Source organism: Cetorhinus maximus, chromosome 8 (assembly GCF_964194155.1).
Source record: "Cetorhinus maximus chromosome 8, sCetMax3.hap1.1, whole genome shotgun sequence".
NCBI classification, from domain to species: Eukaryota; Metazoa; Chordata; class Chondrichthyes; order Lamniformes; family Cetorhinidae; genus Cetorhinus; species Cetorhinus maximus.
In genome coordinates, this window is record NC_135886.1 from 109116655 (window position 1) to 109188743 (window position 72089).

Consider the following 72089-nt stretch of genomic DNA (forward strand, 5'->3'; position numbering starts at 1 on the left):
GGGAAAATGACGCGGGATGACGTCGGGAGGAATCCCTGACATCATCCCGGTCCATTTAAACTTTTAGGAAGGCGGGCGGACAGCGAAATCAGCTGTCCGCCCGCCGACCTGTCAATGGCCAATTGAGGCCATTGACAGACTAATTGAGATAATTAAATACCTACCCGTCCAAGCTTAAGGCTGGCGGGCAGGCCAGGAGCCCCAGCGGGCTCCAGATTATTCATGAAACTTCATCCACTGGCGGGATGAAGTTTCATTTTTTAAAAAAAATTAATAAATTTTATGTGTTTATTATTAACATGTCCCATTTCGTGTGACATTGTCACATGAGGGGGACATATTAATAATTTTAATATTTATCTATTTTTAGACTTTACTTACCTCTCACGAATCTCCCTGAGACAGGACTTTGCCTCAGGGAGCAGTGTGCTCTTTCGCGCACATGGGCGAAAGAGCACACTTTGACAGATGGGGATTCCCTCCCCCACCTTGCACAGGAAGCGCATAGCACTTCCTGTTGGGCAGGCCGCTGGGTGAGCCCCGTTTCGGTGGTGGGGGTCAGCTGTCCGCCCGCTGCCGAACCTGTGATGTGCACGCCATCCAAGGGCAAAATTCTGCCCATAGATATTTAGGAAGGGAATTCCAGAGCATAGGGGCCAATATGTCCAGGGACATGGCACCAAAGGGAGCGGGTGAAGCACAAGAGACCAAAGTTGTAAGATTGAATAATTATTGAAAGATGTACGAAATAATTAAGGTAGGGAGGGTGAGGCCATGAAGGGATTTAAATACAACTGTGACAATTTCAAATGAGACATTAGGGACAGGGGGGTGGGGGCAAGGGCTGGAAAATATAGAGGCATTGGTAGACAGAACCAGGTACAGAATAGGATAAGAGCAGCAAGAGTTTTAGATGTAATTTATGGACGGTGGAGGATGGGACTAGTCAGAGAAGCTTGTTCAAAACAAGTATTGATTCATCGTCATTACTTTGTTGCCCACAAATGTTAAATATAACAAATGCAGCTAATAAACAGTAGGGCTGCATAGATAGCTGCAGTATTGAAATTAAAGTTAATTAAATATTTTGCATATTATATGCCCTTCTCTGCTTAAGATCCCTTTAAATAGAATGATCTTGGTCTGACAAAGCAACGGTGCTCGCCACTGATCTCGAAACAAGCTACCGACAAAGATCTAGTGCTCTCTGTGCTGTGGTTTTTCTCTTTCTGGATGAGATGTTAAACTGAGGCCCTGCCTGCCCCCTCAGGTAGACGTAAATGATTCTATGATACTGATTCGAAGATGAGCAGGATGCAGAGACAAACCAAAATACTGGAAGACTGAGAATAATTGAACAAAGCATTCTGACCTGAAAGAAGCTCATACAGAAACAGAGGCAAAGGGGAAAAATCATTAGAAAAAGCTCCAGGGAAAGGCTTGGAAGCTGAAGGCAGAGATTTAAAATTCCTTACTGCAACAGAAGACCCTGTGGAATCTCCTTCAGAAATCCAGTTTCAGAGTGCAGAGTCAACAGAACCTGGAATGGTAAGCTAATTTAAAAAATTCCAGGCTGCATCAAGTCCTGATAACTTCTTAAAGTAATTCACTGTCAGAAGTGCCATTTGAAAGAAACCCATTGTTAATTAGTTAGATTCCCGAGTTGGAGCCTGAACACAAGACACCCGAGATCATTTGAAACAAACAAATAATTAATTAAATATGTCATGAAGGTCGCGACTGTACAGCTCAGTAAAAAAAAAAACAAGCAGAGGCTCCAATTCAACTGACTTGACAGTTTATCGCTGAACGAAAGGAGTCTGCTGGCAGCTGTTGTTTAAATTTCTTTTGAAGAAGAGCGTGATTGCCATCGTGTTGAGCCCGCCAAAACTGGCAACTGCGAGAAACCCCTTTGTCTCTGAGTGAATGGCGAGACCATCTTGAAATTCAGAAAGCCCTTAAAGCTGAACATACTGTTACAGACAGGAGGAGGGTTAATTTCTCATTTCTTCTCTCACTATAAACAAAGGTATTTTGATTTTTTTCCCCCTCTTTATAAGTGGTGGTGTATTTCCCAATCCCTTGGTTTTAGTGCGATCCAATTTCTATTAATAACCCCACAGCAAACTCGAGATGTGATGAACTCAAAGGGTTAATTTATTTGTACACACTCAAAGTGTAAAATAGGGCTTGCAACGTCCCGCTCATATTCAGCTAGTAAAGAGAGGGATGGAGAAAAGAAAGATTTACAGTACAGAGACCATAGAGAAAAGAAATATTGTTTCACATAGGCTTCAGAGTCCAGAATCAAAGTCCAATGAGATGTTCTTTCACGGAGGTTGGTGGGCTGAAAACCAGTGTAGTAGAATTCACTTTACTGCTGGTGTGGACTTCTCAAGATGAAACGGGCTTGCAGAGATGAATCAGTCTTGTAGGCAGTGGTATAGAACTTCCAGCAGAAGTAGGGCAGATGGGGCCAGGTGTCCAACCTGGGCCAGAGCTCCTTTGGTGTGGCCTGTTTGTCAGATGTTAAACAGTTGACTGCATATTTCAGTTCAGCAAGACAATTACTTGTTCCACAAGCCAGCGGCCAATGTCACAACCTCATCTCTCTACAATGGCCTCAACAAAGGATGTTTATCCAGTCTCTGGAAATGGGCTTTGTGTTCCAGGCTAATAATGCCTCAGCCATTAGGGGTTAAAAGGAATGGTTGAGAGGCCATTGTTTTAGTAGACGTTCCATCTCCACTGGCCAACCTGGGTTATCAAATACAAATTGCCTTCATGTAGCTCCCTTTGAAGTTTGGCTGTGAAATCCACAGGTGGCCATTAGTAGCTCCACAGAGATGAAAAGGTGTAAGTTTCCCTGAAACTGCAACGTAGCTTCTTTTGTTTAGGGGTCACAGACAGACACAGTTTCAGCCATTTTAAAGATCTTTGTTCAGTTTTTAAAATTTTAGAAATAGTGATGAGCATATCTATATATGTTTTATAAAAATATACCGTGTGAGGTCTTAGTCACTCACAATACGCTTCTAAAATTTTTAACATGGATCACAATTCCACATTTCCAAGTCAATTCAGACCAATCCAAGGCCCAGACCAATCACAAAATTTGTGACTTTGGAGGAAAAGATTCTTGAGAAACAGCATCGCTTCAGGTTTAAATAAAAAGTCAGAAGAAGAGCAGGTGAACACACTGTTTTTCTCATTAGGCCTGATTGCGGACAACATCATTGTAAGACAGGGAATTAATGCTTCAACTGCAAAGTTCGAAGAGGTGCTAAAATCATTCCACATTTATTTCAATTTAAGAAGCAATTAAATACTTGAAAGAGCTAAATTCAATAAGAGAGTCCAACTGCCAGGGGAACCAGTTGATTCATTCATCAATGATCTGTACAGGATGGCAGAAGGTTGTAAATATGGAGATTTTAAAGTCTGAACTCTTCAGAGACAGGATCATAGTAGGAGTAACAGATGATGTGCTCTCTGACCTCCTGCAAGCAAAGGGAGATCTAATCCCGGAAAGGACAATCCAGAAAGTCAGACAGTCAGAATTCTGTAAGCAGCTTGGGGCAATCTTAAGAGGAGAATATAAAACATGGTGCAAAGGCCAACCCTCAGTCCAGCTTGTCAGGACACAAAGACGCAGGGACACTCCAAGTCAGGGAAAACAATTCCCGAACCGACCAGAAGAGCGACGATGCCAGCACTGTGGAACGGGCGAGATCAATATCCTGCAAGTGCAGCCCAATGTTTCCAATGCAACTGGGTTGGACACTTTGGCAAGCTGTGCAAGGCAAACCCTCTGAAACACGCAGAAGGCCTAAAGATGATCCACGAGGTCAAGACTGCAAACCCTGAAGACACACAGCCATCCTTCTTGGGTGAGGTTAAAGGTTTTGGTTTCTCATTTTGGCATGAGGACATTTCTGTCAATGGTCATTTAACAAATTTTAAATTAGATACAGGAGCCAACATAACAGTCCTGTTGGACAAAGAACCGTGGCTGAAAGACCCCTGGCTTCGAACAACTGACACACCACTTTATGGGCTCAGAGAAATCCGACTTCCAGTCATTGGTATGATCCTGGAACCACTGAGGTATGGCGGCAAACAAATCCTCAAGTTAATGTAGGTTATCTGTAACCAGCCTTTCTCTCTCCTCAGCAGGGATGCTGCATGGCTTTGGATCTCCTCAAGACAGCAGATGCTGTCACCACAACCACTGTCGTTATCCAAACAGAACTGCACATTCCCGAACAAAAAATAGTATCCTGTGGAGCAGCTTTGTCCTTTCTTGATGGTCAGAGCAGCCAACCGCCCCGGAGATAAACGATGCCTCCAGTGGAAGAGGTGAAAGACAGTGATCAGTAGTCCAAGAAGCCTCTACCTCCAGCTCCAATGACAGTACAGCAGGCCAACACTGCAACCACTGTGCATACACTGCAACTCCCAGCCAGCATGCCAAAGCCACAAGAGATGCTGGAACCTGGTAGCAGCCGCCCATGGCTGACAATGGAAAGCAGAGGTAGCGTATCACTAAACTTTACTCTTGTCACAGGAACGGTCTTCCCCAGCCACAGAGGACATCAAGACGACCACATGACAACAGAAAAAGTGAAAGAAGTGACAAGGAAATGAAAAAAGTGTTCACCCACCCCACAAGAAATGATTTTAGAGTAGCAGCAACCAGTGATCAACACAACAGCCAAACTGACCAAGTGTGGCTCAACATGAAAGAATGGAAGAAAAGAATGAAAGCATACCCAGATGGCAGCTCAACCTCCAAAGCAACAGGAAGACCCAACAATGACAGAGCCTACCGCTCCCCTGGCGGAACTGCAAGCGAAATATGGAAGGGTTATAAGGCCCCCAGAGCACCTGAACCTTTAAATTCAAGGACTGGAAAGGGGGTGATGGAATAGTGCTAATGTAGTAATAGTGATAATAGAACAACAATGTAAATGTATGGGACTGATAACAATGTAAGATATGAAGTAAACTAGTATAATTCCGTTGTAAGACATGAAGTAAACTAATATAACTCCAAATACAAAATGGGATTAGAATAGATAGGTGTATAATGGCTGGCACGGACACGATGGGCCGAAGGACCTGTTTCTGAGCTGTGTAACTATGACTCTATGACTATGACATTGGATAAAGACTTGGGGGAGGTATAGTATAAGGGTCTGGCACATACAGGGCTAATGTGGGACTGAGTACAGTACCGCCCACACAGTGAAGTAAGAAGGCACATGACCCAGACCCAGGGGTCAGTGTTGAGCAGAGACGTGTTTAAACTTAAGCATGGAGACAGCCTCACCTTGTCGCCTTTACTGTACATGTGTAAATAGTTCTAGCAGTTAATAAAGACTTAGTTAACCTATAGAAGATGACAGAGACTATTTTAAGACATACCAATCTGTAGCCAACACTCCACCACACTCATGGCTGCTGTGTTTCCTACATTACAACACTGACTACACTTCAAAAGTGCTTAATTGCTGTATAGTGCTTTGAGACGACCAGTCATTAAAGGCACTATGTAAAGGCAAGTCTGTCTTCTTTCCTACTGCCAGTTTAAATCTGGTGTTAAGTCAAGGTGATCTCTTGGGCATTCAACAAGCAGATAAGCTGACAATCGCATTGAAGCATTCACATGCAGCAAACCAGGAAGTTAAAAGCTATTATCATTCTTCACTTTAATTTTTCAGATACTAAAATAAATGATTATGATTCAACTAAGGTAGAAGTTAAAGTAAAGGCAATTTTTAAAAATTATTTAAAAAAAATATTAAATTGTTTTATTATGGAGAACTTTGACATTCCATGATATAAATTTAGCTATTAAGGGCCATGATGGCGTTTAGCAGTGATTATGAAGTTAGTGTGCCATTACAAATAAAGTTACACCTCATTTGACAGGGCAAAACTTTTTCTAGGGCTCTTACGGCAAGGTGAACAACATAAGAATGGAAGTTATCATCAATTCACAAGACTTTCCTATTTATTGCAATCTAGGAGTGCCTTAACAGTGAACCCTCCGGAGAAGCATAGATTCACTGACAGCAACTTCTGGATTTTCAAGTTGTTCTGCACATGTGCGGACTCCAAAAGTTGCTGTCAGGTTTAGTGGTGTAATGATGGTGAGCATTGACAATCTTGTCGTAATTACCACTGCAAAATCCAGGCCATTACATTTGGAGGAATGGAATTGTATTGGTGTGATGATGCTATTATTTTCAATTTTTTCCTTTTCTGAAGATGTTGGCTCTGGCTGAGTGTAGATCTGTAGGCATTGGCAACTCTCCACATGTGCAATGATCATTCTTTTTGTGTGAGCTTGAACACTGAGTGTTAACAGACTGTTCAAATTTGGACAATGCATCACAACTGCTCCTGTCTTCACCCAATATCTCCATTTTGTACCAGCCTATCAATTATCCTGCCCATAGAGCAGGTGAGATTATAGCCCAAAGTATTTGTATTCTTGATGAAGGCAGATTGGTGTTATGGGCTCTGTCATGAAGGACTTTGAGGATAGCCTGGAGCTGTCATTCTTTCCAATACTGATTCTTCATGAGGTGTTTTATTGTCTGATATATGTCACAAATGCGAGGCTTTATAAGATGATTTATGTTTTGGACTGTCTATTTTATTCAAGGTAAAATGGAGGAATGAAGAGGGTCATGTGATCTGCTTTGAATTCTGCCCGGCAGCAGGCCTGGATGGTTTGTTTACCGGGGGACTGGGGCCCAGGTTGAGACTTAAGAGAGTAAGGCGTTAAATGCTCACACCTGAAAACAAACACAGATGCAACTGAGCTATCAGATGTCCAGTCTCTGAGTTTTTGGACAGAAAGAGAAAGAGACAAATATCTGTCTGCCGCTGATGTGGTCAATAGGTGGAGAAGGCTGTGAGTCCTTGGCAAGCTACCAGACAGAATGTGGGAGGGAGGATAGTCTCTGGTCAAAGAGACACATGCCGTGACAAGTTAAGATTTGACCTGGCGAACCCGGAAGGGGGACTCGCCACTTTGTTGTTCGTAGTCAGTTTGGAAATTCTCAAAGGGAAGCGCCTTTGAAAGGTCACTTAACGTTATGATTTGGCAGAGTGGGGAGATGTGAACAGATGGGAGCTGGGAACAGATGGGAGCCGGGAGTGGCTGTGTGCTGTTTCTTATAAAGCTAATCTTATGGGGAGCATGTTGTAATGTATGTGTATGCAGCGTGATGTTAGCAGTCACACTAAAGCACTTTAGAGTGCTCCCTAATAAGTAATGTTTAGTCAATGTTGTTTTTATTTGTTACAGTCAATGTGCGGACTGCAAACTAATGAGCATTTTAGTGCACTGCAGAACAGTTGGATGACGGGCAAGTTGTAAAATCTCCTGGCTAACTGGCCATGGAGGAGTCACTGGTGGAGGCGCTCACAGCCCCTTGCAATGTCATCATCCTGGTTTGAACCGGTCTCCCCCATGGTTCAAGCTAACAGTGCAGCCTTGCAGCGCAGGTTAGGAGAATGCCTGTGCCTGAGCTGAGAGCATAGCATGCAGTCCAATGTGCAAAGCTGCTGCCAATTTGTTGGGTGGAATGGGGCGGAGGAAGGTGGGGTTTTGGGCAGCCATGCAGTGCACTAATCTCTGGCCATCCAAGTGGTGGCCAGCACTCTCTGGCATGCGTTCAGGAACCTTCAGACTTAACAAACAGAGCTACTTAGTACACATGTGCTAACACATGTGTGTGTCTCTCTCTCACCCTGCCGGAGGAGTACATCAGGATAGAACCTGGTGAACTAGCTGTATGTCTTGTGGCATACAGACAGCAAAGACAACGGAGAAGAGAGCGACTGAGGCATCTGTCTGCACGTAGGGAGGAGCAGCATCCTTTGGAAGAAGGTGTGGCTGGGGTTCCTGCACACGCCGCCGAAGAGCCACAGCGAGCCATTGCTAGTTGGCGCCTAGCTAGACCCAGGGCCTATAGACGCCGCCTTTCATTCCTGCAGTTGCCAAGTAACAGTGTCGCTGAAGATTGTGCATGTTTAGGGAAATGGTCGGTCACAACTGCCAACTGCTGCAGGATTTGATGCCACCAGGACATGGAGGGCACCCACAGCCAGTGGCCGTGAAAGTGACTGCGGTGCTCAATTTCCATGCCAGTGGCTCCTTTCAGGGCTCTACAGGTGACCTCTGTGGGATATCACAAGCTTCCACCTACAAATGCATCCATGAGGTCATGGATGCCATTTTTGCGAGGGCACACAACTTTGTGCATTTCGCTTGGGACCAGGAGAGCCAGGATGCAAGAGCGATTGGATTTGTCCAGATCTCAGGTTTCCCACAGGTGCAGGGTGCCATCGACTGCACTCACGTGGGGTTCAGATCTCTGTCACAACATGCGGTCCACTATGTCAACCGCAAGGGCTTCCATTTGCTGAATGTGCAGCTGGTATGCAACCACCACAAACGTATCCTGCAGGTCTGCACACAGTTTCAGGGAGTGTGCATGACTCCTAAATTATTAGTCAGTCACAGATCCCTGACATCTTCCAGGGTCCAGAGGAGTGGCAGGGATGGCACCTCTACCCGCAGAGGCTGTGGCTGATGACACCCGTGCGGCAGCCTCAGACTGCAGCAGAGCGAAGGTATAATGAGGCTCATGCTGCAACTTGCGACTGGGTGGAGCAAACCATTGAGATGCTGAAAATGAGGTTCTGGTGTCCAGACCGGTCTGGTGGACCCTGCAATTTAGTCCACAAAGGGTGTCACGCTTCATTGTCGCCTGTTGCGCCCTATACGACCTGGTGCTTCAACAGAGAGAGGAGCTGGCTGAGGAGGAGATAGAGGAGCTGAAGGTCTTCTCTGATGAGGAGGATGCTGACGGGGATGTAGGTGAGGAGGTCCTCGGAGGTGATGATGAGGGGGATGAGGCCCTTGCACTGGCTAGGCGGGGCAGGTGCACTCAGGAGGCCCTCATAGCTGCTAGACTTGTGGAGGGTGTTGACGGCATGCAGTGAGGACACTCCATAGATCTTCAAGTAGCCCCTGAGAACGTCTGACTCTTGCCTGGCCAAGGGCAGCTCGCTTGCGTTCTGTGATCAGGATCATATCATGGAGATGCAGCCATGAAACTTTAAAAGCATCTGATCCTTTGTCTGCCTTCAGCACCTGAGCCCTTCAGGAGCATCGTGTCACTGGTCACAGATGCTGAAGAGATGGCGGCCAGCCCCACTTTAAAGTTGCTTAGAGAACACAAAAAGAATGTTGGTACACTGTAACGCCTGCCCATGACATCCTGGCAGCAATGACAAGCACGGTCGAGGTGCAGGCATCAGTAATGTTTCCAGGGAGTGTGAGGCTGGACCATCACTTTGGTCTGAAGGCTGCACAAAGCACAGAGAAGAGGCCCTGGAGTGAGACACCTGCCTTTATCTTGCACAGAAAGGTTTCACACCTGAGTGACACGAAGACTGCTTATCAGAACCAGGAGCCATAGGCAGGGAGACATTGTTGAGAGTTTATTTAAAATCATGAACATTATGTACAAGTGATTAACACCTGTGACCAGGCTGTGTAACTACATCGTCTTAACCTTGCTAACCCTGCCGCTATGTCTTGCTCCCTGGACATCCACAGCGGAGGTGGAGGCAGCCTGCTGACTGCTACGACCTGCCTGTAATGACCTTGGTGGGCGTCCTCTGGAGGGCCCGGGCCTACTTTTGGGCTTCTGCTGTGTGGCAGTGGCACCTTTCTTGGCCTTTGGAGCAGGAGCTGCTTCACACGAAGAGGGGATTTGGATGGGCCACACACTCCCAGAGTACCCTGCATGGATGGCCCCGGGGGGGTACACCTGCTTATCCTCCCTATAGGTGCCCAAGGGCCCCTGGCTGCCTCCTTGAGCAGAAGGGGAAGCTGGAGTGAGATCAGGCTACCCCACACTCTTCTAGCATACACACTGTTGGAGGCCAACTCTGACATCAGCGATGGAGTTAAGCCTGCGCCGCAGTGCAGGAGCATGTCCTGGACCAAGGTCACCATGGCAGCTACCATCCTACCAGTGTTGACCTCGATGCGTTGCAATGCCGGCGCCATCACCTCAGCCTGAAAGCAGACGGACTCCTCCATTGTGCCTTGCAATCTGAGGAGTGCAGTGGACATCCATCCCTGGTGTTCCCTAGCTTTCCTTGGCAGCTCCAGCAACTGTGACATGACAGAGTCCAGAGGCTCGTCATCTGACCCAGACTCAGCAAATTTTTGGCCTCCAGCAGTCCTCCGAATGCTGGACACCTGGAAAGTCCCTGCCTCTGCCTGCTGTGGATCAGAAAGTGCGATGTGCTCACCAGATTGTGATCCCAAGGCTACTCTAAAGCTGGGTCCCACTGAGGTGTGTGTCTCTGCGCTGGTGGAGAGTGTGGGTGAGCGATGTGATGGGACTTCAAGGAGGGTGCCTTCAGATTCCTTTTCAGAGGTTTCTTCAGGGCTTGATTGGAAGCTCAAGGTCATGAATTCCATTGGCTGTTTGGCAGATGTAGCTGTGAAAGCAAGGAGAGATAATTAGGGCATGGCAGTCAACTGTGAAACAGGACACATCACTCACAGCATGGTTGTCTGATAGATGTTACACTGCTGGATCCTCACTTGGTAGAGCACCGCCGACCTCACTGTCAGCGCAGGAGCAGTCCAGGTAGTCGCCGGCCAGCTGGATGGCTCTGTTTTCAAAGTCCGTGAGGACCTTGATTTCAGGCATTCCTCCACTGGTCTGTGGCTCCCTCATGTTGTGTGCCAGCTTGTCCTGAATGAATAGAGATGGAGAGAGCGTAAGCAGGACACCAGTCAGGTGAAATGATAAGTATGTCTGGCGTGTGTGGGTGGTGAGTTGGTTCATACGTCCAAAAGGCACTCAACGGACGTATCATTGAACCTGGGGGCTGCAGTCTTTTTGCCTTTCAGGTCCATGTCTTTTTTGAAGCATTCGTGAGCTGGAAGCACTGAGAGATGTGTGCGCAGCTGGACTTTAAATATGGGGCCCAGCGTGATGAAGCAGGGAGGTGATGTCGTGGAGAATGAATGAGGGCCCACTCACCATGGAAATGTGTTTCCCAGGAATGCATAATTATTGCGTGAAAAGCCGCCATTGCGGCCGGTGGGTAAAACATCGCTCTACTTGCCCACTACCACAATTAATGCAAATTTGGGACAATTCTGCCCATACATCCATTTAAGGGTCAGATAGATAAATAGATGGACGGGTGTTGGGGGGGGGGGGGGGGGGGGCGGGGGGGGGGGGGGGTGGGGGAAGGTATAAAAGGATATGCTGATAGGGTTACATAAAGTAGGTGCGAGGATACTTGTGTGCAGCATAAATGATGGCTTGGCCAGTTGGGCTGAATTGTCTCTATCTGTGCTGTAAATTCTTTGTACAGCTTCTTTCTGCAATAACAGTAAGTATAGAATGCTCAATGCTCTGGATGCTACCACAAGATTGCGGGGGTTCACATTTTGTTGACTTAGCACAGCCACAACATCCTCTAACACCGCTTTGCCGTTTGTGTCTTCCCATCCCAGTGACTTCCTCCACTGGCTTTGCTCACAATGTTAGTTTCTGCCATTTTTAAAATTCTTTCATGAGATATGGGCATCAATCAAGGCAAGGCCAGCATTTGTTGTCCACCCCCAATTGCCCTTGAACTGAGTGGCTTGCTAGGCCATTTCAAAGAGCAATTAAGAGTCAACCACATTCATGTAGGTCAGACCCAGTAAGGATGGCAGATTTCCTCCCCTAAAGGGGCATTATTGAATCAGATGGGTTTTTACAATAATCGACAGTTTCATGGTTACTGAGGCTACATTTCAATTCCAGACTTAATTAATTGAATTTAAATTCCACCAGCTGCATGGTGGGATTTGAACTAGTGTACCCAGAGCATTAGCCTGAGTCTCTGGATTACTAGTCCAGTGACATGATCACTATGCCACCATGTCTCCCAGTATATGTGCGCTATACCACAGAATCACGGAATTATTACAGTACAGAGTTAGGCCCATTGTGTCTACGCCAACTCTCCGAATGAACATTGCAACTTGTGCCATTCCCCTTCCTTATCCCTGCACATACTTCCTTTTCAGATAATAATCCAATTCCCTCTTGAATTCTCAGTTGAACTTGCCTCCACCAGACTCTCAGACAGGGTATTCCAGATCTTAACTACTCACTGTGTGAAAAAGTTTCTCCTCATGTCTCCATTGCTTCTTTTGACAATTACCTTAAATCTGCACACCCTCCAGTCTTTGATCCTCCCATCAATGGGAACAGTTTCTTCCTATCTACTCTGTCCAGACCCCTCATGATTTTGAATATCTCTATCAAATCCCCTCTCAACCTGTTGTAATATGCCTTTAAGGGGTAGCAGCGTGCCATCACTAGAAGTGAAGTATGTCATGTGATCCATTCTCAGTTTCACTCTGGCCTGTGAGCGCAAACAGCATACATAGCACTGCTGCTGATGTTCTTCAAGCTTTCTATCCATTTATATGTTCTTATGTGCCTAGTCTAAATAAATGAACCCACAATGTGTTTACACAATCCCTTATGATTGATTTATATCATTATAAAAACACGACACCCGTCCTTTTTTTCTCATTCATTCATAGGATGTGGGATTCACTAGCTAGGCCAGCATTTATTGCCCATCCCTAATTGTCCTTGAGAAGATGGTGGTGTGCTGCCTCCTTGAACCATCAATGGGAACAGTTTCTCCCTACTCTGTCCAGAACCCTCATGATTTTGCATACCTCTATCAAATCTCCTCTCAACGTTCTCTTCTTCAAGAAAAACAGTCCTAACTTCTGCCATCTATCTATGTAACTGAAGTTCCTCATCCCTGGAATCATTCTGAATCATTTATGCATTCTCTATAATGCCTTCACATCTTGGCTAAAATGTGGTGCCCAGAACAAGACTCCAGTTGAGGCCAAATCCATGCTTTATACAAGTTTAAAATAACCTCTTTGCTCTTGTATTCTATGCCCCTGTTAATAAAGGCTAGGATACTGTACGCCTTCTGCTCTCTCATCCTGTCCTGCCAACTTCAATGACTTTTGTACATATGCACTCAGGTCCCTCTGTTCCTGGACCCTTTTTAGAATATTGTACATTTTATTTTATATTGTCTCCCCATGTTCTTCCCACCAAAATGAATCACCACACGCTTCTCTGCATTGATTTCATCTGCCACTTGTCCACCAATTCCACTAACTTGTCTATGTGCTCTTGAAGTTCTACACTAGCCTCCTCAGAGTGCACAATGCTTCCAAGTTTCGTATCTTCTGCAAATTTTGAAATAGTGCCTTTTACTCCAAGGTCTAGGTCATTAGTATACATCAGAAAGAGCAAGGCTTCCAGCACCAACCTCTGGGAAATTCCACTACCAACCTTCCTCCAGTCCGAAAAACATCCATTAACCACTACTCTCTGTTTCCTGCCACTCAGTCAGTTTAGTATCCATGTTGCTAATAAAGCTTTTATGGTAACTTTGTTTGCAAAACTCTTGATCGTTTCCCTGATACCTTTGGACTTCTTCCTCACTGCTGCCTTACCTTGCAGACCTGAAAGACTCCATTCACTCACTAGGTAAGTGTGATCCAGGCCCCTTGTCTGTCTGTTTTGACAGGAGGATATCTTTCAGCTCCAAAGAGGGCAACAACCTTTCCTTTATAAACTCCAAAAATCTTGCTGCTAAATACGTGGCCATGGCCGGAATTTTTGGGTTGGCGAGTGGGGGCGGGGCCCCACTCACTGATGCGTAAAATGACGCGCGGTGACGTCGGGCATGCGTCCCGACTTTACCGCGTGTCATTCAGATCTTGAGCTCAGTGGGCGCGCACTGGGGGCGGCTGCGCGCCCGCCGAACTGTCAAAGGCCTGTTAAGGCCATTTAAACCACCAATTAAGCTAATTAACCGAGCTGCCCGTCCAACCTTAAGGTTGGCGGGCAGGCGAAGAGCCCAGGCGGCATTCGCATTTATCATGAAACCTCATCCACGGGTGGGATGAGGTTTCATGAAGGTTTTTAAAGTTTAATACAAATTTTTAATAAAATTCATTGACATGTCCCAGCTCATGTGACGCTGTCACATGAAGGGACATGTCTTTAAAAATTACTCTTTCTCTTTAATAAAATTTTCAAATATCAAACTAATCTCCCTGAGGCAGCCCTGTGCATCAGGGAGATTTCTGCGCTCCTTCGCACACATGCACGAAAGAGCGCAGGCCCTGACTCAGCCTACTCTCCCCCCCACCCCCGCACAGGAAGCGCTCAGCGCTTCAGGTGTGTGTCATGCTGGGCGGGCCAATTAAGGCCCGCCCACATAAAATTGCGGCGCCCTGCCAATCGCGGGCAGTGATCGGCTACGCACCTGCCCGCTCCCGCTTCGGCCCAACCCCCTTCTCCCCCGGATGGGGAGAAAATTTTCCCCCATATTTTTCAAATCAAACAATGTTTTTCAAGCCAAAAGTCTTTAAAGACAAGAAATAGCCTTGTGCTGAATTCCTTATTTCCCCAGTCAATTGTGTTACTGGTTATGCATTTGCTTTTGTGTACACTAAAATTAGGAGCTGGCCTTATATAATCTCAAGCTAGCTCTCTCCAGTACAAGCAAAAAGGCAAATCGGCTGCACTGCCAATAAGCTTGACGTCAATGTTGCATTAATCACAAAACCAGGACAGTGGGCGGAATCATCCCAGATTTGAACTAAGAGCAGTAGTGGGTGGGTAAAATGTTGTTTTACCCGCCAGCCATGATGGCAGCTTTTCACGCCATATCATCCCCAACCCGCCACATTATTTATGCATTCTCAGGAAACATGCCATTTCTATGGCGGGAGGGCTCTCATTCACCTGCCCTCCATCACCTCCTTGCTTCATCATGCCGGGCACCATATTTAAAGTCCAGCAGTGTGCACATCTCAGTGCTTGCAGCCAACGACTGCTGCAGGGAAGATGTCCAGGAAAGGCAAAAAGACTGCAGCTCCCAGGTTTAGCGACACGTCACTGGAATGACTTTTGGATGCCGTGGAGGCCCGTCGGGATGTCCTCTACCCTGGCTATGGCCACAGGATGGGCAGAGATGTGACCAACCAGGCTTGGAGGTGGTGGCAGTGGTGGTCAGTGCCAAAGCCCTTCGAGACAGGACACCCACCTAGTGCTGCGAGAGGATGAATGATCTCCTCCGTTTTGCCAGGATAATTCACTGTTCTCATCACTCACACACGCAAACCCATCACACATCCACAGGGATCTCACTCACTGCCAGTTCAAGGGACATCACCATTCACTCTCTCACGCTATCCGTCATTGTCCTCATCCCGTCCATGGGACCACTCACCAAACTTATCATCTGGCCTGGCAGGCATCCTGCTTACACTTTCTCCATATCTATTCATGCAGGACAAGCTGACACACACCAACAGGGAGACGTCGCAAACTGGTGGAGGAATGCCTGAAACCAAGGTCCTCTTGGACTTTGAAAACAGAGCCATCCAGCTGGCCAGCAACGATCTGGACTGGTCCTGTGCTGATGGTGAGGTCTACCAAGTGAGGGTCCAGCAGTGCAACATCCATCAGACAATCATGTCATGAGTGATGTGTCCTGTTTCACAGGCCACTGCCATGCATTAATTATCTCCCCTTGCTTCCACAGGCACATCTGGGAAACATCTGTCAGAGTCGATGACCTAAGGCCTCCAATCAAGCTCTGAAGAAACCTCTGAAGAGGAATCTGGAGGCACCCTCCCTGAAGTCTTGTCACAGTGCTCACCCACACCCCCCATCAGCGCAGAGAGACACCTCGGTGGGACCTAGCCTTAGAATAGCCCTGGGATCACAATCTGGTGAGCACATCGCACTGTCTGAACAACTGCAGGTGGCAGCAGGGCGACCCCAGGTGTCCTGCACTGAGAGGATTGCTGGAGGCCAGAAATTTGCTTACTCCAAATCAGATGACGAGCCTCTGGACTCGGTCATGTCACAGTTGCCTGGAGCTGCAAAGGCAAGCTAGGGAACATCAGGAAGGGATGTTTGCTGCACTTTTCAGATTGCAAGGCACAATGGAGGAGTCCGTCCACCTTCACTTTGAGGTGATAGCGCCGCCATGTCAATGCACCGAGGTCAACATGGCAGCTGCCATGGAGACCTTGGTCCAGAATGCTGCTCAAACACTGCTGCGTGGGCTGAACTCCATCGCTGATGCCAGAGTTGACCTCCAACAGTGTGTATGCAAGAGGAGAGCGGGACAGCTCGATCTCACTCCAGCTACCCCTTCTCCTCAAGGAGGCAGCCAGGGGCCCTTGGGCACCAATAGGGTGGTGCACATCCGGGACCATCTATCCACGTTACTCCATGAGTGTTCAGCCCATCTGAATCCCCTCTTCCTGTGACCTCAGCAGCTCCAGCTCCAAAGGCCAAGGAGGGTGTCACTGCCACACAGCAGGATTCCCAAAAGCAGACTGGCGCCCTCCAGGTCTCAGCCCCCCAGAAGACGCCTGCCAAGGTCATCACAGGCAGGGCGTAGCAGTCAGCAGGCTGCCTCCACCTTCATTGTGGATGTCCGGGGAGCACCAAGACGTAGTGGTAGGGTTAGGAAAGCTAAGGAGAATTAGTTACACAACCTGGGCACGGGTGTTAATCACTTGTACATTCTGTTCACCATTGTCAATAAACTCCTAAGAAGTTTCCCTGCCTATGGCTCCTTGTTCTGTTGAGCAGTGTTCGTGTCACTTAGACGTGAAACCTTTCTGCACAAGATAAAGGCAGGTGTCTTACACCAGGGCCTCTTCCCTGTGCTTTGTGCAGCCTTCAGGCCAAAGTGATGGTCCCGCCTCACACTCCCTGGAAACATTACTGATGCCTGCACCTCGATGGTGCTTGTCATTGCTGCCAGAATGTCGTGAGCAGGCATCACAGAGTTCCGCCATTCTCTCTGTGTGTTCTCAGCACCTTTATGGAGGGGCTGGCCCCCATCTCTTCAGCACCTGTGACCTGTGACACTGTGGTCCTGAAGGGGTCAGGTGTTGAAGGCGGACAAAGGATCAGATGCTTTTAAAGTTTCATGGCTGCGTCTCTATGATATGACCCTGAACACAGAGCGCAAGTGAGCTGCCCTCGGCCAGACAGGAGCCAGGCATTCTCAGAGGCTATGTGAAGATCTATGGAGTGTCCTCACTGTATGTCGTTATCATCCTCCACAAATCTAGCAGCTATGAAGGCCCCCCCCACGAGTGCGCCTGCCTCGTTTGGCCAGTGTGAGGGCCTCATCCCCCTCATCATCAACTTCGAGGGCCTCCTCACCGTCATCCCTGTTGGCACCCTCCTCATCAGAGGAGACCTCCAGCTCCTCCATCTCCTCCTCAGCCAGCTCCTCTCCGGGCAGCATCAGGTCATAAAGGGCGCAGCAGGTAACGACAATGCATCATACCCTCTGCGGACTGTATTACAGGGCTCCACCAGACCGGTCCAGGCACCAGAACCTCATTTTCAGCATCCCGATGGTCGGCTCCACTAAGCTGCGAGCTGCAGCATAAGCTTCATTATAGCGTCACTCTGCTGCAGTATGAGGCCGCCGCATGGGTGCAGAGGAATGGTCATTTTATAGAAGGTGCCCCTAATGCGTGGCTGCTTCCCTCGCCCACCCTATCCCCCCAACCCCGACTGTTTGTGCGCTATATTCAACTGCAAGGCAGTGCTTGACCCCCCAGCCCCACAAGTCACCTCAACAGCACGACAGATCTTGCCCTCCCCCACAAGTTACCCTTTTCCGCAAGTCAGCCCTTGCCCCTCCACCTAATGTGCCTCGAGCTTGAAGCCGACACCAGCGATCGCTGCACATCATTGCTGTGCACTCACCTCCTAGTTCCCCTCAAAGTGCAGGTCTTTTATATGCTGTCATGAAACTTGGCATGCTTTCCCGCTGACGTTGGTAGACAATCCAGCCGGGACGGGTATGATTCCAGCGGGCTGGCCTAATAATGATGTGCGGATGTATTACAATGAGGTTCCCAACGTCTGATGATGGGAAATGCGGCCCACTGTTGGCGGGCTGAGTGGACGATCGCAAATTGGTTTCATGCCATTGTGAAACTGATTGTGCCATATTGTCCGCTCATGCCACCAAACACACCTGTTGCTGGCAGGCACAGAATATCCCAGCCAGTGTAATTGAAGTGAATTTGAAAGTTCTTTAGAGAGGATTGAAAATATTATTAAAAGAACTCCAGGTTTCTCCACTTTGTAAATGCTATTGTATTTAATACAAAGTGGTGAGAAGGGAGGAGAAGACTAATTTTCTACATTACCCAACTTTCCAACATGCATTCTAAATATAGCTGTCAGTATCAACAGTCCATCACACATCCCTTTTTGCTGAAACCTTGTTCTGCTCAAAGAGGAAGTCACAAATAACACTGCTATGGACAGATAGCAGAAACTAGCTATTATGACATGGCCTACCTCTGATAGAGAGAAAGCTTGTTCATTATTATGATCACATACCATAGTTGGTTATGCAATAACAATTATTTTTGACTTAATTTGTCAAGCTAAACATATAATGATTCTGCTTTAACATTTAGTATTAAATTTATTTATGGCAAAATTTAAAACAAAGTGGAAATGCAGCTTTGTCCAGATGGAAATTTACTGAAACTGATTAAATGTCATTTTCACAGGAAAGGGAAAATGTTGGGGTTCAAATATGTATATAACACTTTACTAATCGAACAGTTCTAGTAACCTAACAGGTTCTTGCTTAATAATCAGGTTTTAAAGTGTATTTTCTAGTACTATTATTGACATTCAAGGAGAAGAATTGAGCAGGGTCCCATTCAGTTTGAAAAAGGCAAGAAAGAAATAACTTGCATTCATATAGAGCCTTTTACAGGACACCCAGAAACACTTTTTACAGTCAATTAAGTATTTTTGAAGTCAATTCACTTTTCTACGTGTGATAAATGTGGCAGTCACTTTATGCATAGCAAGATCCCACCAACAGCAATTTAAATAAATGACCGAATCAAGTTTTACGTGTTGCTGGAGGAATAAACATTGGTCAGGACAATTCCCCTGCTCTTCTTTGAATAATGCTGTGTGATCTTTTGCATCCACCTGAGAGAACCTACAAGGCCTCAGTTTAATGTTTGAATGGTGAAAATTTGTAACTGGATGATTTTATTTATGGTCCCATTTCTACACAAAATAAGAGCTCATGGTGTAGGAGGTAACATATCAGCATGGATAGAGAATTGGTTAGCTAACAGGAAACAAAGAGTAGGCATAAATGTGTCATTTTCTGTTGGGCAAGATGTGATGAGTGGTGCTGGGGCCTCAACTAGTTACAACTTATATCAAATACTTGGATGAAGGGACCCAATGTATTCTTGCTAAATTTGCTGATAACACAAAGATAGGTAGGAAAGTAAGTTGTGAAGAAGACATAAGGGAATTGCAAAGGGATATAGGTAGGTTAAGTGAGTGGGCAGACATATGGCAGATGGAGTATAATGTGGGCAAATGTGAACACTTTAGTAGTAAGAACAGAAAAATAGCATATTAGGTAAATGGAGAGAGATTGCAGAACTCTGAGGTACAGAGGGATCTGGGTGTCCTGGTAAATGAATCACAAAAAGCAAAAAGTTGGTATGCAGGTACAGCAAAAGATTAGGAAGGCAAATGGAATGTTGTCATTTATTGCAATGGGAATAGAATTTAAAGTAGAAAAGTAGGGATGTTTTGCTACAGTTGTGCAGGGCATTAGTAAGACCACATCTAGAGTATGATGTACAGTTTTGGTCTCCTAATGTAGGAAAGGACATAATTGCATTAGATGCATTTGGAGAAGGTTCATTCGACTGATTCTTGGGATGAGGGGGTTATCTTATGAAGAAAGGTTAGACAGGCTGGGTCGGTATCCATTTGAATTTAGAAGAATGAGAGGTAATCTTATTGAGACAAAAAAGATCCTGAGCGGACTAGACAGAGTGGATGCTAAAAGAATATTTCCCCTTATGGGAGAGACCAGAATGAGGGGACACAGTTTAAAAATAAGGAGCTACTCATTTAAGATGGAGATGAGGAGAAATTTTTTCTTTCAGAGGGTCATGAGTCTGTGGAATTCTCTTATCCAAAGACCAATGGAGGCAGGGGCATTGAATATGTTTAAGGCAGAGGTAGATAGATTCTTGACTACCAAAAGAGTCAAAGGGTACTGTGTATTGGCAGAAAAGTGGTGTTGAGGCCACAGTCAGATCAACTATGATCTTATTGAATGGCGGAGCAGGTCAAGGGGCCAAAAGATCTATTCCTGCTCCTAATTCCTATGTTCATATATATCTTCATATGCATGTAAGAATGGGAAACCTTTTCAATTCATCCAGCCTACTCCTTCCACAGTCCATGAAAGATTATCAGAATCAAGGCCCCACCCCCTCCCCACCCAAGATTTTTTCACTGTCTTGCTAATTCTCATGTAAGTCAAACAGATTTATTAATATTTCTATAATCCTCCATGCCCTTTCTTAATGGTTAGTGACCCAGTTCCTTAGCTTCATGTAACTTGTATGCTGAAAAATATGATTTCAATTTTTGTAGAAGAAAAGTGATGTGGAAGCTTGTGGTGAAGTAAGTTAGATGGTGGTGGTGGTATTATTGACATATATTCTTCCTGTGATTTTCATATGGAAGCCTGAGATGTTAAAATTAAATATTTCCATCAGTATGATTCAATATGGGAATAGTCAGAGATAAAAAGAGAAAACTAGATGCAAGAAATATACAGCTACTTTGTCAACATCTGAAAGAAGAAGGATAATGTTTGAGAAATGCAGAAGGAAAAGTGTGGTTGGAAGCCCTCCCCTGAATTCCTTAAATTGACACGCAGATTTGTTCCTTCTATCCCCTAGCAAGGACCTCAGCTACGTGCTCTTTGAGTGCCCTTCCCTACTTAAATGACTGCACAACAGTTAGACTTGGGAAAGTGTGCCTTCCTGCTACAATACTGCTGATTCACAGTTAAACTGATACTAGACAGTGACAGTTAGAACACTGACTTTAGAAAGAACATGCCATTCAATGGAGGAGGAGAGGCCCTAGTTTTGGCCACCTCACCTGCTCTTATGTCTTTCTAATGCCAGCAAGTCTTTTGAAGGTTAATTTAGAGCTATTAAAATGCATGTTTTGGAGGCCATTAAAGGGCTTCTGCTCCTTTTGCACTAGCTAAGTTCCTTTAAGGTGCTGCAGTGAGTGACACCCATTGCAGACTACAGGATTCTCGTTTCTTATAGTGAAAGGTTCCTAGTTCAAGGATACTTCTGTTGCTTTACACATTTAAAGAGCTGTAGTTTGTACCTTGGTTCTTTTTAATATTCATTCTCGTGATGTGGATGTCAAGCCAAGTGTTTATTGCTCATCCCCATTGCCCAAGGTATAACGGAGTAGCTTGCTAGGATATTTCAGAGGGCAGTTAAGAGGCAACCATTTTGGTTTCTGACTGGAGTCACATATAGACCAGACTGGGTAAGAATGATAGGTTTCCTCCTCTAAGGGAAATTAGTAAATCAACTGAGTGTGTAAAACAATCCAATAGCATCATGGTCACTTTTACTGAAACTAGCTGTTTTATTTCCAGATTTAAAAAGAAACTGAATTCAAATTCTCATAGCTGGATTTGAACTGAGACATTGATCTGAATAATTTAGTCTAAGCTCAGGTTTACCAGTCCAGCAGCATAACCACAACACTTGATGAAAGATCATGACTTGAAACGATAACTCTGTTTCTCTCTCCACATATTCTGCTAGGCCTGATAAGCATTTCAAGCATTTTCTGTTTTTATTCCAGATTTCCAGAATCCTCAGCTTTTGGACTATCATTCCCACTTCAAGGTAATAGAATTTTATTATGTTTACATATTAATTATGGGATCATTTCCACTCAGTTAATGTATCTATATAGATACTTAATACTTAAAGTGAAATATCTTTTAGTGCAGCAGCTTCATAAATTTCCCAGCATATTGAACAATTTCCAGCATCAACAAAAAATGCAAAAGTGGTTTTGTATAACATTTAGGAAATGGGTGTAAAATCCTGGTGCTGTAAATGTTTCTCAATTTCCAGTGGCAATGTGCTGTTGGAAATGTTGAGCAGTATGGCCTGAGGTTATGGCTTGTGTGTAATGATTACAGAAACCCACAGCTTCTCCTTTTGCTTACATAATTGCAACAGCTTGCCTACACCCTTCCAGTTTTTATGCTTTAAGTTTAAGTGCTCAGTTGTTTAAGTACAATGGACATTGCAAGTGTCGACTTTCAAAAGAACGCTACTTAATTTAGAGTTAGAAGGTTACATTAACTTACGAAATACTCAATGCATTTTTTCCCTTTTTATTTCAATTTTCTTCCATTCTCTTCTCAATGTATTGACAGGGGCTCAGTGCCGTGGGCACCTGCGGACCTTCATAGCTGAATCTAGGCTATGTGTAAGCAATCTATTAATGGTGGATAGAATCATACGTTGTTCCTCTGGTTTTAGAAGTATGTACTTTCCAGCAAGGGGTAGCAGTCAGGAGTTCTGTCTGAGTTTCCCCCCTCCCTGGGCCCCAGGACACTGAGATTGTTCATAATGCTTCAACAGTTGCTCTGACTGGGACCAGCTATTCCAGCAAAGACCTGAATTAAATCTGTATCTCTAGCCTTCCTGATTGAGTGTTGTGCCTTTAACTATCAAGCCACTGGGGAACTTGGTTGGCCATCAGAAAACTTCCCCTCGAATATTAATGGCAGAGAGCAATTGTTTTTCCAGCAACACATGTTGCTAATTTCATATAGCAGTCTCTTCATTCCATAATCTGTTATTCTGTTATTCCATAATCTTGGAATCAAGCATGTTAATTATGGTTTCCTCAACACAGAAACCTTATAAAAACCCTAGGTATTTTCGTAATTTCAAATAATTTCAGAAATATATGCATTCATTGTAAAACTTAAAATGGAATTGCATTTCCTAAAATACTGTATAAACTACAACTAAAACTACCTACTCATCAAATATAACAGTGTGGACTGCACTTTTCAGATGTGTCGTTTGTGCAGAAATATCTTTCAACTTTGTGGTCAAGTTAACTGAGTCACTTTACTTTGTAAAGCTGATTGTGTTTATCTTTGCAGTTTTTTTTAACCCAGTACAATGAACAGAGGTGTTGAATCATTAACATAATTCTGTTAACATAGCAGGTTTTAGTCAGCTTACAGTTTTTTCACTTTTGGCTCATCATGTTGATTCTGTATCACTTTATACAATGCAGGCTTTTCAATCTTTAGAAATGCAATGTGTTTATTTTTTTTAACATATATTTCTGCTTTTTATATATTAGCATCTTATGAATTTGCTAATTTACAAACTGTGACAACTGTAGGAAGACTTTGATATTTGAGATGAACAAATAAACTGTAAAGTTGAATATCTGAAGCAAAAACAGAAACCCTGCATCAGAACTCATTTTAGAACTGACAAACGGGTTTCTATCTGAAGTGATAACCTGTCTTTTCTCTTTTCAGAAGTTTATGGAACAGCTAAATATTTGAGATTTTTTTATTTATACTCCAAGACTTTCCCTAAGAAATCATAACTTCTCTTTAAGGATAATCTTAAAATTATAAACTTAAAAGCGTGGAATGTCTCGGGTGTCAATCATAAATATTTTCAATTTTATTTACTGAACTAAGATTACCTGTTCATCAGTTATAAACAATTTAATCTTTATTGCAAATGGGATTGGAATACAAGAATAAAGATGTTTTTGCTACAATTGTACAGGGCTTTGATGAGACCATGCCTGGAGTACTGTGCACAGTTTTGGTCTTCATATTTAAAAAAGCATATACTTGCATTGGAGGTGGAACAGCGAATGTTCACTAACTCGATCCCTGGGATGAGGGGGTTGACCTATGATGAGAGGCTGAGTAAATTGGGCCAATATTCTCTGGAGTTTAGAAGAATGAGGTGATCTCATTGAAACATACAAGATTCTGAAGGGATTTGACACTGAGAGGTTGTTTCCCCTGGCTGGCGAATCTAGAATACAAGGGCATGGTCTCAGAATAAGGGATCAATCATTTAGGACTGAAATGAGGAGAAATTTCTTCACGCAGAGGGTTGTGAATCTTTGGAATTCTCTACCCCTGAGGGTTGTGGATGCTCCATCATTGAATATATTTAAGGTTGAGATAGACAAACTTTTGGCATCTTAGGGAATGAAGTGACATGGGAGTAGGTAGGAAAGTGGAGTTAAGGCCAATGATCAGTCATGATCGGAGCAGACTTGATGGACTGTATGGTCTACTCCTGCTTCTATTTGTTATGTTCTTTTTTCTTATTCTCTCATGGGATGTGGGCATCGCTAGCTAGGCCAGCATTTGTTGTCCATCCATTCTTATGTAGCCTACGGACTATATGTGTCACACACTGATGAAATATGAAGTCTTTTTCCCTTAATGCTCCCACCCTGTCTTGAAGATGCTGAGGAAAGGCAGTTAGATACCTTCTGATACTGCACCCAAGTGATCATACTTCATGTATGAGCCTAAGAAGGTTGATTTACCCAAATGGCATTGCAACTGAGCCCAATCCTTTACCCACTTGACATCCAGTCATATGTTTTTCTTTCTGGCAATGCTCACAAGGCAGTGAACATGAGTGAAAACCCAAGTTGAATTTTTCCCTCCCTAACCCAAAGGCAGAAGCCCCAGTTATAGGTGCATAAATTGTGTACCAAATTAGATCAGTTAGCTAAGCAAAGGTGCACTCAAACCTGAGTCCTTTTGTTCCGTGTGGCTTAGTGCTAAGCTGGATTGTGTTTATAACTGCTAGTCAATGAGGAACTAACTCACTGGTTCCTATTCTACATGTGGTATCAGCCTTAAGTCAGTGCCTCTAAGTCTGAATGTTGTGGTCTCAGTCCAAAGATTTGAGCACACAATCTAGTCTGGCACTTCTGTGAAGTACTGAGGGAGTGCTGCACTGTCGGAGGTTCTGCCTTTCAGATGGGACACTACACTAAGGCTCTGACTGCCTTCTCAGCTGGCTGTAAAAGATCCCATTTAAAGAAGAACTATTTGAAGTACTATTTGAAGAAGAACAGCAGGGTTCTCCTGGTATCCTGGTTAATATTTATCTCTCAACCACCATCATGAAAAGCACTAAAATTATTATCTGGCCATTTAACTCATTGCTGTTCAAGGGAAATTCCATGTGGAAATTGATTTTGCATTTCCCTACGTTACAATGGTAGGGAAAAGTAATTTGCTTCAGTACCATGGGCTAGAGAGGGGAAAAATCAAGGGTCCTACTTCTAGATTGCTATTCAATGAGCACTGTTAGATAGTGCATGTCTATCTAACTTCATCTGTTGATGTCTATCTGATCATGATCAGATGAAGATCAGATTGGATGCAACTGAAATGTCTATTGTAGTCAGAATACAGGTTGACACTTACACATGAAAAGTGGCTGTTGGATGAAAGACCAAATGGCTGGCAGTCTCCACTGAACCACGCAGCAGCAAAAATCAGTAGCTTCAAGCAGAGAGAGTTTTCTTTAAAATGATCCAGATCCTTCATTATAGGCTTATTAACATAACCATTAAAACTAGAATGCAAAGCATTATGAGCACTTGCTATTAAATTCAAGGTAGTGTAGTGGAGGCAAAATCTTGGAATCATTTAAGAGGCAGTGGGTTACTTAAGATGAGTTCACCTCTACTATTTTGTCAACTTCCTTATTTTCCGGTGGACTCAGTGTTAATAGGCAACAGAAATTTTAGATGATATAGACCTTTGTTGAGCATTCCTTTCCAAAGAGAAAAGCCAAGGCCTGCCAGGTCCATTTATGTCAACCAATGGCAAGGCATGATCTCATGGCTCAGAATGTGCCTCCTGGAAAGGCTGTATGGTGGGAGTGGTCTTATGTTGGTGATAAATGGAAACAGTGAAAGGGTGAGAACTGAACTGGTGTGTGCTAAAGACTCTGTTCATGCAGGCAAACAAATGCTGGATAGGTGCCTAAAATATATATTTTTATTTATTCCTCATTTTAGCAGCCTTAATTTGGTTAAAGATGTCATGAATATTATCTCTTGATATCATACATGTTGCCCTTTGATTTAATCTAAAACTTTGAGATTGAGTATCCATTTTGAAATATACCTCCTATGTTAGATACACAAACTCAGTGTAACATCTTGAAAATAACCATTTTCACGCCCATTCAGTTCACAGAGTGTACTTATTTCACTCTGCATATTTACACACACATGCCAGTGGAGTCTTGTCAGTTGTGTGCTTGTTTCTCTATGCCTTGCCCAGCTCTGAAGAATGTCTAGCTGCTTTTCAGCTCTGCACTTGGGGTATTTGACAAACTGACACTGTTTTGAATTGAGTGTCTGAATTCAGCTTGTCAAATACACTCAGTGTAGAAGCTGTGATCAGTTGAGTCATGGATGGGAAGTTACTGTGAATTCGTCTTTGGTTCCTTGGTATCTGAAATAAAAGTAAACAAACACTGTAGCATGGAGTTCCAACTGCCAACTAAGTTCCAACTTAGTGGAAAATTAATGCAAATTAAATACAAAGATGACCTGAAATACAAAGATGATCCTTATATGATAGAAGTTATGGAATTGTTTTAATCCTTTGGTTTTATCAGAGATGTAAAATTATATTTTAATAATTTAGTTATGAGAGAAAATATGAGTGACATTTGTGCAGGGACAGTGCATTGGGTGAAAGTAGCCTTTGGGCAGCAGTTCTTTTAATGTGCATACATTAAGGCTGGAGAAAGGTATTTTTATAATCAGTGAAGGAGCAAAGAAGTGGCGCATAATTATTCTGAGGACAAATATGGAATTATCTGTGAAGAAAAATAACTGGATGCACGTTAATTGCACACGATTTTATCACAGAGTCACAGAATTGTCACAGTGTAGGAGGCCATGGCCCGTCATGTCTACATTGGCTTTCTGAATGAGCAATTCACCTAGTGCCATTCCTCTGCTTCTCCCCATAACCCTACACCTTCTTTCTTTTCAAATAACAGTCTAATTTCCTTTTGAATGCTTCAATTGAATCTGCTTCCACCACACTCTCAGGCACTGCATTCCAAACCCTAACCACTCGCTGCGTAAAAAAGTTTCTCCCCATATCACTTTTGCTTATTTTACTAATTACTTTGAATCTGTCCGCTCTTGTTCTCAATCCTTTCACGAATGGGAACAGTTTCTCCCTATCTACTCTGTCTAGACTCCTCATGATTTTGAGTGCCTCTATCAAATCTTCACTCAACCTTCTTTTCTCTAAGGAAAACAGTCCTAGCTTCTCCAATCTATACATAAATATATATATTCAAAGAAAAATTGAGTAATTTTACTGTCAGATTGTTGCACAGTAAAAACAAAGTTAGTCTATAAAAGGCTGCATGGTGTTTTAAGAGCTGTAGACAGTTACCTACATTGATGTTTGCAGGTTACATATTGGAAATACTAAATAGTGTCTCTCTAACATGGCTCGTATTCACCAGAAGATCTGTATTAACGTTGAAAAAGCATTTGTTCTCCCTAGGGTATAGCTCCACAGGCCTCATCAACTTTTTTGTACTCACCTAAGGGTAACATTATCCATGTTGCAGCCTTAATAGTGAGGGCTGTCAGGCTATTTATCTGTGGAAAGCTTGATCCTTATTTAATGCCTATAAATGTACTCATTTTCAACAGGGATCATTGAGTTATGATTAGGAGTGGGACCCCAGCCAATATCTTAAATTCCCTAGCCCAGTGTTACTGGGATCAGCAATACCAAGCCAACTGCTGCTCCAGTTATGAGCAGCTAACTCTGCATAGATGAGTAATTGAATCTAGACCTTACCTTTAGGGTGCCGTACTGTTGTGGGTGGTGCCTTTACTAACTGGACCATTCTGTGAGCACAAATGTCTTTCCCTTCAAATTACAGTCACTATACTAGTATTGAAGTCAAATTTCTCTTCTGCCCGTTAAAGAAAAATAGGCTAGAAGGGAACGAACCACCAATTCCTCTGCAGCAATTGTAATCACTTATTAGGAGAATTCATGGCACAGCTTAGAATAATTTATGAGAAATTATAACAATTTTGGTGCAATGTGAGTGCAAGTATAGATGAAAAATACAGTGAATATATTTTGTGTCATGCTATAAAAGGAAAAAAGTTTATTTATTCCCTTACTTAAGCTTATTAAGACATAGCGTGCACTGTAAAAGAAACTAAGTAGTGTTGCAAATATTTTTTAACTTTGCTATTTATATTGACACAAGTAGTACATTCTGGATAATTGCCAACCCTGGGCTAACTTCTACTTTGTTGTTATATTCTTCCCCTTGCCTTAATTTTGTAGAAGACTTGAACAAATTTCCCTAAGAAGCATAAAGAATTTTATATTTTGTTACCAATTTTAACTAAGTCTGATGTGTGAAATGAATGTGCATTTCCACCTTATTTAAGTTCGTAAAATGCCTCTTTTAAAATTGAGTTTAAGGCCAAGGCACATTGTTGGAGCAGAGTTATTGAAACTTTATTCTGGATCCAGCCTTTATTGTGCCAAACCTGGAAATGCCTGAGGCAGACACTTGTGTCGAAAAGTGGAATGTTCCATAATCCAGCACAGATATCCCTCAAGATAATGACCATTAAATTAATGAAAGGGTATTGAAAATAAACATAACCAAGCAAATTTTAAAAACAATTACTTGATTATTAGATTTTCACCAATTAATAAAACACATTATTTTTGACAATAACCATTAATTTCATACCTCCGTGGCTGTAGCCAACAGTCAAACCTATCAGAAGGATAGCATCTGCTTCAACCCCGGTGTCCGACGTGTAGATGATGAAGGCAAGCGGACCACCATCTGGTAATGAGGAAAATGTTTTTCAGCTTCTTCAATATAATTGGTTCTCTGAAATACAGAAGGCTGTCATATCGAACCCATAAATCCCCAGCAGGAAACTCAAAATGAGGAAGATAACTCTGAGGTTTTGTTTGCAGGAAATATCTGTATGAGAAGTGACAAGACGAGGCCTGTTGTGAAACCAGAGGCAGAAAATGTTTTAACGTTAAAACCTGTACCAACACAGGGCGTTTCTGTAAGTCCAAACTGTTTTACATCTTCACTGGGGACATCACCATCTGCATGTTCCTCTCCAAGACACAGACCAACTTGAATGGAACAATATTACCGTTCCTGTACTATCACTTGGTCAAAATCCTGGAACTCCCCACCTAACAGCATGTGGGTGTACATTCACCATATGTACTGTTGCGGTTCAAGAAGGAGGATCACCACTACCTTCTCAAGGGAAATTAGGGGTGGACAATCAATGCTGGCTTTGCCAATAACATTCACATCTCATGAATTAATAAAAAACAAAAAAAATGCAAACTAGACTTACTATAATTTGTTTCAAATTAGGAGACTTACTATAGATTAGATTTACCATAAATTTTTTCAAGCTGGACTAGTGAGTAAAAGCTTGGTCAAAGAGGGAGATTTTACTAGAGATGGAGAGGTTTTGGAAGGAAATTACAGAGCTTGGGGCCCAGGCAGCTGACAGTATGGCTGTCAATGGTGGGATGAAGGAAGTTGGGGAAGAAGAACTTATATTTATATAGCACCTTTAATGTAGTAAAATGACCCAAGGTGCTTCATAGGAGCATTATCAAACAATTTGACACTGAGCCACATAAAGAGATATTAGAGCAGATGACCAACAATTTTGTCAAAGTAAGGATTATTGAGGAGCATTTTAAAGGAGGAAAGAAAGGTAGAAGAGCAGATAAGTTTAGCGGCACAATTCCAGAGCTTAGAGTGTGGCAGATAAAGGCACGACCACCAATGGTGTGGGGATTAAAATCGGGGATGTGTGAGAGGCCAGAATTCGAGTAGCAGAGATGTCTTGGAACATCTCTTGTTCCAACAAGGTTGGGGCTGCAAAGGATTACAAAGAGAAATGAGTCCATGGAAGGATATGAAACCTAGGATGAGAATTTTAAAATCAAAGCACTGCTTAACCAAGGACCACTATAGGACAGTGAGTATAGGGTTGATAGGTAAGGGCTGCATTTATTTGTGCTACAAAACTAGGGGGAGAACTTCTTGCACATGTGCAGAGGCATTGTCAGTCACAGAAAGTGAGAGATGCTAGTAAGTGCAATTGGTGTTTTATAACTCATTTTATGTTTTGCAACTAGATAACCTAAATTAAGTTTTGAGATGCAAACTGACATTTGTTATTAGGGAGTAACTGTTAGGATGTTCCCCAAAATGTTCTGTTTATTTGCCAGTCATTATAATTAAAATTCTCATCAGAAATACATTGGGGTATTGCTTTTTAAAAGGGCTTTTAGCAGATGCTATCCAAAAGACATTGAATTATTTATTAACATTTGCTATTTTCTACAAATGAATCAAATGAATATATTCTTCAACAGCTGGGCTCTTCCAGGAAGCCCCCGTTCACTCTTTATAATTCTTCTACCTGCGACAAGGGCCTTTATTCACCACAATTGTTCATTGCTTTTGATAAGAAAAATTAAAAATATTAAATAAAGAAAAAATTACCTGTTGCAGGGTTCGAGACAATGACTCTTGGATTATGAGCCATATTAACTATCAAATGAGCTAGATGGGCTATGCAGGAATTGGAATTTATGTAACAATGCTCCTGTTGCTAATGGAAAGGTGTCAGGATCGGTGGCGCATGCACTAGCAGCTGCAGCGCGGGCTGAGTGTGCACGTGCAACCGTTCCTGACATCTTTCTGGTCAGCGGCAGGAGTTACAATGAAAGGTAAACAAGACTTGGGCTGGAATTTTCCAGATCCCCGCGGCGGGTTTTCCCACAGTGGCCATTGAAACCTCCGTTCACATTGGAGGGACTGGAAGGTCCCTCCAGTGTGAGGGGCTGGAAAGTTCCGGCCTTGGTGTGAGTTAGAACATGAGCAGCAGAGTTTTGGATAACATCAGGTTTATGGATGGTACAAGATGGGAGGTTTGACATGGGTGTGTTTAAATGGTGATGTCTAGAGGTAACAAAGATATGGATTTGAGTTTCAGCAACAGATGAGCTGAGGCTGAGGCAGAGTCAGGTGATGTTAGGGAGGTGGACATTGGCAGCCTCACAGATTGCAGGGATATCTGGTCAGAAAGTTATTCTGGGGTCAAATACACCACCAAGGTTGCATGCTGACAGTCTGATTCCGCCTCAGACAGTTGTCAGGGAAAGGACTGAAGTCGGTAGCAAGGGAACAATGTTTGTGGCAGGGATCAAAGACAATAGCTTCAGTCTTCCAAATATTTAGCTGGAGAAAATTAATCCAAAATTCATCCAGTTCTGAATGTTGAACAAATAGCCTGACATTTTAAAGACAGTAGAGAGATTGAGAAAGGTGGTGGTAAGGAACAGTTGGGTGTTGTCAATGTACATGTGGAAAATGGCACCGTGTCTTTGGATGATGTCGCCTAGGGGCAGCCTATAGGTGAGAAATAGAAGGGGTCCAAGAATAAATCCTTAGGGAACACCAGAGGTAACAGTGCTGTACTGGGAAGAGAAAACATGCAGGTAATTTTCTTGCTATGATTGGATAGGTAAGAATGGAACCAGGCAAGAGCAGTCCCAACCAACTGGATGACAGTAGACAGGTGCTGGAGGAGGATGGTGTGGTCAACCCTGTCAAAGCCTGTATGTAGATGGAAAGGATGAGGAGCGATGGTTTATCACTGCCATATTTACATAGGATGTCACTTCTGATCTTGACAAGAGCCATTTAGGTATTGTGCAGAATTCTAGTTCAGAGTTCTGGGGAGAATTTTTCGTCCCACGTGCGGGCATGTGCCCAACCAGATTGGGAGTAAAATAGTGTGCCACTTAAGGCCCTTAGCAGTCCCATTGACTGTGACTTTTCCTTGCCCGTGCGATTTTCTGCTCATTGAGCGGCAGATGGCTAGCCGACATTTTCACAAACCTCATCCAAGGGCGGGATAAAAAGGGTCAGCAGCATTGCCAGTGTGAGTAGTCAGGAGTTTTGAAGATAGTTTGCAGCTGGTCGCTTATTGGTACTTGGCAGCTTCATCTCTGTTCAGTGCTTCATTCTTATATTTCCAGGCTTCATTTCAGGCTTCATTGCTGTCTGCCAGGCTCCGGGAGGATTCCGACCATGTGGGCCCTTCCAGGTATCAGACAGCCTTTCCTTACCCTGGTAATGTGGATTGTGGTCTCTGCTGGAGGCACTTCCTCCTCTGAGGAAGAGAGGGGCAGAAGGGAGAGGAGGCCACATGTCCCTTTGCAGCTTCCAGGGAAGGGACCTGTGGGAGGAGAGGCGCAGGTGCTAGGGGCACAGGGCCAGCAGGTAGTCCAAGGCGGAAGGGGCTGCAGAAGATGCCACTATCCTGCTGCCAGCGTTTACAGGTGGGGCGGTAATGCAGCTACCTCAATATGTCTGAGGTGCAATGCTGAAGGAGGCTCCACCTCTCAAGGGAGACAGTGACCTCCATTTGCCAAATGATTGGGCCTGAGATCAGCTCCGACTGGGTGGGTGGTCACCCCATGCCGGTGGCTTTGAAGACCACAGTGGCCCTCAACTTCCATGCCTCCTCCTCTTTCCAGGGGTCAGGGGGGAATCTGTGTGGAGTCCCTCAGTCAGCTGTCCACAGTTGCATCAAGCTGGTGAGAGAAGCTCTGTTTAGGCTGGTACTGACCTATATTCTTTACTGTATGGAGGAGGCCAGCCAGACTGAGCAAGCCCGCATCCAGGGTGCAATCGACTGCACACATGTGGCTATCAAGGCTCCAGTGGGTCAGCTGGGTCCCTTCGTCAACAGGAAGGGATTCCACTCCATGAAAGTGCAGAAAGTGTGTGACCACAGGATGCAGATTCTGCAAGTCTGTGCAAGGTACCCTGGCAGCTCCCATGATGCTTACATCCAGAGACACTCCCAGGTGTCGAGGCTCTTCAATGCTCCAGCCCGACTGGATGGATGGCTGCTGGGTGAAAAGGGATATCTGTTGAAGAGGTGGCTCATGACGCCTCCCTGCCACCCAAGAACAGAGGCAGAGAAACATTACAATATGAGTCATGCCTCCACAAGGGTGATGGTTGAGGGGACTATAGGTCTTCTCAAGATGCTCTTCTGATTCCTGGACCTTTCAGAGAGAGCACCAGAATACCCCCTAGAGCGGGTGTCAATGACTGTGGTTGCATACTGTGCTCTCCACAATCTGGCACTGGCAAGGGGGGACTCACTGGAGGAAGAGGATCTTGATGCAGTTCCATAGGCCACAGATGATGAGTCCAGTAGTGAGTATGAAGAGAAGTACAGTGAGGAGAATGCTGAGGGTGTGGAGCCAGACCTCAGTAACCTGCAGAGAGGCAGGGACAACAGGGCCTCCTTAACTCAATGCTCCTTCAGCTAGGCTACCAAAGATCAGCTTTAAAGACATGCCAGGGCTGCCGCCTCCATCCCAGATGTCTGAAAGGACCCTTTCATTTGAACCCAAAGAACACTCAGTGCCTATGCAATAAAGTTCAGAGCTACCTACATCCAGCATTACATACTGGTGTTCCCTGCGCCAATGAAATAAAAAGGTGAAGCATACTCATGCCATAGAACAAAGGAACAATTTATGTCATTCTGACAGTTCAATAATCTTAACAGAAATGTTTCTGGTATTCAACATCAGACCAGTATACATTAAGTAAACAAAAATGAAAAGAAAACCCCCAGTGACCTGCCCCTCTTGTGCTCATGGTGCCTTTAACTTAAGTTTGCGAGTGCTACATCTAGGTTGTCCCCCTTCGCTGGCTTCGGCATTGGAGACAGCCTGCTGACTCTGCTGCCTTGTTGGCCTTGATGACCTTTGTAGTTGTCCTTTGGCCAGTGGAGCCTGTGTTGGCCCCACCTGGGAGGGAGCAGCCAGTGGCACGGCTGGCATCTCCCCAGTTGCTGCAGCGTCAACAGATGCCATGATCACTGGCAGAGGGGCGGAGGAGCTGATGCCATCATCCACAGCACCCTGAGAGGAGCCCGAAGAGAAGACAGGCAGCTCGTGCGCCAACGTGAGGTTGCTCTGGACCTCCCTGCTTGCCAGGACGGGCACCTAGCTGGGATACTGGGTGCCTCATCAATCTCCCGCACTGACACTGACCACCTGAGGTCAGTGCCTGCATGGGGGCTTGCAGTCCTGAGCGCAACCCCAGGAGCCCTCATTTTGTACATGAGAGTCGCCACTCTCTCAATGGAGGAGGCAGTGCGCTCGCCCATGATGGTCAACGCAGTGCTCACACCCCACATGGACTCCTCCATCTCAGAGACCATGGCACGCACACCCACATGGATCTCCGGCAGATCCTCCCGCACATCTCGTTGGACATCCAGCATCTGCCGCCTAATGGATGACTCCAGAGGCTCATCAATAGCCTTTGACTGAGCATCGTCCTGGTCCCTAGCAATCCTCCGACTGCTGGCATCTTGGGTGCTCTCTGCCTCCGCCTGCACCCCAAGCAATTGTGAACTGCCCTCATCAATGTGCACCAAGATGCTGGTATCTGCGCTGGTGCTTGCTTCAGAGAAGGGGTGTGACGCAGGTGTAAATGACGTCTAGTGATCCTCCGGTGTCAGGGGTGGCCTTTCGGAGCAAACGCCTGCTGGCTAACCTAAAAGGGAGAAGCAGGAAATATCATTAGTTAAAGTCATCACACTGTCACTGTGCATGCCAGGCACCCTGGTGAGAAAATGGAGATCTGCATCATGATGCCCTCATCTTCCAATAATCAATGGGGGCTCCAAGTTCGAGGTTCACATCAATGAAGAGACTATGCTAGAATGGTTGCACAAGCCAAAATCTCACCTTTGGGCATTGCCCTCTTAAATTCATCTGGCACCCCCCCTCTCCATGCCCGGTTGCATGTGGGGCATGCTGGCTCTTGAGCTCTAGGGCATCTTGCTCATATCTTGAGAGGATTAGAAGGCTAGCGGGGCCTCCGCCGGTTCACCACCTTTCTATAATATTGTGGGCTCTCTTCTCCTGAAGCAACAGAGGAGCATTGATTAGTCCACTCTGTACAGGCAGTGCCATTGCAGCCTGGCCAACCCTAGCTGGGGAACTCCTCACGGCACATCCAACTCATGGCCCTCGAGGCACAAGACACTCAGTTCAAGCAGGCAGGGCTCACCCCCTTAGCCAGTTCTGGCGTGATTGACAGTTGGCACTCAAACTCTAGCACCCCTGAAGTCCACAGAGGGACGACCAGACCTTAACACATCTGCACACTGACCCATGCCAACATGGAACTCACCCTTCCTGAGTGCAGCAGGTCATTGAAGCGCTTCCGGCACTGCACCCAGGAGCGCCGGTCCACATCGTGGCTGCTAACCAGTGCTGCCACCTCCTCCCATGCCCTCTTGGTGAGGTGTGGTGGCTTCCCCCTCCCATCCCTGGAGACAAGGGTGTCCTTCCTGGCAGCCATGCCCTCCAGGATGACGGTGGGGCACTCATCAGAGGAGCGGGGGCCCGAGTGCTCATCCGACCTGCTCTCCTGCCTGCCGTGTCCAGCTGCACTCGGGTCCATAGTGTTGGCTCAGGGAACGTCCTCCGTGGTAGCCTTTCGGGGGCTGCCTGAGCCACTTTTAAACCAGCTGCCAGGTCGCCCCCGCTCAGCCCTTCTCGGCGAGTGCGGAGCCGCGTTTCATGCTGCTCAGAGCCCAATCGCGGGTGGCAGTCCATTTTGTAGCCACTCCCAGGCCCGTCCATGCACCTGCCTGACGAAAAAAAAATCCTGCCCCTGGGAAAGGCGCGTACAGATTTGAGCGGCAGCAACATGTTCAGGGACTTTTGAGAGAAAAGGGAGGTTGGAAATGTGAGGGTAGTTTGCAAGGAAAGAAAGGCCAAGGCTGGGGATTTTAAGGAGAAGGGTGATGATGGCAATTTTGAAGGACAGAGTGGCAGTACCTGAGGAGAGAGAACCGTTAACAATATCAGTTAACAGGGGGGCTAGGAAGGAAGGCTGAATGGTCAGCAGTTTAGTGGGAACAGCATGGAAAGACCTGGAGGTGGACCTCATGGACAAGACAACCTTGTGTAGCTTAGGTACATCCATAATGCTTTTAGGGAATAGAATTGATACAATGCTTATTAATTGTATGTTAATTGTGTTTCATTGCATGCAGGTGGTAGGCATTATCAGGGGACTCACTTGTACTTCTCTGGGGGCCTGGGTTCAATCCCACCACGGCAGATGGTGGAATTTGAATTCAATTAAAAATCTGGAATGAAAGATCTAATGATAGCCATAAAACCATTGTTAATTGTCATAAAAACTCTAGGAAAGGAAATCTGTCATCCTTACCTGGCCTACATGTGACTCCAGATCCACAGCAATGTGGTTGACTCTAAATGCCCTCTGAACAAGGGCAATTAGGCAATAAGCGATGCCCATGTAAATAAAAACAGACTGAAACTGTGGTTGTTGGGTTAGGAGGTACCTGTTAGGTGGAGTTGTAATGTGTATCTCTGTAAATAAAAGCTTATTAAAGCATATAAAAATTGCCTCCAGTTCTATTCTTGACCACCTACCTTTCTGTAATAGAGTAGAAGCTATTTCAGAGGACAGTTAAGAGTAAACCATATTGCTGTGGGTCTGAAGTCACATGTAGGCCAGACTGGGTAAGCATGGCAGATTTTTCTTCCCTAAAGGACATTAATGAACCAGATGGGTTTTCAGGACAATCTGGCAGTTTCAGGGTCACCATTACTGAGACTAGGTGAGAGAGAAACTAGAGAAAAGTGTGAATTCAGGGCTAGAGCAGGGGAAAGCCTTTGGGGAAGTTAGACGCAGTGGATTAGGGGAACCTCTTCTTTAGATTTGCCTTTCAGATCTAACATCTTGCAGACTGAAGGTTTTCAGGGTTGGCAGTCTTTCTTCGGTTGCTCTTCTGTGGCTGAGTGCCATTTTTCCTTTGAAGATAAAGAACACTGCTTTGCCTGGTGTCTGGTTAAGTCTATGGGTTGCTGTTGCCTTAATGGAGATTATTTTGGGAATTTGTTAAAAGTTATGATACTAGTAATTTGTAGCCATGTATATGTGTTTAATGTGTTTTAACTTAATAAAATGTTTCATTTAGTTTAATATAAAACCTCTCGAGAACTGGTAGTCTGATTCCTGAATTTAGAGTTGCATCTCAAACATACCACTTAAAAATATAGGTTATGATAGTTGTTTAATGTTTCCCTCTGGGGTTTTTAAATAACTTAGCTTTACCGAAAGCCTGTATCATAACATTGGATAAATGTTGGCCAGCACCCCCAAAAGATCTCCCCACCTTCTTCAAATAGTGCATGAGATCATTTACATCCACATGAGAGAGAAGACAGGTGATCTGTTTAGCATCTCATTAAAAAAACAGCAGCTCTGACAGTGCAGCACTCCATTGTTACTACACTGCAGGGCCAACTTAGATTATATATTAAAGTTTCTGGAGGGAGGTTTAGATCCACAACCTCCTGAAGCAGGAATGATAGTGCTATCATTAAACCAGGGCTAAGAGCTCAGATCAGTCCTTGAGGTGGTGAATGCATGAATTAGGGTTTTAGCAGAGAGGGAGATAGGTAGATCTGTAAATTTGGCAATAATTTAGAAACAGAAGAATGCAGACTTGCCAATGAACACACTGAAAGGTGGACTTGCAAGCCACTATATTTTAAGAGAGGGTAGTAAGGGAACTCGAAGAAGTTTGAATCAGAACCAGTGCCAGAGAAATGCTAATGAAAGTAAAAAAGGAAGGCTTTAATTTTGTCAATGTCAAGGGATGTCATTTGGAACATTATGCTGCAAAGCAGTTAAAAAGTATAGCAGAAGTCTTGCTTTTGCCAGTGTAAGTGGAGGGGTAAAGTTAGGTATTATTGGCATACATGTGGAAGCTGACCCTATGTTTCCAAAATGACATTGCTGGTAGGTAGTATATAAATTGTGATGAACAACTATGGAGATATTGAGTACACTGGAGATCAATGTGTCAGCAAGGAAGGAGAAATCAATTGAACAGTTATAGTTATTAGGTTGGATGTCTTGTGATGCAGTGGGTAGTGTCCCTACCTCTGGGCCAGGAGCTCCAGGTTCAAGTCTCACTCCAGGACTTGATGGCCAAGGAAAGTGTGTTCAAAACAAGGCCAAACAGGTTGATTATCAGCCTATAAACCCTTCCAACATGCCTGATGGCAGGTGGTAAGAGCAGGAGAGTTTCCTGGTCAGCCATATTGCAGAAAGCAATGGAAAACCCCTGCAGTACTTTGCCAAGCATAATCATGGACCAATCCAATGGAAGTCCATGGTCACCAATGCCCTCTTAGGCATGGTATCTGAAGGAGGAGTGACTATGCTGGAAGAGATAAAAGTGAAACCACAAGAATGTGGCACTGTAGAGATGGACTACAAATGAGGTCACTGGAGGAGAATTGAATGGTCAATAATATTGCAGGTTGACAATATTGAAGAACGCAGAGAGGGACAGTTGTGAGAATGTTGCTGATGATCTTTGCCAGTGTGATCATATTGCGTAACATTGGTGTAAACTGGATTGGTGAAACAAAAGGGGGGTTTGATAGCTAATATACCTGGGCAGTAAACAATTAGGATCTCAAATAAAAAGTGGGAAGATGATTGATTGTAAAAATGCTTGAACATGCAGTGAAAGTGGTAAAATGATAGGGCAACATGAGACCCCGCGAGGAATACCTTCAAGAAGCTCTGCCCTTCTCTCTGATGGAATTTCCATTTGTCTCTTTTGCCTTGTTCACCTTCATTGCTTTCTAGTTCCCTTTTTGTGTTAGACCAATATTTCACCAAAGCAAAAATAAAAATACCTGGAAAAACTCAGCAGGTCTGGCAGCATCTGCGGAGAGGAACACAGTTAACGTTTCGAGTCCGTATGACTCTTCAACAGAACTAAGTAAAGATAGAAGAGAGGTGAAATATAAGCTGGTTTAAGGGGGGTGGGTGGGACTAGTAGAGCTGGATAGAGGGCCAGTGATAGGTGGAGATAGCCAAAAGATGTCATAGACAAAAGGACAAAGAGGTGTTGAAAGTGGTGATATTATCTAAAGGAATGTGCTAATTAAGGGTAGCAAGCAGGACAAGCAAGGTACAGATAGCCCTAGTGGGGGTGGGGTGGGGGGAAGGAATTGAAAAAGGCTAAAAGGTAGAGATAAAAAATGGATGGAAATACATTTAAAAATAATGGAAATAGGTGGGAAAAGAAAAATCTATATAAATTATTGGGAAAAAGGGGGATTGGAAAGGGGGTGGGGATGGAGGAGAGAGTTCATAATCTAAAATTGTTGAACTCAATATTCAGTCCGGAAGGCTGTAAAGTGCCTAGTCGGAAGATAAGGTGCTGTTCCTCCAGTTTGCGTTGAGCTTCACTGGAACAATGCAGCAGGCCATGGACGGACATGTGGGCATGAGAGCAGGGTGGAGTGTTGAAATGGCAAGCGACAGGGAGGTCTGGGTCATGCTTGCGGACAGACTGAAGGTGTTCTGCAAAGCGGTCACCCAGTTAACGTTTGGTCTCTCCAATGTAGAGGAAACCGCATTGGGAGCAATGAATGCAGTAGACTAAATTGAGGGAAGTGCAAGTGAAATGCTGCTTCACTTGAAAGGAGTGTTTGGGCCCTTGGACGGTGAGGAGAGGGGAAGTAAAGGGGCAGGTGTTGCACCTTCTGCGGTTGCATGGGAAGGTGCCGTGGGTTGAGGTGTAGGGGATGATGGAGGAGTGGACCAGGGTGTCCCGGTGGGAATGTTCCCTGCGGAATGCTGCCGGGGGGGTGAAGGGAAGATGTGTTTGGTTATGGCATCATGCTGGAGTTGGCGGAAATGGCGGAGGATGATCCTTTGAATGTGGAGGCTGGTGGGGTGATAAGTGAGGACAAGGGGGACCCTATCATGTTTCTGGGAGGGAGAAGAAGATGTGAGGGCGGATGCGTGGGAGATGGGCCGGACACGGTTGAGGGCCCTGTCAACCACCGTGCCTGGAAAACCTCGGTTAAGGAAGAAGGAAGACATGTCAGAGGAACTGTTTTTGAAAGTGCTTGCTTTCACAGCCTCTTTCCCCAGCAACTGTCCTCTGTTTCAACTTTTCCACGTGGATTCCAACTTGAATTCCATCCATGAGTTTCTGAACAACATATGATTACAGTTCTTTCCAAAGTATTTAGCGTTCCACGAACCACTGCTCTCACTGCTTCCTGAGATCCATACTCAACTCTATGCATTGCCACATGCACACTCTCAATCTCTCTCTTCAGTAGTAATGGCTTACTCTATCTCAAAATTTGTCTGCAGTTTCACTTCCTCTTTCACCTCATTTGGTGCGTAAACAAGAAATCTTTTTCTTCCTTTTCAGTGTCAAAGAGAGCAAGCTCTAACAGCTCATGGATACTAATGTCTTTCTATGACCTTCTTCTGCTTCACTTGCATCTGACCCCATCCTCCTTCCAATTTTACCATGTACTGTATTTTTGCTGTCCCCTGTAACCATTCCCTCTCTGGCCCTGAATAATCAGTCCTCAGCAAAGGCTCAACTTCATCACTTTATGCACCTATCTGCATGAATTTTGAGCTTGGCATGATGCTGAACTCTTCTTCCATTGTCTTGGTGCTCACTTCTTTGGCCAGGCATCTTTCCCCCAGATGGCGGACTTTTTCACCAGTCTTCAGAATTCTCACTCCAGCTGGAACGCCGCCCTTTGGCCTTGTGCCTTCTCTAGGCCTTTTCATTGGAAATTGTCAACATGACATCAGCTGTCTTAATTTCTCTGCTCCCCTCACTCACTCTAACGTGTCTCCCTCTGAACTCACTGCATCTGTTCACTCAGGTCCAACCATAACATTGACATTAAACCCGCTGACAGGGATGGTGCTGTTGTTTGGCGTACTGACCTTTACCTAGCAGAGGCTGAATGCCAACTTCCTGATACTCCTCCTACCTCCCACTGGACCATGACCCCACCACTGAATATCAAGCATCGTTTCCAGGGCTGTCACTGATCTCATCTCCTCTGGAGATTTTTCCATCTCCTCTGAAAATTTTCCCACCAAGGATTCTAACCTCATAGTCCCCCAATCCCACATAGCTCGCTACTACTTCCTTTCCAAGATGCAAAAACACGACTGCCCTGGTAGACGCATTGTTTCAATATAGTTAGGGGGGTAGATACTGTTCTCTGCAGCCAAGAGCATGAGTGTTGCACATGAGGCTGTGTTGCCTGTCTGGTACAAGGGTTAAGGACATCTCCTTGGGGCTGGAGGGTAACTTGGAGTGGGAGGGTAAGAATTCAGTTGTTGTGGTCCACAAAAAAATTGATAGGACTAAGAAAGAATTTCAGCTTAAGGAGTATGAGCAGCTCGGGGGTAAATTAAAAAGCAGAACCACAAAGGTAATAATCTTTGGACTGCTACCTAAGCCACGAGCAAATTGGCACAGGCTAAATAAGATCAGAGTGTTGAATGCATGGCTCAAAGATTGCTGTGGAAGAAATGGGTTTCAATTCATGGGTATTGGCACCAGTACTGGGGAAGGGGGAGCTATATTGTTTAGATGGTCTTCACCTGAACCGCGCTGGGTCTAGAGTCCTGGTGAATTGTACAACTAAGGCTGTAACGAGGGCTATAAACTAAATAGTGGGGAGGGTTCATCTAAGTGGAGACTTGGAAAGTTAAAGAGAAAATTCAAGGCAATAATGCAGGGTAGCGATACGGTAACGATAACTAGAGTGTGACAGGAAGGCATAGGGCATACAAACATGACAGTGCACCAGGAAATAAGGTCAGAGTATGGAAAAATGGTAAAAAGACAGAATTAAAGGCCTTTTATCTGAATGCATGCAGCAATCATAACAAGATGGATGAGTTGATAGAACAAATAGAAATAAGTGAGTATCACATGATATCTATTACAGAGGCGACCAAGGCTGCAACCTGAACATTCAAGAGTATTTTGACATTTGGGAAGGACAGGAAGAATGGAAAAGGAGACAGGGTTGCTCTGTTAATAAGGGATGAGATAGTACAGAAGCCCAAAATGATCTTTGGAAGATCAAGATATAGAATCAGCATGGGAGGAGACAAGAAATAGAAAAGGAAGGAAGTCACTGGTGAGAGTAGTCTATAGGCCGTTGATGGTAGCTACATTATAGGACTGTGTATAAAGAAAGAAATAATGGAGGGCTTGTAAGAAAGGTACTGCAATAATTTTGGGTAATTTTAACCTTCACATGGATTGGGCAAACCAAAAATAACCAGGAGGATGAGTTTGGAAAGTGTATTCAGGACAGTTTCTGAGAACATTGCATACTGGAACCAACCTTGGGGCAGGTTTTATTAGGCTTGATAGTGTATAATGAGATGGATCAATTAATTACCTCATTGTAAAGGCTCCTGTAGGTAAGAGCGATCATGCATGATAGAATTTCACATTCAGTTTTTGGGTGAGAAATGTGGGTCTAAAACTTGTGTCTTAAACTTAAATAAAGGCAATTACAAGGGTTTGAAGGCAAAGTTGGCTAAAGTGGACTGAGAAAATAGATTAAAAGGTAAGACAGTAGAGAAGCAATGGCAGACATTTAAGGGGATAATTCATAACTCTCAACAAAGATATATTCATTTGAGAAATAAAGACTATATGAGAAGGATGCACTATCCGTGGCTAACTAGGAAATTAAGAATGGTATCAAATTGAAAGAAAAGGCTTATAACGCTTCGAAGATTGGGGAATTTTTAGAAACCAGCAAAGAGCGGAAGGCCCCCCTCCCCCCCGGAAGTTCCTGGGCAAGGATTGACCAGGCAGTTCAAACTTCCCATGGGCAATTGCACTGCGAACCATCTGAAAATACGACTTAAATCGCAAACTTCGGATGGTTCTGACTGCCTTACAGCAATAGTTACCCAGAAAAAAGTTAGAATTAAAACCACTTCTAGCTTCTGGGCAACTATTGTACTGACCAACCCTGACCCCACCACGGTACTCCCCCCACTTCCCCTGACCCCCACAAACTCCCCCCCTTCCTCATTACCATCCCTGACCCCCTACGGGACTCCCCACAGCCTTCACTATGCTCCGACTACCCTTTGCCTCCAACCTGACCTGACCTGACACCATCCTCCCACCTCCAGGTCCGGCCCGACCTGAGACCCACACCCCAGGCCCAACCCGACTCTCTCCAGGCCTGTCCCGACCCCTCTCCCGACCCAGCCCCTAGGCCTGACCTGACCCACCCCCAGGCCCAACCCTTTCCCCCACCGGCCTCACCTTACACACCCCCCCCCCCCCCCCACCCTTCACACCTGACCTAAACTGAGCTGACCACTCCCAGGCCCGACACCACCCACATTCCTGCATGGTGAACCATAGCATCCTGTGACCTATAGCTGCTCTCCCTCTCCTAGATCCTGGTAGACTTACTGCATCTGTGAGTTTTCAGGGATATCTTAGGCCCTTTCGCTCTCAAAGCCCATCTCCACACAATGTGAATCACGTGGGTTTTGTATCCAGGTAGAAATGCTGATTAGCTACCTTTGAAACTCCAACTATCTTTTATCTTGGAAGTAAATGGACAGTTTAAAGCACAATTGTTTAGTACCCAACATTGTCAACTTTTTTCTGGGACTTTCAAGACGTAGTCCATTCACTGTATTATGGACAGGGGGAAATGTGGAAAAATTTCTCCCTTTATTTCTCCACCTCTTGATTAACCTCAACATGATGTACTTTAGAGAAGAAGTGTTGTAATTCCTTGAGTGCTGTGGCTTTAAAAAATAGATACAAAATAGGCTTTCTTGTAAGTTTAAATCAAAAGAAAGGATAAATGTTTATTTGTATAACACCTGAAATGTAATTGCAACAAAAACTCCTCAACCACACAAAACACACACACACAAGGAAATATGAGTACAAAAAAAGATAGCGTGCACTGATATCTTTAAGAAGAGTTCAAAAGTCAGTTATGCTGATTCTTCAAAGTGGTAATTGGAAACATTACATGTCTGAGAATTCCCTTTTGGTTTGCTGAAGGAAAATGAAAGTCAGAGTTTTCTGGTGATGAAGCCACAAGAGTACTCCAAGAAATAGCTGTTTCTGGCTTTTCCAGTCAAAGCTGTTGTCAAGCTCCCGTAGTCAAAAATCATAATCTGCAGGTACAAGAAAAGCTCCACTTCTCTGCATGAGATGACATTTTTGAGGCAGGGCTTTTTTTCTTTTTAGGGCAAGACGTATTCTCTCTGAGGTCCTTGTCCCAGGCTGAAACCTCTGTGCTGTTCTTAGAATAATAAGATATTTGCTGTCTCAGGCTATTTTCTGTCATGTGATCACAGTACCAATGTTTCTATTTTCCACACAAATGGACCAATGGCTAAGCCAATTGTCACATAATGGAAGATGTTTGATATCCCATCAACATTCCAGTTATGCACAGCTTCCGAAATGTCTTTCTTTGCAACCCCATCTTCATGGGGCTGACATGTCTAACAGCTTTTGTTACTTTAAGCCTATTCAATTGAAATTGAGAGGGGCGGTTGTCAACACCTGAGTGAGTAGTTTGCATTTTAAGTGACTTCCAGAGATATGCTTAGATATGCTGGTCTCTGTGTTTGTACAGGAACCACAAAATAGTGCATCTGACTGCCTGGACTCCATGTTGTCAAGGTAAGTTGTCCATATACTATGCTCCTCTAAAAAGTAAAAAATGCCCAATGTCTTCATAAGATCATGGGCATGTGATGCGAGCATTACAACTGTAGCACACAGGCTGCTGCCATTGTCTCCAATATAAATGCCTTACACCTTCTTCCAGTAAAACAATCTTGGCCCCTTTTAACCTCTTAATAATCAAACCACCCAGGCTTGCTGTCAGGCAGATTGCAGAACAGGTCACATGACCCCTTTTATTTTACCTTAAAGACACAGTCCCAAAATATTACAAGCTTATAAAGAACACCTCCCTCCTAAAATCTAAAAAGTCATCATCATAGTGATGAATTTTCATAAACGCTATCCAAAATATAACAACTTATGCCATTCTATACACTTTAAGGACTTACTTAATACATACAGTATTCTTCCCCTGTGCTGTCACATTTTCCGTTAAACAGTCCATCTTGGCAGCATCACCATGTTTAACCTGCAACAACCCAACTACATGTAACAGTTAGGGTTTAAAGTCCATTTTATGATGGTTTTTAAAGTCCTTTCCCTCATATACATGAGAATTTGTTTCGCTGCTCCCTTTTGTTCTTTCCTCCTCTCCCCCCAACCACTTTCACTACCTCTGTACTTGGTGAAACCTATTACATCCCTAACATTGACCTGAAACATTAACTCTTGTTGTTTTTCTCCACTGATGCTGCCTGCACTTTTCCAGCTTTTTTTGTTCTTATTTCAGGTTTCCAGCATCTGCAGTATTTTGATTTTGTTTGAATGAATACCACACTATAATTTGGATCACGTAAGTGGTAGAACATGCAGACAGGCCGTGGAGTCTCAGCAAGGGGAAAGGAGTTGACATTAGTGAGTTAAGTTTCAGTCCGACTGAGGGTGGGATTTTATGGCTCCATCGTGGCGGGGGTGGGGCCGGAAAATGCAGCAAGCCATTCAAGAGCCCATTGACTTTGGTGGGAGTGGAAGATCCCACTGGCGGGTGGGGCCATAAAATTCCGCCCTTAGTGTATATATCCAAGATGGGGACCTGAATGGGGAGGGTCTTGTTTGCAACAGTGTGACCATTTTGCTGGACTTCCCCACTGTGACCAGCTAGCAAACCACAGACAAGTAAAATTAAACTTAGGCCAGGATTTTACGGCCCCTACCGCCCGGCGGGATATTATGGTCCCGCTGAACTGAATGGAGATTTAAATAGCTTACCGTATCCGCCGAGGGGAAACACGCCACGGGCGGGGGGCGGTGGGGGGTGGGGGGGCGGGGAGCGTAAAATCCTGGCCTTAGAGACCTTCCTCGTTTGTATAGCTTATTGGATAAACTCACTGACCCTTCGGTAAAGGATGTAGCTAATTCATCATTAGTTAGACCATGCATAAAATAATCCAGTCTGAAAAGGTTAGACAATATATTTGTAATATTTTAATATTTAATTTAAAAATAATATTTCTACCTTTTTAATGCAAATGTATATTTTTTTATGTTCTTTTGCATGGAAAACATCTCTTAGAAATATATTTGAACTGGACGAGTTTGTGATAAATGACAAAAAAGGGTTATTTCAACATTCTGCTTTGGGGTTGCTAAGTCATAGTCAAAGGGAAGTAACTGTGTTAATTTAACCGCTGTTGATCAGTTCTTGCCTTTTGGTTTATGAAGTTGCTCAAGAATGGCCGTTAATATTCATCCACCCTGTATGTGCAAGATAGGGGATGTGACTCCCACAGATTAGTAGAATGTTTAATTATTTCTTAAAGAGCCAGTTTAGAGCCATTTGGTGCACTCACCAATCTAGAATTCTAGTAAAAGATGATGAAGAGCCCCAGAAAAGCTGACAGCTTACAAAACATCTCGCAACACAAAAACTGACCTGAATGTAGACCTATGACCAGCTATTGGACAATAAATGCTGGCCCAGCCAGCAATGCCCACATCCCATGAATGGATTAAAAAAACTGCTGGCTGTTGCTATGTGTTATCTAGATTATTTATTATTTTACAGTTTTATGCTTAGACATTTTTTTCCCCTCAATTGTCTCCTCACACCTCTTGAACGTGTTGACTTTTAGCGGGTGCAGCCCTTTCTATCACATTCCAGTGCCCATTCTTTATCTATGCTGTTAACCATCTCAGCAAGATTGTCCATCATGAAGAACATTACAATAATCCTTAGCCTGTTTTCATGTGATATCCATACATATTCAGGAGCCCCAGGGTAGTGATCAGGGGTAGCAACTCTGGTTTGTAAATTACAATAGCATTTTTGGTATGTATAGTTAAAGCTGTTTAAAAACTGAATAAGGAAGACTTTATTCTGATCCTCTGATCATAACTCATTGTGGTGTGGGGCATTTTGGGTGTAAGCTAAAACATACAAGCTGTCTCTCTATGATTTATTGCAACTGTGGGCATACATTGAGCTATTAGGGTAGTTCAGCATGAGTATTTATATGTTTCACTTTCTTCATGCAATCCTCAGTTTACTAAAAATAAGCAAAATCAAATACTGATTAATGGGAACATCATTTATTTACTGTCATTTTAAACTGCCCACATGAAATGTTGTTTAAACAAATTAATTTATGTTGATTAAGATACTAAAGGTGGCTGCAAGTGCCTGCTTGAATTTGATTTCAAGTTTCTTATTCTTTTTACAAATCCAACCACGGTTACACTTGAGCTTTTCTTTGCAATCTCCGACAGTCCCACATCTCATCTTGGCCCTCCACTCTTGAATCTATTGTGTGATTCCCTGTTACTCCATCATTACCAGCAGAGCCTTCAGCTATCACAGCTATGTGCTCTGGAGCCCTTCTCAAAACTTTATGCCCTGCTTTATCTCCCTCCATCTCTCTCCATATTTAAAAATCCCTTCAAGTTTAACTTTTTTTACTTCTGCTTTTGTGACTATCCCCAACCTTTCGACCAATTGCTACCTGGCTTTCGAATGTTCCACCACTTATGAAATAATTTGTGTTAACAGTTATATGGTTCTGCGTAAAATTTTGTTCGATAATGCTTCTTTGAGATGCCTTGGGATGTTTGATTTTGTTAAACATGCTGCAGGGATTTTCTGCACCTGCCCGCCGTGGCGATTTTCTGGTCCCGCCGCAAGCCAATGGACTTCTGGCTGGGGTGCCACCTCGCCCGCGTTGGGTCCCACTCACGACAGGGCCGGAAAATCCCGGCCACTATTGTTATTATTGCTGTTAATGGTGTTATGTGTCAGTTGTTAATAGTGTTATATATGCATAAGTTGTTGATGTTGTTGGAAGATTCTAATTACTTTTCTCTTTGCATTTATTTCCTTCATTGATCGTTTTGTGTCTAAACAAAAGTTAGGACTCCTAAGATCAGCAATTGAACTTCCACATGGATCTGAATGATAGGGGACTGGTGCTTGGGTTGAGTTAGACACTAGTCTTCAACTCTGAAACTTAGGTTTAAATCCAGATGAGATTGATGGGATGAAAATCTTTACTAACCACTGGTTAAATGGTTTCTTACATAAAATGATTCTCTCAGTCTGGGTTTTTGTGGGTATGGATTTGCACTGTTCTGGCAGAGTAGTGTCAGGGGTGTCACTCTTCATTTAACCATGTTATTCTGATTTAGAAACATTTCATGCTGATATTTAATGCCTGAAATGGAAAGTGTCTTAGTCCCCAACATGGTTTGGCAGCTGGAGAGGGGGTTGTGTAAAGTTGAATGTAATTCCATGGGCGATGTTCCCCGCACCTACCCGCCCATCCCTATTCCTGCCCCCGCTGCAATTTTACCCCCAAATGGGGAAGCATTGGGATTCCCCCCCTCCCCTGCCTCAACCTATGGGTCATTTAAGGCCCTCTAGTGGCCAAGTAATGGGCACTAAAGGGCATCTTCCTGCTGCCGCTGGGATTTAAAGGGCAACAGGCAGAAAGAGGCCAATGCCAAGTGTGAAGCCCGGCAGCTTTCACTGCTCAGGCTGGTGGTGGGCAAGTGTGTGTTTGGGGGGGTGAGGGGTGGGGGGGGGTGCGAGGGTGGGAGTTGCAAAAGGCAGAAAGTCAGCAGTAAGACATGCAGATGTAACCAACAGCCTAAAATGTCAAATCAGCAACCAAACCACATGTACTGGATAAGCCCTTTAAATAGCACTCCTGAAGGACCTTTGCTGCTTATTAATACTGTGAGCTGGTGAGTGAGTTTATCATATGGCGAGTCAAGTGTGAGAAGGACCGATTTCATTAAAATGTCCTACACTTTTTAATTATGATAATGAGGGTTTCAAATGATTCTGGTGCTCATCCTTGATACTTATGGAGGAGTCCCATCCACTTCTACCATGGAATCAGTGACTCCTGCCAAAATGGATCCTTAGGCTCCCATTTTATGAGTTTAAAGCAAGGAACTGCACAATCATGTTTCTAGGACATTTAATCACTACTTCCTGATTTGCCTAATTGTCTTCACCCCTGCTCATTTTAACTTCAGTGGTCTATATCATGTACATTTTTTTATCAAAATATCTTCTTTTAGATATTCAGGATTATGTGGCAGTTCTGATGAACACACTTCTGCTTTCAATAACTGATTTTTGAACAATTCCCTTTTACGATTTAGGTCAAAGTTATTCCTGTTCAAATTGTATAAAAGAAGAAAATGGATTTTTATACTGGTTCCTGCTGTTTTCTTGATTTGGTTTATTTGAACTACTGCGGATAGAGCCTCCCATTGGCAGGTAGTAGTGGGATTGATCTTAGTCGTTTTACCAAGAACAGTAAAAAATAAAGGTCCCAGGCCTCACTACTGACTAGTTGTATCACTGCAAAGTTCTAATTAGTAACATTGAAGAGAGAGTAACATCGAAAAAGCATGTACATTGGTTTCCTTTTTTTGACAAGTGACGTGAGGTTATGTGTATATTTTTAGAGCTTTTTTGTGCTAAGACTTCTATTTCCTCCTATCACAAATCTGGTTGTAGCGACTAACCATTGAAGGGGTTTGACCAGCTAATGGGCCAGTTTTGAGAATAATATTTACCCATTCTTATTTTGGCAACAGGGACACAGGCAGAGGACGAGAATGATGAGGAGGAGAACAAAGAGAGAAACAACAACTACTGTGTGTGAAGACGTGGAGAGTGATGATGAAGAAGAATTTTTTTTCTAAATATTTTATTCGTAAAATTTGTAACGGTACGTTACATAACAGTTCGAATTTAACATTACATAAAGTGCAAAACAGATCAGTTTATTTCATGTGGCACTCTGAGGTGCCTCACTACACTTACAATTACAAGTTATATTTACAATGTACTTTTACATTTCATGTCAAACATACAGGCCGAGGGGGTTTTGCTTGGTTTTCAGCCCCTCGGTAAGCTATGCGGGAGGCCTTTCCCCATAAGATATGAAGAGGGAAATGAAGGAGATCAATTTTGTTTCAGATCCACCTATGGGTTAGGATTTTTTTTGGATGGCAGGGTTTCCCGCCTTGCAACCCGAAGGGTCAGCAGGGATGCCGATCATGGCAGCAGCATAGCCATTTAATGCCCTGAGGATTGTTAATTGGTGGAGACAGGACTTCCACCCCTCACTCAGGTGGAAGACCCATCTCAGATTGGCCGACAGCTCTGTTGTCCCAGCAGCACTGCCAGGAGGTGTAGCCAGAACTGGGGTTATAAGCAGTTCCCGGATTCTAAGGACCAGGAAATTTCGGGGGTCTCACTGTAGGGAGGGGAGAAGAGGCCTGGTGTGAGGCCTGGTGTGAGGGGTGGGAGAGGGGTGGTGGTGGTCATGATGGCAAAGCCAGGGTGGAATAGAGCACCCACAGGAGTATGAACTTTGGAGTGGTTGAGGGGGGGGGCACCCGCTGTGGAAGATAGCCCTTGAAGGAAGCACCCCACCTTCCCATCTGAGAAGGGTGACCTGCCTGGCTTTCCCCCCACTACCCCTGAACTCCTCCTACCAGCCTCAAAATTGAGGGTGGGTAGGAAGCAGCCCTTAAGTGATCAACAGTTGGCCTCAATTGGGGCAAGAGTGAGTGGGCCAGCCTAAGTCTCACCTGCGCCCGTCCCTTTCCCGTGCCCCCATAAAATTGCGGACAGGTTGGGGGCAGGCTGGAGGGAAGGCCGACAGGGGAATTTAATGAGGTGCCCACCTGCAAACCAACTCCCCTCCCGCAAACCTGCACCGCCACCCCATAAAAACCCTGCCCATGAACTTCTGTAGCCATTTTCCACCTTGGGTTACTCTGCGTCATCTACCTCAAAATCACTCTCTTTGTCATGCATCTTTACTCTTGTAAAATGTTGAGGATTGAGCTGGAGGGGTTAGTTACACATGCAAAGAAATAATTTGTATTTAGATAGCACCTTTCACATTCTCTGGCTATTCTAAAACACCTCACTGTTTTAATGTATGTGAACATGACTGCCAATTTACACATGGCCCCACAAGCAGTAAATGAAATACATGCTGAATGAATTTGCTTTGGTTGAGTGACAAATGCTGGCTAGTTCACCAGGAAAGCTCTCTAGTGCCTTGAGAAAGGACTTTTCTTGTGTATGGCTCAGTTACACACTAACTTGGTCAGCTGAGGCTCCGAGAGAAAAAAACTTAACAGCCAAGAACATAATTTTTAACACGTTCCACATCACAAACATGCTATCTTATCTAGTTACGCTTGAGGTCTTGATCCTGTCAACAAGATAGCCGATCCTTCAGCATCCTGTTTTAACGTATAAAAACACATCTAATATTGAACTAATTAATCTTTAGAGTTCTGTCACATGAGTAGGTGAAAATATAGCTGAGCCCACCCTCAACTCTGGAAATTCAGGTCCCAAATTGTGGGCAGAACTAGAAAACAAAATTAGTCGGGTTCCCTCACTATCATTAAATAGCCAGGCTGCCTGCATTAGTCATGCTGCTGATTTGCAGTGTGCCTTACTGGGTTCTGAATCATTTCTGATACAATTCAAAAGCAGCCATCACCTCCTAAAGTAGAAGTGCAACTTAGTTGCAGATAATTTCTCAATTTGTAGATTGAGGAGAAGTTTGAAGGGCCCTCCCACTTCTCAGATACACCACTGGAAGTTTTGGTGGAAGAGGTCAGCAGGAGGTTGGATGTCTCTTTCCCAACAGGCAGTGGGGAGGTATCCCAACAAGCTGCTCTATTTCAGAGGGCATCACCTCCAAGATCATCACCCCACGGACTTGGCTGCAATGCAGAATAAATGACCTGACCAGAACTTATAAGCTAATACTTATAGTTCCTAACTCTGATCTCATATCACTCTGCATGACCCTGCCCAGCCTGAACCTCAGCACAACTGTTTCCTCCCTGATTACCAGCACTCTCCTCTATTCACTGAAGCACACATCATGCCAACTTCTTTGGCTTCTATTGCCACACTTTGCACCTCCTAGCACCCTGTTTACTACTGCTATCGCCTCTAACCCTCTTCCACTCTTCACACACTAGAACCACTATTCTACCATTCTGACATTGATATCTTTCAAAGCATCTGACTCAGCTATCACACTTCTTTCTTGCAGGACTAGCTAATAGCAATACCAGGAAGGAGGTGAAAAGTGTTGAAGGACAGTGAGAACTCCATAGGGCCCTTGTATTCCATAGAATTAGGAATAGTAACCAGAGACAGACCAGGAACTAAGGAGTTTGGCCTTCCCTCTTGATTGACTGAAATGGGGTCAAGTATTTGGCAAAGCCTGAGAACAAAAAAAAATTAAGTTGGATATTATAAAAAGTATTTTACTCATAATGATATTTCAGTATTAAATAATCATATGGGCATTGATAGTGTATCAGTCCTAATGTTTTGTATTCTATTTTCTACTACTTGCCTTTTCTGAAATCAGTTGTATATTTGGGAGACTGTTTCTATCTCCTCTGGGGAAAAAGTCATTTGCTCTTAAGGAATGTTCCCATGCAGGAGTTTTTGACACCAGTCATGGGAATGTACTCTTTATAGATGGCATGCATGACAGAATCAAGCAACCAACGCAATTGCTAGTTAGAGTTTGGACTGTTTGAGCATTTGCAGTGGCAAGTCTATAAATATAAACTCAAAACAAAATTACATTTTTGCTCATTATCCCAAGGTAATGCACATTTCTTTTACGCAATTCACTCAAATATGAAGCAGCTTCAATACCTCATTGTAAATCATCGTCATCACCAGTTTCCCTTCATTATCAACATTAACCTTTTTTTTGTGCGTAGAGTAATCTGTTGTGTGTTCCAACAGACTGTAAAGCCTGTTTGTAGACGTGCATGGCTTTCCACAGTGCCGGCAAGAATGAATTGTCTGATTTTGTTGGGCTATCCAGTCTTTCCAGCTTGCCTTTTGTCCTTTGTGTTCTTTGCTGTTCGAAGGAAACAACGCCACTACTCGAGATTGTTTCCTAGGGAGTTCTTCCTTGTGCACTTTTCTCCTAGTCTGTGGTGGACATGCCACATTTCCTGAGGATCGCCTTCAAGGAGTTCTTGAACCTTACCTTGCAGACAGTTTGCAAGTTTAAGTTAAGAATACATGACCACCTTAGGGATGATCCTTAGGGATGTGTGTAAGGGATTTGTTAAAGTGTGCACACAACAAACACCTGCATGTGGGTTGATTACAGTGGAGATGGATTGTACTTGGCCAGCCCCATTCTCTCAGTCTTGCACATCTGTTCCCAATGGCTTGACAAGTCAAGACGACTGGAGATACGGCCGCCTGCAGTGGATGATCTGCAGCACCTTCTGCACCTGTGCCGATGAACTTTACAGCAGTATACACAGCTGTGCTGCGATGCTTTCAGTGCCAGAAAGGAAAACCAGTTCCTCTGCTGCATCCATCAAAGCAGCTTTTTTTGCACTGAAGAAGGGTGATCGGAGATGGGGGTTCTCCCTTACACATGGACACCAGCCACATGCTGGTTTTGCCTGTGAAACCAATGCAGTTACCAGGTGTGACCGCTGCTGTGCACAAGTAGTAACGTGGAGCCCCAGGTGAGAGCTGGGTGAGTGTCGAGGGCCAGGCGCAGTTATCTGAATAACAATGAAGCAGGATGCGGTTGACTACTACAGAAGGAATTATCTCTGACACACCCAACACCCCTCATTGTAAATATGCTCATAATTAATCATAGAATGGTCACAGCACAGAAAGAGGCATTCAGCCAATTGAGCACACGCCAGATCTCTGCAGGAGCGATTTAGCTAGTCTCACTCACCTGCTCTTTCCCTGTAGGGCAGTAAATATTTTCCGTTCAAATGCTTATCCAATTCCCTTTTGAAAGCCACAATTGAATCTACCTCTGCCACCCCTTCAGGCAATGCATTCCAAATTATAACTACTCACTGTGTAAAGAAGATTTTCCTCTTGTTGCTTTTAGTTCTTTTCACTTTGTCTCCTGGTTCTCGACCCTTGTGCCAATAGAACAGCTTCTCTCATTCTACTCTGTCCAGGCCCCACATTATTTTGAACACCTCTATCAAATCTCCTCTCAACCATTTCTTCTCTTAGGAGAACAACCCCAGCTTCTCAAATAAATCCTTGTAACTGAAGTCCATCCTCCCTATAACCATTCTCATAAATCTTTTCTGTACCCTCTTTAAAGCCTTCACATTCCCCTTAGGTTGCAGTGCCCAGAATTGCTCCAGTTATACTCCAATACTCCAGTTGAGGATGGACCAGTGTTTCATAAAGGTTCATCATATCTTCCTTGCTTTTGCACCCTATGCCTCTATTTATAAAGCACAGGATCCCGTATGCCTTTTTAACCATTTTCTCAACCTGTCCTGCCAACTTATCCCACCACTTTGTGCACATATAACCTCAGGTCTCTTTGTTCATACACTTCCTTTAAAAAAGTATGCTTCATTTTATATTACCTCTCCTCATTTTTCCTACCAGAATATATCACTTTACACTTTGCTGCATTGAATTTTGGCTGCCATGTCTCTGCTCATTCCACCAGCCTATTTAAGTCTCTCTTGGAGTTTATCGCTATCCTTCTTATAGTTCACTATACTTCCAAGTTTTAAAGCATCACCAAAGTTTGAAATTGAGTCTTGCAGAACCAAGTCCAGGTCATTCATCACTGTGTGTGTTGCCACCACTCCTAAGATGGCCACTTACACTTAAGATGGCCGCTGAGATCGTTCTGCACATGCGCAGTGGTTGGCTCATGCACAGAGTGATCGCTGATGTCATTCCAAAGTGTCAAGGGTGGAAAACTGCCAGCATCCATTTGCGCATGCAGGGATGATGCCATTATGTGAAGTCAGATGCCTTACCCATTAGGTGATTCAAAAGTGGTTGTGTGGCCTACATGAATAAGGCTTTGGTATAAATAATGAGGTTATCAGAGGATTTCAGGGTTGAGCCCTGCTGTGGTCGTTTTGCACAGATATCTGGTTCAACTTCAAGAACAAATAATAATAACGGGCAGAATTTTCTGGTCCAGCAAGTGGCAGGTTTTGTGACGGTGGGAGTGTAAAATTTGGAGTGAGGCCAAAAGTTGGTTTCCTGTCGGCTGAAAAACAAGCTGGAACTTTCACCTTGCCACTTTAATGGCAAGATGATGGCAGGTCGGTTTTCCTGCCGATCCATGTTGGTAACCCCATTTGCATGTATTAGCATGTCATACATACCCATTAAAAACACAACTCTCTGGAATCATGTTCCCCCTCCCAATTATGTGCTACGCCAGCAGGAAATTAGACCAGTCTAAATCACGGCCAGATATAAGTGGTATGTGGCAGTCCACCCTCACTTCACTTGTGACTTTGAGTTGATTGCAACATGCAAAGCCTACCTGCAACAGAGCTGCTCCGGTTCCTCAGTGATGCCAGTGTTAGCCCACACTGGTGGGGGTGTATGTTGGAGCTGCTCACCTTGGCTACCTCGAATGTTGATCTGGGCTGCTCACAGTGGCTGCCTTGGGTGTTGAGCTGGTCTGCTCACCGTGGTTGCTGCACTACTCCGGCAGGACAGCATTGTGTGCTGCGAGTCTCAGGTAAGGCTGCACTCTAAAAGAGAGACCAGCAAGGCCACTGGGGTAGGGAGATGGCTGAGACATGAGGCTGAAAGGGTTTTGGGAGGGGGGAATGATGGCAGGCAGAGGGAAGATTGTTGGTGTTGGGGGGGGGGGGGGGGGGGAAGCTGGAAGCCGACATGGAACATAGAACACTGACACAGAAGGGCGTGAATGAGAACAGAAAATGCTGGAAAAACTCAGCAGGTCTGACAGCATCTGTGGAGAGAGAAACAGAGTTAACGTTTCAAGTCTGCACGACTTCTTCAGAGTTGTGAAGAAGAGTTGTACAGACTTGAAACGTTAACTCTGTTTCTCTTTCCACAGGTGCTGTCAGACCTGCTGAGTTCTTCCAGCATTTTCTGTTTTTATTTCATATTTCCAGCATCCACAGTATTTTGCTTTTATCTAAATGTGTGGATGGGGTTCAATTTGCATGAAGGGGCGGAGATGCATGCTGACTCTAGAGAACAAAAAAACGGGGGCAGGTTATTGTGGCACAAGAGGGATGGGTTGCACAGAGACTCATGGAGCAGGATGGGGTAAGGGAGACAATCTTGTGGTCATTCATTGAATAGCTGGGGAGCTGAGGGAAAGACAGTCATAGTCATTGGACTGATGCCAAGAGGTCGGGGTGAGAGATTAAAGGTAGTCCTAGGGCTTTGTGGAACTCGTAGCCAGGGTGAGAGATTAAAGGCAGCCCTGAGGCTGTGTAGGCCATGCTGCAGGGCTATGCATAACATGCAAGTTGTGTTCCTGCTCCAGGGAGAGGCAAAAGTCCTGTGTGCTCAATGAGGATCAGGAACAGCTTGGTTTGCAGGGCGTGGCCATAGTCTCTGTTATGCTATAGGTTAATTTGGTGTCTCATTGATGAAATCTGAAGGCTTGCATGTTTAAACATGAACCATTTTTTGGTAATCCTTAACTATGTACGGATCCTACTTACTGCCATGCGTAGTGCTGCTCCCATGTGGGTTCCTTCTAGACTGTTCTCCAAGCCTATTACTATGTGACTCTTTACATCATACCGTGGGTGGTGCTTTCTCCAGTCTCACATTAACCCTTGCTCTGCTGAGTGCCTTTACATTACAATGACATGCAGGTACACACAACATCTCCCTTTCTTCTCAGAAGAAAACTTTCCTCCCTACCAACAGAGTATAGCTATTTACAATGGTATCTTTACTTGCTATCCCTTCTTCCCCAACCCAAGTCTCTGACTTCAGAAATTCAGACAGTCTTGAGGCTTGACAGTTCTTCCATATCTTGGTCTGTCATGTTTGGAGGAATGATAGTAATGTTTTGTGTTTCTGGTACTTGGTTTTCACCATTTGATTTGCTTTTTGCGCTCCTTCGAGTTGCGTTTCTCTTTACCAACCTGTCCGCTTTTATCAAACACTGTGGGCTTGTCCTGTTCCTTCCGCAGGGGATGTGCACTCCATTCATTCCTAGGTCGACTCGAATTTCCTTTTTCCATGGTGTCCGTCATGTCTTTGCTGGACGTTGATGTTTTGCAAATGGAACCTTCATTTCCACTTGTTTCACAATTTCTGCCAAACATTTGTTTGCTGTTTTATTTTCAAATCGTTTTGCAAGCTTATGAATCTTTTCATTCTGCGCAACAGCTACTCGGCTGAATGCACTGGTCTTTGTTTCAGAGTTATCTGCGAGATCCTTATACAAGCTCAGTAACTTCACCTGGGCATTCAGTTCCTTTTGGAGTCTTTCCTCCATGGTCGCTGACTGCTTTTTAGATCCTTTCAATTCACTTGCTAGACCATCAATCTGTTTCTCAGGATTTAGCTTTTCTGCTTTCAGATCCTGGGTTTGCTCTTCAACACTGAGCCTCTCATCTTTCATTTTCTTCAGGTTGGGTCGAAGTTCAAGGATTTCATTTTCTTCTCATGATGAAGTTCCAACATTTCATCAAACTCACCTTCTGTATGTGAAAGTTAGTTCTCTACGTTGACCAGTTTGTCCTTAACAGAGTCTGATTTGCGTGTGCTATTCTTTGAGCTCACATCCTTTAATTTTAGTTCTGCTGGTTGTATCTGAAACTCTTCACGCTCCTTTGTGAGAAGTTCTACTTTTCCTTGCAACAGCGCAACATTTTCTGGACATTCCCAGCTCTTGGTTTTCATTTCAGCCAATTAATTTTTCAATAACTCAATGGTTCTCAGTACATTTGAGATATCCAATGCTATTTCTTCTTCTAGTTCCTTGCGCTTCAGTGTCAGGCTTCCAATTTCATTTCTGTCTTTTCTTTCTCTGTCTGCAACATAATTTTGTACTTATCCCTCATTTTGGTTTTACTGTTGGCCAGGTCTGTCTTTGGTGAAGTCTTAACTTGTTTCAGTTCTGTAATTGTGCTACTCATGGCTTCATTATCTGCTCGCAGCTTGGAAATTTCTTCCGTTTTCCCTTTCAATGCCTCCTTATTGTAATTCAGCTAGTTCTTCAGCAAATCTGCCTTTCTCTTGTAGCTTTCAGTTAATATCCTCTACATTAAGGCTCATCATTATGTTAAGTCCACACTGGATGGAGCTAGCCAGGCTGCTAGATTTCTGGGTTTCACGGTAATCTCTGACTTCCCTAGAATACAGGGTGTGATCGATTGCACACATGTGGCTTTGAGAGCTCCGAGGCATCAGCCCCTGATGTTCATTAACAAAAAAGTGTTCCACTCACTAAACGTTCATCTGCTGTGAAACCATCAGAAGCACATCATGCATGTTTGTGCCAGGTACGCTAGGGGTTCCCCTGACTCTTACATCCCTAGGCGGTCCCAGGTGCCTCAGATATTCGAAGGGCCATGGGGCTAACAGGCTTGGCTGCTTGGTGATAAGGGCTACCCACTGAAACGATAGCTCATGATACCCTTGCATCACCTTCAGTGCCTCAGATGAGAGATACAACGTGACACATAGTTCGACAAGATCCATCATAGAGCAGACCATTGGCACCCTGAAAATATGCTTCCAATGCTTGGACTGTTCAGGTGGGGCTCTGCAGTACTCCCCAGAGAGGGTGTCCCACATCATCGTGGTCTGTTGCGCCCTGCAAAACCTGGCGTTTCAAAGGGGGATCATTTGCCAGAGGGAGACATGGATGAAGCTGAGAACTCCTCGAACAATGAAGAACTGGAAGGACAGGAACCTGAAGAAGGTGATGATGGAGAGCTTCCATAGGAGGATGTGATCGAAGATGAGGAAGACATGCCCGTGACACACTCATAGACACAAAGTTCCAGAAGGAATAAAGTGCAGCCAAGGGTACCCAAGCACATTTCTCCTGTCCCTTAGTGGCATACCAGTGACCTGAAAGGCCTTTGCAACCACTAACAGTGAAAGCAATGTCAGCATTGGGCCTTGGACCGCTAGCCCTCATGTTTCACCAGGCCCTAATCTCTGAAAAAGTCAACAGCCAAAGCTGTATGTAGCCAATCTGGGAAGTGAAAGGCAGCAGACCAGCGCAAAGCCTTGTCAAGTGGAATTGATGCAGTCGTGGCCCCCTAAATGAGACACTTCTTGCTGCCACAGAGTGCACATGGCTGGAGATGACCGTCATGGCTGCAGGTCTTGTGCTTTGGCACATTGAAGACAGCTAATTGATGATAAGACAGCATGAATGGTAACCCTCCAATGCAATTGAGCATGCATAACTCCATGGTGTCTTTTAAGGATTATTGCTTCCTATCGCACTTTGCTGTAACTCTCAATAGAGGTTGGCACATCTCCTTGACATTAGACAAGGGCTGAGTAACTAACATGAGTTAGCCAGACATCACCGGAATGTGAGTCTCACAAAGGGAGGTGATCACTGAGTGGGAGCTTGGGTCACTCTCACAGTAAGAGGCCACATAGATGCATATGCACTATGTCTTCAAACGATGAGTCCACTGCCATGAACAGCAAATGTATTTATGGAGGTTCATGATATATATACAGTGAGTGAACACCTGTGACCCAAAAGTGATATCAAGGTTTCTTAATCTTTCTAACCCTATTGCTATGACTTGGATCCTCTACATCCGCAGCAGAGGTGGAGGCAGCCTGCTAACTGCTACGTCCTTTTGTCTTTGATAGCTTTGGCAGGCATCCTTTGGAGGGCTGAGGCCTGGAGGGCCCTAGCCTGCTTCGGAGCTCCTGCTGTGGGGCAGGTGCACCCTCCTCAGCCTGTGCAGCTGCATGGAGTCACAGGTAGAGGGGATTAGGATCAGTTAAACACTTGAGGAGTCACCTGAGTGGATGGCCCTGAGGTGCCCAACTGCTGGTTCTCCTCCCTGTGGGTGCCTGAGGACTCCTGCCTGACCCCGTGAGGAGAAGGGAGGGCAGGGAGGGAGGCCAAGGTGCCAATCACCTCTCTTACCTAGTCACGGATGGATCCCACCAACGCCTATAGCAATACAATGAAGGTTCCAGCACAAATCTTGCAGAACCTGCTGGACCAAGGTCAGCAAGGTGGCTGCCACCCTTCCCATGGAGACCTCGAGGCCCTTGCATGTCAGAGCCATGACATCAGACAGAACGTGGATGGACTCCTCCATCCTTCGCTCTAGTCTGTTGACTGTTTCTTGCAACTCGGCCTGATGCTTCGCCACCTGTCTTTGCATCTCTAGCATGTTTGCAATGGCCACTTCTAGAGGCTCATCATCTGACTTGGACTCAGCAAGTGGCTGGTCTCCAGCAATCTTCTGAGTGACAGACACCTGGCTGTCACTGCCTCCACACACTGCGGAGACGTGTCTGTGAGGTGATCCCCAGAATGTGACCCCAAGCCTAATCTAGAACTATGACCCACCGGGGTGTGCGTCTCTGCGCTGGTGAAGGGTGCAGGTAAATGCTGTGACGAGTCTTCTTCAAATGACTCCTCAGCATCTTCCTCTGAGGTGGCCTCGGGGCAGGAGCTTATGATGCCTGTGCTGGTCTGTCTGGACCTGCTGCTGCTTGTAAAAGAGAGAAGATAAATTTAGTTCATGAGCAGGCTGAATACAATATTGCATGTCACTCACTGTAAACATCAGAACGTGATGAACTCATGGAGGGCTCACACTTACTGGCTTGCTGGGAGAGGCCGATTTCACCTTCACCACAGGAGCGATCTCTGTCCTCTCTCACCAACTCAGTAGCATCCTCCTCAAACTTGGAGAGATCCTGCATATTCCGCCGTTCCTCCTCCAGTCTGGGATCTCTCCCTCTTGCAGTGGGCAAGCTTGGCCTGCTTGAAGAGAAAGGGATGGAATGTGATGAGGAGGGATGGAGCAGAAGTTGGGAAGCATGCATACCTGCTCTGCATGCTGAGCCCACCTCAGTCAGGGCTGAGGATGTTGTTTATGCAAGATGATAGATGAGGTGCTGGTGAATAGAATTTCAATGCTGATATCTCCTCTACTAATATTGTGTGGGATCCCTGAGCTGTGTGATGCTCTGAGTGCATATTGCCATTATGACAGTTTGCGTTTGGAATGAGCTGAATGATGATTTACCCTGGCAGTGTGGATGAGATCATTCATTCTCTTCCTATGATGGATGGTGTTTTTTGGTCATGTGCCTGGGAAACTGACCTCCTCCGCAACCACCTCCCATGTCGACAAGATGACGTTGCTGGACCTCCTGGAACCATCCCTCGGAGGGAGGACATCCCAGTGCTGGCACACAGCATGAATAAGCCCCTCAAGGGAGTCACTGCTGAACTTTGGCACTGCCTTCTCTTTGCTTGGAGCCATCTCAGCCTTGGTTGTCCACACAGCTGGGCCACAGAGAGTAATGTGTGTGTTTGGCTGGCATTTATAAATGGTGCCAGGACCTTCGACCCTATTAGGTTACGGTGGAGTGGACGAATCATTGGCCGCCCTGCCATGTGATTCAGAGAACTACTCACTGATGCATAATTAATGAGCTTCCAAGTGTAATATCTATCAGGTGTGATTTCCCGACCCGTCGATCATTAGAAAACTCGCCACTCATCCCACCTGCTGATGCACTTAATCTCCGGAGCAGAAAGATCCACCCAATGTAAATTTTCCTGCCGATCATTGCAGGGCTGTTCGGCAAAACTGTATTTGCTTGCGGCTTTGTGCATTTATTTCTCACTCATCTATGTATTTTGTTTTGTTTCGAACAAATAAACAAAGGGCTGAATTTTACGCTGATTGGGCAGGCGCGTGCCTGACTAGATCAGGTGTGAAATCGCGCAAGTGCCCCAACGTCATCCTGCACTTGTGCGATATTTCGGTCGGCGGGTCCGTGTCCCCCCTGACAATTCAGGGGGCAATTAAGTCCATTAATGGCGCAATTGTGTCATTTTACGTAGCCCGTCCAGCTTTATGGTTGGCGAATGGGTGAATCGGCCAGGCGGCCTTTGCATTTTTCATCAAACCTCATCCAAGGACGGGATGAGGCTTCATTTATTAAATAAAATAAAAATAGAAATCTGTGGACAGAATTTTTATAATTTAAATGTTCAGGTGCCTGATAGTGATGCTTGGGACATTTTTTTCCTGATTTTAAAACTTTATTTCCTGGGTTTCAGGTCTTCAGCTCCCTGAGGCAGCTCTCTGTCTTCAGGGGACTTCCTGTCAGTGCTGGCCCGCGCCCGCATTGATGTCATCACCCACCGCCCCCCCAGCAGCGCTGAGCTTTTCCGTGCGCGCTTCATGCTGGCTGGCCGTTAATTGGCCAGCCAGGGTGAAATTGCGGTTGGGGGGGCCAATCGCGGTTGGTGGTCCGCTTCCCAGCCGCTCCCAGGCCTGCCGATCGTGCCTGCCCACCGAGCTGAAAATTCGGGCCAAAATCTAATTAATCCCAATAAATTATTAATGATTGGGGTGTCAGCCGTGCCACAGTTGGTAGCACTCTCGCCTTAGTCACCAGGTTACAGGGTCTTGTGTTAATACGCGGTGTTATTTATGTTTCTTGACTGTGAACAATTGAGCAACGCTATCTTTCTTACTGGCAGCTGCCTGACCTGTCGCTGGCAGTGATGTTTCACTCGTACACACAGCATTCGCGCATGTGCGAACAGTGCATCACCTAGCAGTTTGTTCATATATATGAAGAAAAGCAATAGTTCTGGCAATAACCCTTGCAAACATTTGCTGTATTTAATTAAATCAAAGTAAATATTGTTTGTAATGATGGTATTTCTTTTTTAAAGAAAATCGAAACTGGTCTCCAACCCCATGGTATCCTTCAATTTCTGCTCTGTGTCCACCTCTTCCTCCTTCCAAAGCTCTCTGATGTGTGTTTCATGAGGAGCACTGTATGGGGCTGATTCAATGATTCAAAAATAATGCAATTGGGATTGCTGTGATCTTTCACAGAATTGAAGAGGGGAGCAAACCTTTCCAGATTCTGTGTGTTCATCTCATTAATATAATTTGAATGTGCTGTCTGTGCAATTTTCACATGGAAAGGATGAGGATTCCTGAGAATTAGAGCTCTTAAAGGGCAGTCGACACAAAATTAGTTGGGAAATGTGAGGCGAGGAGTATGTAAAGAGGCTTCAAAGTGATTTAGACAAGTTGAGTGAATGGGCAAATACAAGGTAGATGCATTGGATAAGTGTGAAGTTATCCACTTTGGTAGGAAAAACAGAATGGCAGAGTATTATTTAAATGGTAATAGATTGGGAAATGTTGACGTACAAATGGACCTGGATGTCCCTGTACACCAATCACTGAAAGCAGACATGCAGGTGCAGCAGGCAGTTAAGAAGGCAAATGGTATGTTGGCCTTCATTGCCAAGTGCATTTGAGTACAGACAGGAGCAAGGATGTCTTGCGGCAGCTGTACAGGGCCTTGGTGAGACCACACTTAGAATGTTGTGTGCAGTTTTGTTCTCCTTACCTGAGAAAGGATATACTTGCCATAGAGGGAGTGCAGCCAGGGTGCACCAGACTGATTCCTGGGATGGCAGGATTGTCGTCTGAGGAGAGATTGGGTCGACTAGACTTGTCTTCACTGGAATTTAGAAGAATGAGGGAGGGTCTCATTGAAACATATAAAATTCTGACAGGGCTAGACAGACTGGATGCAGGGATGATGTTCCCCTGGCTGGGGGGGGCCTAGAACAAGGGGTCACAGTCTCAGGATACGGGGTAGACCATTTAGGACTGAGATGAAGAGAAACTTCTTCGCTTAGAGGGTGGTGAACATGTGGAATTCTCTACCACAGAAGTCTGTGGAGGCCAAGTCACTGAATATATTTAAGAAGGAAATAGATAGATCTCTAGACACTATAGGCATCAAGGGGTATGGGGAAAGAGCGGGAGTATGGCATTGAGATAGAGGATCAGCCGTAACCATATCGAATGGCGGAGCAGTCTTGAAGGGCTGAATGGTCTACTCCTATTTTCTATGTTTCTATGTTAATGATGATAGTTTCCAACAGAGTATAATAGTTACATTTGGGGTTGCCCCACAATGTGCATCTGTTCCACAATGTGCAGCAAGAGGCAGCTGATTTAATGTGTACTATCTTTCAAGTTATAAATTGGGAGAGCAGATAAGAAATACATTTTCAGTGAGGACAATGCCCAAGGTAAGGGTGGTTGCAGTTTGGCACCTTAAACTAAGTTTATGCCCATAATATTTGATATCATAAATATGGTCCCTGAACATGGTGCAGCATCAGTGACAGACAACAGGGAGTAGTGGCACAACTTCTTGCATCTTTCAAGCACACTTCCATATCTCTGATACTTTGACCTGAACTTATGGTTGGCACTTAAAGTGCTTCAAATGTCACAGATAACTTACATTTTGTGGCTCCAAGTCAAAACATTGTTCAGCTTCTTTTGGCAAGTACCAAAGCTAGAATGAGCGTTCCATTACCTTAAAAAAATGCTAATGGCAGCAATCTATTACCCCTGTGCTGAAAACATTTTTATAAGGAGAAGAGGAGCATTCCGAGAAGTGGGAAGGGCATGCCAGCCATGTGCATTGGCAGTGTTAATCAGATTCTTTATTTTCCCTGACCTGGGAGATGGGCCGTTTTTGATAGGTGGGGGGGTGTGGAAGTGAGATCAGTTACAGTTAAAATGTTCAAATGTGTAAGAGAATGTAAATCTAACGTAACAAGAAGGCCATAACAGTGGACTCTGCCTTACTGGAAGCACTTGATGGACACTTTAACTGCATTTTTCATAACTGTCTGGAGCCTGTTCAATTAGTGTTAGAATCTGATGCAAAGGCAGATAAAGGTACAGTGTTCTGTTCCTCCCAGAAATAACAACTCTAACCTTGAATAAGAGGGAAAGAAGACTTGCATTAAATAGTGCCTTTCATAACCTCAGGATGTTCTAAATTGCTTCACAGCCAATTAAGTACTTTTGAAGTGTAATAACTGTTGTCATATAGGAAGCATAGAGAATTATTTTACATTAGAATTTGAACTGTTGGATATATTTTTGTTCAGTTGCTGAGTATGCTCACATCAACGTTATTGCTCATATTAGGAAAAGAGGAAAGTATACACAACATGTGACAGGAGAATCTAAGGTTGTACTACCACAGTTAAGCCACAGCGTGGAGCACAAGAATACTTTTATTAACACCGTTGATTGGTATAGCTGAAAGCTGTTGTATTCTGGTATGTATGGTATACATTATTACATTGAGGTCGAGGCAGCATAAATGCACTTTAATTTGCTGTAAATAGTCAGACATGGTTGCAAAGAGCGATATGTTATTTAAAGTAAGAGGCACATTATATACAAACCTGCAGCTCCACAAATGTTACAGTTAAAAAATAAACAGCTTTAAGAAATAAAGACCTTGCATTTGTATAGCGCCTTTCATGATCTCAGGCTATCCCAAGGCGTTTTACAGCCAATTAAATACTTTCTGAAGTGTAGCCACTGTTATGATGCAGTAAACGTGGCAGCCAAGCTATGTACAGCAAGCTCCCACAAATAGCAATGCGATAATAATCAGATAATTTAATTTAGTGATGTTGGTTGAGGGATGAATAATGGTCAGGACACTGGGTAGAACTCCCTGTTCTCTTTCGAATAGTGCCATGGGATCTTTTACACCAACCTTTGACGTCCGATCGACCTCAATTTAATTTCTCATCTGAAAGATGGGAGAGGCAATGAGGGCAAAATTCAACATTGAAAACAGTTGCTTTATGAACCAGATCATGTCAACAAGAAGTATGAGTCAATTTGTGTTTGCGCCTCACTTGATTTTAAGTGGCAAGCTGTCAGCACTACCTGTGCTGTTTATTGGCTGCTCTCTCATCCTTTGCCATCTTCTCTCAGTAGATGATTTTATTTGCTGCTTTTCATCCTGCTCAGCCTCTGGCACAAATGGCAAAATGAGTAGCACAACTATGTTGCCAGAGGAAGTTTGTTTTTTTTCATTCATTCACAGGATGTGGGTTTGCTGCCTGGGCCAGCATTTATTGCCATCCCTAATTGCCCTTGAGAAGGTGGTGGTGAGCTGCCTTCTTGAACTGCTACAGTCCCTGTGGTGTAGGTACACCCATAGTGCTGTTAGGGAGGGAGTTCCAGGGTTTTGACCCAATGACAGTGAAGGAATGGCAATATATTTCCAAGTCAGGATGGTGAGTGACTTGGAGGAGAACTTGCTGGTGGTGATGTTCCCATGCATTTGCTGTCCTTGTCCTTCCAGACGGTAGCAGTTGTGAGTTTGGAAGGTGCTGTCTAAGGAACCTTGGTGAGTTGCTGCAGTGCATCTTGTAGATGGTACACACTGCTGCCACTGTTCATTGGTGGTGGAGGGAGTGAATGTTTGTGGAAGGGGTGCCAATCAAGCAGGCTGCTTTGTCCTGGATTATGGCAAGCTTCTTGAGTGTTGTTGGAGCTGCACTCATCCAGGCAAGATGGGAGTATTCCATCATCACTCCTGACTTGTGCCTTGCAGATGGTGGACAGGCTTTGGGGAGTCAAGAGGTGAGTTACTCATTGCAGGATTCCTAGCCTCTGACGTGCTCTTGTAGCCATGGTATTTATACAGCTAGTCTGGTTCAGCTTCTAGTCAATGGTAACCCCCAGGATGTTGATAGTGGGGGATTCAGCAATAGTAATGCCACTGAATGCTAAAGGGATATGGTTAGATTCTCTCTTGTTGGAGATGGTCATTGCCTGGCACTTGTGTGGTGCGAATGTTACTTGCCACTTGTCAGCCCAAGCTGGGATATTGCCCAGGCCTTGCTGCATTTGGACACGGACTGCTTCAGTATCTGAGGAGTAGTGAATGGTGCTGAACATTGTGTAATCATCAGCGAACATCCCCACTTCTGACCTTATGATAGAAGGAAGTCATTGATGAAGCAGCTGAAGATGGTTGGGCCTAGGACACTACACAGGAACAGAGATGATTGACCTCCAACAACCACAACCATCTTCCACAACTAAATGCAGCTGAAAAACCCATTTAAATAATGCTGTTGCAGCCTCCTTCCTGAATGTTTCCACCAAGGATTTGTGGACAGATTTTAGAATGAACAATTTCACCGTTCCTGGATCAATTTGGCAGAAGAATCCTTAGCCAGATATAGGACTCTTATCTACAGACATTTATTTGGCTTCCACTGCTTTCAGGTGTCTGTCCTGACTGACTAAAAGTTACCAGAATCATTGTTGTTCTTTGATGAAGTAATGGAAAGGTTTAATGAGGTTAACACAGTTGATGTTGTGTCCTTAAAATGGAACACGAGTAAAAACTGGGAAATAAGAATACTGGTCCAAACTATTTTTTCCCCATTATCAGGGCTTTCAAAAGGCATTTGTTAAGATACCACGTAATAGATCTGTTAATAAAATTAAACCCAATGGGATTAAAGGGGCAGTGGCTATGAAAACAGCTAAGGGACAGAAAGCAGAGTAATAGCTAAATTGTTGTTTTTCAGACTGGAGGGATGTGTGGATTAGTGACACCTACAGGTTGGTATTAGGACCACTGCTCTTTTTGATATATAAAAGGCAGAATTGCATACAGTGGAATTTTCCATGCCTGCTGGTGTTGGGTTTGCTTGGCTGCATGAGCAGACAACATAGTGAGAAGGCCAAAAAATTGGTTTCACGACATCGTGAAACCAGTTTGCGATCACCCGCTCAGGCTGTCGATGGCAGTCTGCATTACCCGCCATCAGGCGTCAGGAACCTCATTGTAATACAACTGCATATCATTATAAGGCTAGCCTGCCAGACTTGTGCCCCCACGCTGGACCTTCCGCCCATGGTGGTGTGATTGCATGCTGAAGTATTTCACAACTGCAGATAAGTGATGTGCCACTGGCAAGCTGCACGTTGCTCAGGACTTGGAGGTTTGTTTGCCTATCTTGCTTTGGGCAGCACTCACGGTCATCAGCGCCAGGCTTCGCAGATAGCACCACATCACTTTTAGGGGGCTTATGGGCAGGTCTCTACCCCAGACTTTAGGCGGGGGTGGCTTTGAATGGCTGCAGGGTTAGGGCTTTCTTGGGGAAGGGGGAGAAGTGGCTTCAGGCAAGGGAAGAGGCTGCAGGGTGAGGGCTGTACTAGGGAAGGGGGGTATCCCAGGGTTTGTGTGGGGGCACATATTGATCTGTGCAAGTGGCCTCAAGATGGTGAGAGCTGAGGCGGCAGTCTCCAGGGAAGATGAGGCCAGATGGACATGTGAGGGTATGTGTGAAAGAATGAGTGGTGATGTCCCTTGAGTTGGCAGTGAGTGAGTTGGGCTTGAGTGTGTGAGTTTAGAGCGATGAGATGGTTACCTTCCCTTTGCGGTACGGATGAGATCATTCATCCTCCATCTGCATTGGATGGCCAACCTCTTCTGTGCAACATTGGCACTGATCGCCACTGCCATCGCCTACCAAGCTGAAGTGGTAATGTTGCTGCCCGTTCTGTGGCCAGAGCGGGGGTAAAGGACATCATGGTGGGCCTCCACAGCATCCAATAGATGCTCGAGGGACGCGTCACTAAACCGGGGGGCTGCAGTCTTCTTGCCTTTCGGTGCCATATCTTAATTGCAGCAGTCCTGGGCTGGAAGCACTGAGAGTTGTGTACATGGCTGTACTTTAAATGTGGCACCCGGCGCGATGAAATGGCGTCGTGGCGGGCGAATCAGAGCCCACCCACCATCGAAATGGTGTATTTCCTGGGAATGCATAATTAATACGGCGGGTTTGGGACGATATGTTGTTTTATCCACCCGCTACTGCACTTAGTGCAAATCTGGGACGATTCCATCCATAGTTTGCAGATGACATAAAACCCATAAATGTTGTAAACAATGAGGAGCAGTTAAGGGGTATGATAACATAGTGTTTATGTTACTGGCCTAGTAATTTAGAGGCCAGGATTAATTATCCGGAGACATAGGGCAGAATCTCTGGTTGGCGTGCGGGGGCAGGCCGACACACCAATGCGTAAAATGACGTGCGATGACGTTGGGCGTGCGTCCAGTCATCATCATGCACCATTGCGATATTTCACTCGGCAGGCCTGCGCCGGAGTCGGCGGTGTGCCCGCCGAAATGTTAAGGGCCTATTAAGGCCATTAAGAAATTAATTAAAGTCCTTAACAACGCTGCCCGTCCAACCTTAAGGTTGGCGGGCAGGCAAAAAGCCCAAGCGGCCTTCGCGTTTTTCAGGAAACCTCATCCACGGGCAGGATGAGGTTCCCTGAAGCTTTTATAAAATAAATAAATACATTTTCCCACCTTTACAAACATGTCCTACATGTGACACAGTCACATGAGGGGATATGTTTGAATAAATTTTTAATTTGAGTCTGTCATGATTTTATTATACATTCAATCTCCCTGAGGCACGGAGCTGCCTCAGGGAGATTGCTGCGCTCTCTCGTGCACACGCACAAAAGAGTGCAGGCCCCGACTCTCCTTCCTCCCCTCGCCCACACAGGTAGTGCTACCAGCTGCGCATTATGCTGGGCGGGCCTTAATTGGCCCGCCTCACGTAAAATGGCGGCGAGCAGCTGATCGTGGGCGGTGATCGGCTCCGTGCCCGCTCCTGCCTAGCCTGCCTGCCATGGGAAAAATCCAGGCCATAAGTACGAATCCCATGTGGCAGCTGGAATTTAAATTCAGTTAATTAAATAAATCTGGAACAGAAAACTTGTCTGGAATTTTCCCATCCCAAATCAAGACGGAACAGAGGTGGGACAGCAAACAAATGGCTGATGAATGACGTGGCCGGAAATCTTGCCTCTATTTTGGCTCTCCGCCATTTTGCTCAGTGCTAGAAAGGGCGCAGATCAAACCAGACCTGCACCTATTATGACAACAATTCAGCTCTTTGGGGGCCCGGTAAAAGGTCCAACTTCAGTCGCCACACTATTTTCAGGGAGGTGGCTGTGAGTCAGGAGACCTAGTCAGCCTGTTCAAATCTATTCCAAGTTTTTTTAATTAACTGAATCATGCCCAGTGAGTGGAGGTGTGAACAGTGACAGTGGTGGAGTCAGCAGGCAAGGTAAGTCTTTGAAACTTTACTGGAATTCTTTGACCTGGCTGAAAAACCTCACTGCCTGGACCGAGAAGCTGTATAAGCTCATCAAGGGAGGATGGAGAGGCAGAGGTGAGGACCTACAGTCTCATGGGGCTGGGGACACAACTGGCATTGCCTGGGGCATTGAACCAGGCTGCTTGATATCACCTGGGCAGCAGGAAATGAGACGGGCTCTATCACACACAGAGGCTGTTAAGGCATCACAGTGGCAGGAAGCACAGTGTGGAAGTGTCCCCTCAGGAATTTAAAAAAAGTTATCAACAGGGCCATTCTTCAATGGAAGTTGGAACTGGTCCAGTTGAGCTACTCCCAGTTGACCTTTGGGCTGCTCCCGGTTGGCCAGTTAAATTATTTCTAGTTGGGTTGTCAAGCTGGTTCCAGTTGTGACCAGTTGGCCTGGTTATATTTACTGGGTGATCAATTCTTCTGAAATAAAGGAACACTTTGACCGTGGGACCGGGTATGGGATAGGGTGTTGGTGAACACGAGAGCAGGAGATGGGGGTTTGGTAAGTGTGAGGGGGACAGAGTTGAGACGGGCGGAGGTTCTTTTAATTGAGACCAGGGGCGGGAGTTTCAATTTATCTTGTTGAGTCCCTCTGCTGGCTGACTTACTCAATTGCAGTGCCACTTGAATTACTCAAATTCACCCTGGAGACTCCCAGGATCAGCCTCCACATGCTGTCCTGGAAAATGCAGGACAAAAGGTGTCCCTTATGGGCAATCCCTTAAAATATGGGACAGCTAGTCACCCTGAAGCTAAGTATTCAAAACTTGTGAAAGGGCAAATCTAGAAAATTAATTCACCTACTCCATCCACATCATTCCACTAATAAATGAAAAAGATCACCAATAAAATCCCTGCGTGTGTTGTAGTGAAATATAACTTGACTGGACTGCACTGAAAGTTTTAAGTTTTATTGTGATGCATAAAAACACAAAATACCTGAAGCAAGAACCAAATAAACAGTGCAGGAGCCAAAAAAAAACATAGTTAAAGTGTACAAATATTAAATTGCAGCAGTTAATCAAAATACTGACTTAAACATTATGTACATTTACACGTTGAATGGTTCACTGGATTTTTGTCTCTTATTGAGGTCCTGAATCTCCTCGGATATTCATTTTTTCAAGCTCTTTCTTGAAAGCCTCCTCCCCTGGTCTGGAGTTGGCAGGTGAAGTGTGGTGTAAAGTAAGGGAAAAAGTTTAAACTTGAAATTAGGCAGGAACTTCCAAAGCAGGTGACAAGAGGCCTCCAAGCCTACATCCAACTTCGAGAAATTGTATCCTCTATACTGCCTCCAATAAAACAGCCTGCCAGTTCATCGGATTCACAGACGCCAACAGCCAAAGACATGATAAATGCTGAATTCCTCCATTGACTGTGTGCCTTATTCCACATTCCCTCTGGCATCTCAATGCTATTTGGCAGTTTTACTTGTAAGTAAAATCAGTATCACTCACTCACTTTTCCAGAACCGCTTCATCCAATTCATGGTCGCGGGGAGTCGGAGCCTATCCCGACAGGAATTGGAAGATATTACAGACTGAGATTGACTACAGACCCTATGTGAGGTTATTCAACAGGTCAGGCTCACTGAATAACAAGTCATTAGTGATGGAGGCAAGTTTAACACTGCACCTACTGTCATAATGATCCATCATTTTTTGCTGAAATCAACATTGAGTATCGAATGTTTCGAAAATTAATTCTAAGAATGATTATCTTGCAATCAATTGCAATGCAC

General features: G+C 44.7%; 1 long non-coding RNA gene across 1 annotated transcript; it reads right to left on the reverse strand.

The window, feature by feature from the left end:
- Window positions 1-26113: 26113 nt before the first annotated feature.
- LOC144683322 (uncharacterized) lies at window positions 26114-28979 on the reverse strand. Its single transcript, XR_013577233.1, has 2 exons — window positions 28892-28979; window positions 26114-26589 (listed from the first exon to the last, which is right to left on the reverse strand). It is a non-coding gene; the product is annotated as an uncharacterized LOC144683322 (long non-coding RNA).
- Window positions 28980-72089: the final 43110 nt, after the last annotated feature.